This window comes from Lathyrus oleraceus, chromosome 7 (assembly GCF_024323335.1).
Source record: "Lathyrus oleraceus cultivar Zhongwan6 chromosome 7, CAAS_Psat_ZW6_1.0, whole genome shotgun sequence".
Classification (NCBI taxonomy): Eukaryota; Viridiplantae; Streptophyta; class Magnoliopsida; order Fabales; family Fabaceae; genus Lathyrus; species Lathyrus oleraceus.
In genome coordinates, this window is record NC_066585.1 from 43,537,301 (window position 1) to 43,609,389 (window position 72,089).

Genomic DNA, 72,089 nt, shown 5'->3' on the forward strand with positions numbered 1-72,089 from the left:
TAAGTTTTCAAACTTGGAGGTGAGCATCTGAAGTCTAGACATCTTTACCCTTAAGGTGCCTTCATGAGTGGTCTTGAGAATGTCCCAAGCATCCTTGGCCACCTCACAGTTATTTACCAACCTGAAAATATTCTTGTCTACCCCATTGAATATTGCATTCAATGCTTTAGAGTTTCCAAGAGCAAGATCATCCTCTTCCTTGGACCATTGTTCTTCAGGCTTCTTCTCAGTAGTGACTTCTCCTTCTTTAGTAATGACAGGATGCATCCAACCTGTTAACATATCTTTCCAAGCCTTGTTATCAAGGGATTTCAGAAACGCTACCATTCGAGGTTTCCAATAGTCATAGTTAGAACCATCCAAAATTGGTGGCCTATGAACAAATCGTCCATCTCTCTCCATTGTACCAGAAAGTACTGCCCTTAGATCTCACCCAGAACCAGAGCAGGATGCTTGCTCTGATACCAATTGAAATTCTGGTATCAGATATAACATGTCGAAGGTAATGTCACGACACTAATATCTGTTAACACACAATGGATAACAAATACAGAATGGTAAAGCAAATAACACAAGCAATTGTTAACCCATCTCGGTGCAACTCACCTACGTCTGGGGGCTACCAAGCCAGGAAGGAAATTCACTAAAATAGAATTAGTTCAAAGACTCTCCGTACACTTCTGCAAGTTACAGTCTTTCTTACCTAATCTCTACCCGTGCAATTTCTACCTAAACACTCTTAGATATGAGAACCCACTCACTTCCCTACAATCACACACCAGTGATTTTAAACAACAATCCCTTATGAAAAGAAAATACTTTTCAATTACACACTCTTGATTTTACTTCACAGTTTCAATCAAGAAGACACACTCTTGATCTTGCTTCACAACTTTGATCAAGAAGACACACACTCTTGCTTAACAGCTTTAGAGTGACAAATTACAACCACAAATCAGTCCAATTCAATCATCAATGGATGACTTGAATGACCTACAAGTCTCACGACTAAACAGACACAAACCCTAACTCTCTCTCTATATTTCGCTCAGTATTGGTTGTGTGTTCAAACAGGTTTTCTAAGTCCCTTTTTATAGAAGCTTTCAGCTGGGCTTGGACATCTTGAAAACCCTAAATCTATTTTCCAATCAAATCTTTTTATAACAGCTGGTTAGATCTCCTTGGAAAATAAGTAAATCTGGTTGTAATCCATGATTGAATGCGCCAGCTAATCATATCTTCAATCATACAAAGATTTCCATTAATTGTGCAATCACAAAACACCAGACATTCATACTGAATGTTCTGTGTACAGGATGTCATGACATCGGGTCTGACATCCTGGAAAAATCCTGCATAATCCAATAATTCCTTTTATAACTTCCAGCAGGTACATCCATATCAGATGCCATGACCTTGTGTATGTCATCTGAAACAATCCTGCATGAACATGTCTTTCATTTAAGCTCCAGCAGGTACATCCAATATCAGAAGCCATGGCATTGTATGTGGCATTCTGAAACAATCTTGCATGAACATGTTCTTGAACTCCAGCAGGTATATATGATATCTCATGTTAAGACATCACACATAACATCTTGTGAACACTCTTTGTTTTACCAAAATTGCTGTCAACACTTAGAATCAACAAATGAAAATATAAGTATCAATAACATATTTAATTAGGCCTTTAATTAAATATGCTCCCACTATTTTACTCAAAACAAATGACCCTCATCATTTGATTCGGAAAATCCCGTTGGAAGATTTTTTAGTGGGTCGAGATCCACATTTCACTTTGTTTTAAGTCCACGTAGGCGGATTACACAAAACTAGGTTATTTAGGTAGGAACTCCTTCCAATTGTATCTAATACAACTCTCGAATATTTTAGTTGGGTGAATAACTCCTTTTTCCAATCCATCACATGGATCATTTCCAACTCTTGCTTCTAAACATATATAATCTTATTATAATTTATTTAGTTAAGTTTGACCCATTGTTTTAACAATTGGATATTACAATTATCCCATCTCACCTTACTAATATAGAACATGCACCTCGCGTAGGCGAAACCTACATTATCTGATACTAGTCTTGATGAGTGCTAAAACTTGGAAAGCATAAACTTAATATTTAATTAAAGGGAATTTGCAATTATTCTGATCTCACTGGCTTATTTATCATATAAATCGTCTCTCACATGCATCAACATACATTCACATGCATCAACATACATAATGAAACGGTTATGGTCCCTAGCGCAATTGTTCTCCCAAGCCAATGAGAGAACCTAAGCTAACCTAATAACGATCTAAGCTTCTCCAAGCAAGATCTTCAAGGTTGTCCTCCTTTGATATTGAATTCTTATCTTTCTTCATAACATTACATTACATAAAAGAAACTCGTTTTACATACGAGGGAGTGAGATGGGAAAAGAAGTTACATTAAGAGATTAAAAGAGAGGCACGACACGCAGGTCATATTTTAAAATCCCCCCCCCCCCCCCAAAAAAAAAGGAAAACTAAGGCCATAATCGATCACCACAAGACAATAATAATAAACACATTATTATTAATTTTAATTCTTTTAATTAATTAAAACCAAATTAAATTTCGGCGACCGATCACACTACGCAAAGTTAGCTGGGGTCCGCTGCCCAGACTTTGTGAATGTGACGACCGTCACAAAGCATGTCACGATCATCACGTCCAGCCTGTGACGACCGTCACAGGCCCATCACGAACGTCACACAGCCAAAATCAACGCTTTGAAACAGTCAACAGACGTGATCCAACAAGCCCTCAATTCACAACTCTTTGACAACACAACCCTTGTGCCGTCACTAGCCCTAACGCACCAATTTCAGATCGTTAAACACACCTCGATTGTTGATTCAGTATGATTGATCAACAGGCCATTGCTTCACCATACTAATGTCGGATCAAGAAGCAAACGACCATTGATCGCTCAAAGGAAAACAACCATTAAGTGTTTGAATGAACGAAACAGAAACAATATATCATATATACCGTATTTTGCATTAGGATTACTTATATCATATATATAACTTGATCGATCTCAATTGCGTAACCTATGGACGATCGATGTATCGCTGCTTCACCATACTAATGTCGGATTCCGAAGCATAGTCAACATCAATCATCTAAATCATACACACATGATGCCAAATTTAATTACTCGTTTATTCTTTGATTCATTCTGTCTTTTAATCATATTAATACAGAAAATAAACAGCTATTAGATGCATGGTTTCGTAAGTGGCTCTGATACCACTGAAGGAGAATTGCGATCCAAAATGCAGCGGAATTAAAAATTTTCTCCTTTAGTGATCCTTAAGAATGGGCATGATCGGTGATAGAATCATTACCTCTTGTGACGATTGAAACCTTTGATGCAGATCTATGGAGCGATCACGAAGGTTGAACGATGACAACGCCTCTACTCAGTCCACACGAACGGATTCCTTCAATCTCAGTGCTAGTTGCTACGAATGAAGGCTTTGAGTGTGCGTGAGAGAGAGAGGGAGAGAGAGAGAGAGAGAGAGAGAGAGAGAGAGAGAGAGAGAGAGAGAGAGAGTGAGAGAGAGAGAGAGAGAGCGAGAGAGAGAGAGAGAGAGAGAGAGAGAGAGAGAAACGAAATTGCAACTCTTCAAATGCTTATGCACAAGGGTTCTATTTATAGAACCACTTGTGTGGACTATAAGCTAAAAAGTATGAATTGTAATTCCTTGTGTCGAAGCAGGTTGCTTGACAGAACAAGGAATTGTCAAACCACCTAGTATGTTAAGTTGTGTTAGTGTGTCGAAGTGTCGAAGCATGTTGCCTCACACATGATTTCGACTTAGGCCTATTTTAGTAGTGTTAGTTATTTTGGGATTTTATAGTTTTGGGTTTTGACTTGAGGTCTAAGTTAACCTAAACCTATAAATAGAGGGAGTAACCCTTATTTTTGTAATGAGGTGAATAAAGTATTCATAACACTTATAGTTCACAGTATTTTGCAGTTGTAAAGTGAATCAGAAGTTTTCCACAGTGTGTGGGCAGAGAGAAACTCTGTAAAAATTTATTACTCTTCTTCTTCATCGTTCTTTACTTTTTTTCTTTCTCCACTGCTCTCTCTTTTCATTGCTATTGTGTGGGTAATAACAATCTTGTTCATCAAGACTGAATGAAATTCTCCATAGGTTTTGGGGATTTCCAACACAAACGACCATCAGTGAGTCATCTGAAGGTGTTTGGCTCTATTTGCTACAAAGATGTTCCTGATGCAAGGCGAAGGAAGCTTGATGATAAAAGTGAACCTATGATTCTAGTAGAGTATCACAAAATTGGAGCTTACAGATTATTTAATCCAATCAATGATAAGATCATGATGAGTCAATACATTGTGATTGATGAGAATTTTTTCTGGGATTGAAATTTGAGTGATGCGAATAATAAGCCATTAATGCGCTATGAATTTGATGAAGAAAGTAGTGAGCACGAAGGCAATCTAGTCGATAATGTTCTAGTCACTGTCGAAGTCGAAGCGGACAATCGAGAGAGTGTGGCTAGCATAATACCTCAAAGAACCAGAGTTCTTCCAGCAAGGCTTCAAGACTATGAAATGGTTGTTAATGATGAAGTCACAACAAATGGAAAATTATTTCATTTTTATTTACTTGCAGGTGTTAAACCAATGAACTATGAGTCATCTTTTAGGTTCATTATCTAGTCATGACGAATTTAAGTCTAATACACATCCTTTCAAAAATAATATATTCTTCGTGTCTCCAAATGTTCTTCTAATATTATCTTAAAATTAGTCGCTATAATTCAAAACAACACATTCTCTAACGATGAACAAATCCTTCTAGCACTCTGATGCCTTCTTCCCCCGCTCTTCTAAATTTTTTATGATAGCGGTTCGGTTAGACGATTCGATCTCGGTTACTTTCGCTCGCCATAAGTTTTTAAAATAGTTTTTTGTTAAAGTTTTTAACTTGTGATTTATTCATCCCCCTCTATATTGAAGCTTATCGTCTAACATATGTTTCATACTAATTGAGTTGTGACTGATGTTGATATATTTATTTTTACAGGAGTGTGAAACGATAAAATTTTAAACCATGCCAAGAATATTTTTAACCTTGAACATAACGAACATGGTTTCAAGATGTAGTTTGTTACTCTGGGCTAGCAGGTTTATGTGCCACTTGGTATAAGACCATCAACCATGGTATGTTGGCGAATTTTGTTTAAAGATGATACTCAGAGACGTCATCTCTCCACATCCCTCATGATGAGATGTCTATCATCCTTGATGATATCTCATGCCTTCTGCATATTCTGATTAGGGGGAGATTACTAAACCATTCTCGGATCAACATATAAAAGGCGCTTGAAATAATGGTAAAGTATTTGAGAGATGACCCAGATGAGGCCCAAATAGAACTTGATGCCATTAGAGGCGTTCATGCCTAATTTTCATTCCTGGAGGAATTGTACAAATACCACCTGGTTGTGGTAGTGGAGGTTGAAGGTGATGATGAGCATTTTTTATGCCATAGACAATGTGCATTAAGGTCATACTTCATGTACTTGGTTGGAATGAAAGTATTTGTGGAAAAAAATGCGACCTACTTCGATGTAGTCTACCAGACATAATTCATCGACTTAAATGGATCCACGAGTACAACTGGAGAGACGCGTGTTTGATTTATCTGCACTCCAAAATAGGTGAAGCTTATTTTTGGAAGACAAGACAGATGGCATAAAGCTGCACATTTGTTTATGGTAATATATTTGCAACTTTACTATTATTAATATTTTCATAACACTTGTATTATACTTGTTACTAATATTTTATCTGAACCATTTTCAGGCGTGGATCATCTCTCACTTTCCTTGCATATCCAACTAGATTGTTGTGAATAACTACATTGGGGATTGGCCAGGTGCTTGCGCCTTTACCCCGTTCAGAGGGAATGAGGTGATATAGCCATTTCGGGTGTTTATTAATCGCAGTGTAGCATATGACATATGCTTCTGCTTGAACGAAGACCATTGTCAGACGTGTCCCATGGACGTTTTAGCCTTATACTTTGGATGAATGACTTGTGGGTCACGTTTGATGTATCCATATCTTCCCGAGCGAGTCATGGACCAATTAGGTTTTATGCAGGTTATTCCAAGACACCCCCCTTCTGTATCTCTTTCTCGAATGGTCCAACGCATATAACTTTATGTATGACTTGATAATTTTGAAAGTCATCTAATTCTAAATGATGCACAGAGAATGATTGCTCCTAAATCATGGGTTGTTGCACACAAATACATCCAATGGTTCTATCAAGTATCACATTCTTACATGACACCAAATGTCGTGGGAGCACCACCTAGACCAACACATCAAGAGATATTGAAAGAGGAACATGTTGTAAATGACCACATCCATGATGTATTATCGGCCTATCAACGTATTATGGACATTGGGAGAGCGGCCTAGAGATCGGACATGTTCGGGAAGGTAGACTTGCAATGGCCATCGCACATGTCATGATGGCCGAGACACAAAATATCTTGCAGTATATGAGGGTGAGAAAGAACTTGAGGACTTCAGTTAGATATATCTAATAATTTGTATTTTGTATTATTGTTTGTATTTGTATATTGATAATATTTGTACTTTAAATTGTATTAATATTTGAATTTATTTATGACATTCTCGAATTATATTAATATTTACAGTTTTATGATATCCTTAATATAAATGACCTAAAAATATAAGTTAGACTTTCAGGGGTAATTCTGGAGATGTATCTACGAAATTACTCTAGAAAAATTATGGAGATGCGTCTCCGGAGTAGTTAGAAATGTAATGATAGGTAAAGAATGATATTATTTTATCTACTGGTGATTACAGTGTACATATATATAGCAAACAATGGCAGATACATGATCCTATGATTAAGGCTAGAATTAAGATGCTACAAGCAAATAAGGCAACAAATAATGCTGACAGTAATTACACTAATTATATTGATTGACAGTGTCAAGGTAAATTATTGGATCCACACATTAAGGGATCTTGTCTCTAATTCCCCCCTTCAAACTGATGGGTGAGGAAGTCACCCCAAGTTTGTGTTTGAGTTGGTTGAATCGTGTGTGAGTTAATGCTTTAGTGAGGCAATCAACAATTTGATCAGCTGATGGAACATAGGCCACAACAATCTCATTTCGCAGCACTTGGTCTCTGATGTAGTGCACATCAATTTCAATGTGTTTGGATCGAGCATGCATAACTGGATTTGAAGCTAATGCCTTGGCACTCAAGTTATCACACCACAGTGTTGGTTTTCTTGGCAGAGGGAGTTTTAGCTCATCGAGGAGTGAACGAGTCCATGATATTTCAGCAGCTAGGTCAGCCAGTGCTCTATATTCTGATTCTGTACTAGATCTTGAGACTACCTTTTGCTTTCTTGAGGACCAAGAAACAAGTGTTTCACCAAGGAAGACACATTGACCTGCCATGGATTTTCTATCGTCCACACTTGTGGCCCAATCTGCATCTGAGAAGCCTGTTAAGTCCAAGTCAGTGGATGGTTTGATGTGTAGACAGTGTTGGATGGTACCTTGAAGATATCTCAATATTCTTTTGATGCCTTGCCAGTGATCTATAGTGGGAGAGCTCATGAATTGGCTAAGCTTGTTAACTGAGAATGCTATGTCAGGCCTTGTATTTGTTAAGTATTGCAATGCTCCTATAGCTTGTCTGAACACGGTTGGGTCTTTTAACCTCTCCCTTTCAGCTGTAAATTGCTTGCCAGTTACCATAGGTGTTGGACAGGATGAAGCATTTTCCATTTTGAATTTTCTCAGGACGTCTCCTATGTATTTCGATTGCTTTAAGTACATACCAGATGCATCTCTTTGAGCTTCTATGCCTAAGAAGTAGTGTAGTGGACCAAGGTCCTTAAGGGAAAACACAACATTGAGTTGTTTGATGAAGGATTCTAAAAATTTGGTGTTGTTCCCTGTGACAATTATATCATCCACATATATAAGTAGAAAGGTGATGTGGTCTGTACCTCTTAGAGTGAAGAGTGAGGAATCACTTTTTGTGTTCTTGAAACCCCAACTGAGTAAGGCATTTTTGAGGCTGTCAAACCAGGCTCTTGGGGCCTGTTTTAATCCATAGATTGCCTTAGTTAACTTGCAGACATGTTCAGGTTTAGTTGAGTCAACAAATCCCTCTGGTTGATGCATAAACACAGTCTCTTTGAGGTAGCCATTAAGGAATGCATTGTTTATGTCCAACTGTTTGACTTCCCAATTGAGATGCACTGCAATTGAGAGTATGATTCGAACTGTACTGGCCTTGACAACTAGGCTAAAGGTCTCTTCATAATCTAGTCCAGTTGTTTGTTGAAATCCTTTTGCAACTAATCTTGCCTTTCTCCTTTCAATTGTCCCATTTGCTTTGTACTTGGTCTTGAAGACCCATTTAGAATCAATGATGTTTTCCTGGCCTTGATATGGTACCAAAACCCAGGTTTGATTTGACATGAGTGCCCGATACTCATTATCCATAGCTTCTTTCCACTGTGGTCTTGTAAGTGCTTCTGTGACATTTTCTGGTTCCTTCTCATCTGTGCCGGTTTCAGCTAACCCAACATATGGCTGCTTTGGCTTGTGAATTCCAGCCTTGCTCCTGGTCCAATGAGTGTTGATGGTTGTGTTTGGTTCAGCAAGGTCTTGGGGAGCTTCAACAACTGATTCTATGGGATCAGTGTCATGTGAAATTGGGTTGTTCCTTGTTGAATCATTTGTAGTTGGACTGACTTGTTCTTGTTCGACATCAGGATTGTTGTCATCTGAAGGTGTTGCTTCTCCAGTATGTGAGCTACCTTGTTCGACATCAGGATTGTTGTCATCTGAAGGTGTTGCTTCTCCAGTATGTGAGCTACCTGCAGTAGGCAAAGAAAAAGAGGCAGATGGACATTCAGTTAGTGTTTTCAAGGGACTTCTTGTATTGAGAAACCCATCATGGAATGGAAAGTGTTCTTCATTGAATACAACATGTCTTGAGGTGAAGATTCTTCCATAAGAGTTTATACATTTGTATCCTTTGTGGGAGTTACTATAGCCCAAGAACACACATCTGGTTGTGTGGAACTGCAGTTTGTGCTGATTATAGGGCTTGAGACAGGGATAGCAAGCACACCCAAAGGGTTTTAGGGAGTTGTAGTCGGGTTCCTTTCTAAAGAGTAGTGAGTAAGGACTTTCATTTTGAGTGACTAGAGAGGGCAGTCTGTTTATGAGATAAACTGCCGTGGAGAAAGCTTCCCACCAATACTGTAAGGGCATTTTGGCTTGTGCTAGCAATGTCAGGCCAAATTCAGCAATATGTCTGTGTTTTCTCTCAACCCTACCATTTTGTTGTGATGTGTAAGGGCATGACATTCTGAATTGTATCCCTGCTTCTATTGCATGGTTTTGCACAGCCTTATATTCACCACCACCATCACATTGGATTGTTTTAATTCTTTTGTTAAACAGATTTTCTGCCATGTTTTTAAACTGGGTAAAAGCTTGTGCAGTGTCTGATTTCTGTTTCAGAGGATAGATCCAGGTAAATCTACTAAAGTCATCAAGGAAGTGAACATAATATTTGAAACCCGAAGAAGATGTTACTGGTGCAGGTCCCCAGACATCAGTGTGAACTAATTCAAGAATTCCTTTAGCATGAGAGGAAGAGAAAGGGTAAAAGATTCATTTTGCCATATTGACATGCCTCACAAAAGTTAAAATGATCACTAGGTGATAGTTTGACATTACAATTTTTCAAAACTCTATCTAGGACTTTATTATTTGGATGACCAAGCCTTCTATGCCAGCTTCCCTTGACAGATACATAAGCACACGGGTCCCTTTTAGTCCTTGAAAGCTGATACAAGCCATCTTTAAGTGTCCCTCTTAGGATTGCCTTCCCTGTCAACTTGTCCTTCACAAAGCAACAGTTTGCATCAAACTCAACCAGAATGTTATTGTCAGCAGTTAATTTCGACACACTTAATAGATTTTTGGTAATATTGGGCACATATAAGACATCATGTAAGTTAAGTGAGTTTAGTTTTGAGGAACCTGTGGCAATAATCTTCAGTTTTTCACCACTTCCAACAATTAGTGAGTTCTTACCATGATGTTCTGTCAGATCCTCGAATTTGTCAGTTTGGTGTGTCACATGATTGCTTGCACCACTGTCAAAGTACCAATCATAATCTTGAAGAGAGCTTTGTGAGGCTAGGAAGGCATTGTGTGCCCCTTGTCTGTCACTGCCTGCTGAATAATTTGAGTTTGAATAAGACTTATCAAATTTGTAATAGCAATTTACTGCTGTGTGCCCGGCCTTGTGGCAAACTTGACATGTTAGCTTAGACATTCTTCCTCTTCCTCTGCCTCCTCTCCAACCTCTGAAGTTAGAGCCTCTCCAGTTGCTGTTGGTGTTGAATTTGTTGCCTCTGTAATCAGTTTTGTTGGCAACATTTGCTGAAGCATTAAGGGTTAGGTTGGTGAGGCTATTCAGTTGATCAAGTCTACTCTCAAAGGTCAGCAATTAAGCCTGAAGATCAACCCAAGTGAGACTAGTTTGATCAGATAGCTTGACCACCATAGGGTTGTATTCAGAATCTAAACCATTCAGAGTTTGAATGATTAGATCTGAGTTGGAAATGGGGCTGCCTGCAAGTTTCAGCTTGTCAGCGAGATTCTTCATTTTGACCAGATACTCCTCCATCTTCATCTCTCCTTTTCTAATGCTGTGAAACTCATATTTGAGGTAAGTGACTCGAGATCTTGTGTGTGCACCTGCTAGGCTTTGGGCTTCATCCCAAAGTTGTTTTGAGGTTTCACAATGCAGCAACTGTGTTGTCATTTCAGTAGTCATTGAATTCATCAACCATCCAAGGAGTTGTGAATCATGAGCCTGCCAATCTTCAAAAGCAGGATTTGACTTCTTGCTTGAATCTGTAGAGGCTATAAATTTTTCGGGACACTCCTTTGTCCCTAGCATGTGCCCATCGAGCCTGCAGCCTTTGACTATAGAGATCACCAAAGATTTCCATAGTGGATAGTTGTCTCTGTCCAACTTGACAGACACAGGGAATGGGAGATCATTTCTGGACTTTGAATCTGCAGCGGATGCCATGATTTGTGTTGGATCAAGAGCCTTCAGGGCTTAAGTGCTCTGATGCCAAGTTAAAAATGTAATGATAGGTAAAGAATGATATTATTTTATCTACTGGTGATTACAGTGTACATATATATAGCAAACAATGGCAGATACATGATCCTATGATTAAGGCTAGAATTAAGATGCTACAAGCAAATAAGGCAACAAATAATGCTGACAGTAATTACACTAATTATATTGATTGACAGTGTCAAGGTAAATTATTGGATCCACACATTAAGGGATCTTGTCTCTAATTGGAGTAACTCGTGAAAGCATTTGGAGTGGATGACTCAGTTGTGAAGCAAGATTTAATGCGAAAAGATGTATTTCCGTAACTTTTTCTAGGTGATTCCATATATTCATCTCCGGACCAATTTTTGATAAATATGGGATGAATGACTCAAGTAATTTCCATGTCTTCACTCTCAAGTAACTTTTTTTATGGAAGTTAGATTAAATTGTTTAGATCAAAATTTGTTTTTGACTAAAAATGAATATATATATATATATATATATATATATATATATATATATATATATATATATATATATATATATATATATATATATATATATATATATATATATATATATATATATATATATATATATGTATGTATGTATATATATATAAAAGGAAAGTTTATGGTGTAAGGTAATGTGGTAGTTAGTTCTGTTTCGTCAGCTTTATAAAAAAAATGAAAAGTTTCGTCATGTAAAAGTCTGCTTGTTTAATTTAATGGATTAATGGATAAAAGTAGCTTTCGAGTATAGCGAGAGGGCAACGTTGAATTGAATCAAACATATAAATGTAAGAAGTTGCAATGAGTCACAACTTCTTCCCATTTCTGTAAGTCTCCTTTACATTCACAAATAAGATATCATTATATGTTTGAAGATGAGTTGACTTTTTACACAATCTTGTTTATGTTTCATGTATTTGAACCCTTGTATTTCTCTTTGTTGTGGCAGATCCTATTGTCTTGGAATTCAACTGATTATTATATGTCCATGTCCATGAGTTGTTTTTGCATCACCAGAAGCCGATCAAAAGTTAAGCACGAACAATCTTCCATACTTGCTTTAGAGACATCATGTAAGTCAACATCTTCTTACTTGTTTTCAATTATCAAACACTGACACAGACACCAGACACGACAGTAATTGATCTCGATTTGAATCCTTCTTCTTGAAATTTTCATGACAGTTACTGTAAATGAGGTTGAGGCTTTATTTGACTTGTTTAAGAAACTAAGCAGTTCAATTATTGATGATGGCTGCATTCACAAGGTATATTTATTTTACCACGACTCGTTTCGTCACACTTTAGTAGTATTTTACTCGCTAAATTCTGCGAAACGTTTATTTATCTGCAGGAGGAGTTTCAACTTGCGCTTTTTAGAAATAGTAGCAAGCAGAATCTACTTGCAAGCAGGGTACATTATATATACTCTAACTTGAAATTCGCGGTTTTATATGATGATGTTGCAATCTAAGAAAGGTTAATTATGCAGGTATTTGATATGTTTGATATTAAGTGTAATGGAGTTATCGAGTTCGGTGAATTCGTTCGCTCACTAAGCATCTTTCATCCAAGGGCATCCGATGACAAGAAGATTGAATGTATGATATTACTAATTTTGCATCAGAGAAATCAAACATTCATTTATTTCTACGAGAATCTAATTCTGTTCCCTCTTGCAGTTGCGTTTAAATTGTTTGATCTTGGAAAGACGGGATACATTGAACATAGTGAGGTGAGTATCCTCTAAGCTTTCCGTTGTCTTCGATTTTCGCTTTAGGATTGCAGCAATGCTGTTTTGAGCATCTTATGAAGCTTTTTTGTTGGCTCATTGAAGTTGAAGGAGATGGTGTTGGCTACTTTGAATGAATCAGAAGTTACCATCTCAGATGATATTGTCGAATCTATTGTGGAAAAGGTTATAAACCGTTGTGTTGCGTCAATATCTATATTTTCTTTGATCTAATTCTTATCTCTTGTTTTTCTTGGTTTGATCTTTTTCAGACAATGAAGGAGGTTGATTCAAAAGGAGACGGAAAGATTGATATGGAAGAGTGGAAAGAATACGCGGCAAAGAATCCTTCTCTTCTTAAGATCATGACTCTGCAATATCTAAAGTAAGTCTCCGTTCTAATCGAAATTTTTTCGACCGCATAAGCATTAGACCTTTACATAATTGATCGACCGAAAATTTTCTACCTGTCAGGGATATAACTATGGCATTTCCAAGCTTTGTTTTGCACACCGAGGTGGAAGACTGACTAGCTGCAAATAATCGACGACGAGTGCACGCCAAAAGGATTGCATCTATAGAATAGAATGTAATGTAACTATGTATAATCATGTGATGAAAGCACCATTAAGTATCAACCATTTCATTATAGTAGATTATGAGTTGTAATTTTGTATAATCATGTGTTGAAAGCAACATTAAGCATCATTTTCATTTGCATATTTGCATCAGCATAGAATGATTTTATTGGAATATAAGAAATGGAATCAGATTCGGCCCGAATGTGCGAGGCGTCGATAGAAAAAACTGGTGTTTCGATACCACTAGTCATGAACTTGGAAAAAATGTATGACTCCAGGTGCATGGAACAAATTCCAGATCAAAGTTGTGGATACAAATGAGCATCAAACAACTTGAGTATATATGGCATATGTTCTTCTAGACAAATCAAATCACCAATTGTCTTGTCTTAGATTAATGTAATCTATGTCTATATATCTATATATCTATATACATTACTAATTAAGACCATTTCGAAAATTTTGGAAACATAAACAAGTTTTTTTGATGGGCTGTTCTTGCACGAAAACGCGAATTCAGCGTGAGGATCTTGCGATTCTTGCCGAACAAACTTATTGTAAGCTTTTTATTTCTTTTCAATCACATTCTAGAGTTTGTATTATGGGATTTCGGTTATGGACAGATTAATACATGCAATCTTCCAGTTAATATTTCAGAAATAGAAGCATTATATGATCTCTTCAAGAACTTAAGCAGCTCTATGGTTAATGATGGGCTAATTAGCAAAGTAAGCTCTATAGATTTCAGGTTAATACTATAATTAAGATTGTGCAAGAACTTATTAGGAGTGTAATTAACAAATATGCAGGAAGAGTTTCAGCTTGGCTTATTTGGAAGCAGCAAGAAACGGAACCTCTTTGGCGACAGGGTTAGAACATAGTATATATTAATACTGATTTACAACGTCTTATTTAGTCACGGTTTAACTGTGGCAAATTTTGGGTCATGTGCGGTAGTCTGTCTTGCATGCCCTTAAAGACGGCCCTGATGATACATTATTGTTATCTAAATTTGTAAGCAGGTGTTCGATTTGTTTGACTCGAAAAATGATGGTATGATAGATTTTGGAGAGTTTGTTAAAGCTTTAAGCGTTTTCCACCCTGCAGCGCCGCAACCACAAAAAGCAGCCTGTAAGAGTTCCTATCAGATAAAGATTATTTTATACTGTCAGTGCATATGAATTAAACCGCGCGTTCTGAAATTTGATAGTAATATGTTTGATGTGATGGCAGTTGCATTTCGATTATACGACATATGGCAAAGAGGCTTTATAGAACGAGACGAGGTAAGAGAGATGATATTGGCACTGCTAAGAGAGTCTGATTTAGTTCTTTCTCATGATATAATTGAGCTTATAATTGATAAGGTATTTTCATTTTTTCTTCACATCTCTCGAATGATTGATTATTCATTTTGAGCATGTTAATATGTAGTCTCTGTGGTATTGCATAGGCCATTAAAGAAGCTGATTTAAAAGGAGATGGAAGGATTGATAGAGAGGAGTGGGAAAGTTTTGTTGCTCAAAATCCATCCTTACTGAGGAACATGACAATTCCTTATTTGAAGTATTGTCCACTTTTTCTTTCATGTACTAAAAAAAACTATGCAAGTTTTAGAACTAAGACTTGGTTATGTAATTTGCAGGGATTTGAATATGCAGTTTCCTGGTTTTTTTGAAATGATATATGAAGATAATGAAGATAACACAAGCAGCATTCCGTGAGAGAGAAAATGTGCCCTATTTCATGATAAGTCCATAGGTCGTGACAGTTTTCAATCCAACATTGGAACTTATATGACAATGATGTGTATGTGGTTGCTAAGTGGAGACTAATATTTGTCTTATTTCTAGAGCATGCTTCTCCTTATTTATAGAGTTCATCCATTTTCATGAGCATGCTTCCCTTCAAAATAATAATTTTTTCATCCATGTTTATTGAAATCATCGTTGTTTCATCTCAACAAAACACGTCACCTAAAGACCTTGGTCATAAAGACTTTTGATATAAGAAATCTGGTCAAACTAGACTTTAATATCATTGTTGGATCATAAAAGGGTCTAGGGATCATCACATTGAAATTTGAACAATCACATAAAATAAGTTGGACACCACATCTTAACTTAAAATTATATTACATTAGATTTACAAGTCTCCTCATTTACAAACGGTTCAACAACCACTTTTTCATCCTACGTGGAACTATTACTCATATTTGATATACCACCAATTTTTTTTTCCTGAAGTATGAGCTCATCCATTCTAATGGGCATGCTTCCCCTCAAATTGGATGTTTTTCAATCATGTCTATTTACACCGTCGTTGCTTCACCTCAACGAAACATGCTATCTGGAAACCTTGGTTAGAAGAATTTTTGATACAAGATGTCTGACTGAACTAAAGTTTGATACTATTGTTAGGTCATAAGGGTACCGAGAATCATCACAGCTTTAAAGAACCACATAAGTTAAGTTGGAGACCACATCTTAACTCAAAAGCTTAAGGCATTAGACTTATAGTTTTTCTCATTTATAAAGTGTTTAAGTTTTCCTTTTCTATATAACATGAGACTCTTATTCACACTTGACACTTGGTATATCAACAATACGGTCTATTAAATCTTCATATCACGATTCAAGTGAAAGAGCTACTCCGCCGTACTCGCTTTCTTTCGTTAGTTGATCATCTTTGTTAAAAGTAAGATTTTTGTCATCATATCCGAACCATTATCGTTAATCTGATCGTAAGATTAAATATTATTTACATCCGACATCTATTACTAAATTTAAGTCATTATATTTACTTATAAATAAGAAAACTAATAAAAAGAATAAAATATTAATAAACATAATAATCAAACATTTTATGTCATTAGTAATATCCACAACAAGCTCTTGTATACATGCTTTGACACATCTATGATTCTTACCTGAGTCAATTGTAATGAATTAGGTTTGAGAATCAATTACTATTTTTTGATTTTTTCATATAAATTTTGAATGCTCGCACATTTATATAGTCTAATATATAGATGAGATGGAAAAGATTGATTTTTTTGAATAATCATATTTTTCAATTAAAATTCTAAAATAATCTATTTTTCAAAATATTTACGGAAATAACTACATTTCAGGAAGCATGCGCCAGTTGGACTGACACATCTATTTTTCATTTAACATAGGCGTCAATGGCTTGAGCGCATAAATTGAGGCATGCATGTGAAGGCGGCACATGCAATGGTGCATGCATGTGAAGACGCCACATGCAATGACGCATGCATGTAGCCATGTGTGTGTGCGTCCAAAGCAATGACGCATGCATGTGAGCCCTCATCTATAATTACAACAACTCTCCCATATTTTTTCACACAATTTCTTACCCTCCTTCCGTTTTCCTTCGGTCTCCTTCAATTTTCTTTAAAATGTCTATATATTCATACTTTTGTCCATATTCACAAGAGAAATGTTGATTTAATCTTTTCAGCAGTGCAGCCTCCGATGAGAATCCGACTTTAGAATGTAGATATGTTTGAACATCTTAACAGGACATTGAACCTTTGGTTAGATGGAAACTTTGCAGATGGTGAAAGGAGCAGAAGATTTCAATGAATTGATATGATGTTCAACCAAAATGGAGAAGTTCGTTTCTGGGTGGAAATTAAAATTGACAGAGACGTTCACATGATGATGCATACTCCTCACAAAATTGTTTTGATAATTGTATTCGCATAATTATGTTGTTTATGTGTTGTATTTGTTTGTGATGGTATTTTATTTGTTATAGTTTCTTGTGTTGTTGTTTATGTGTTGCTTATGTGTTGTATGTGTTGTCTTTATTTGTGATGCTATTTCCTCACAAAGTTATCATATGAAATGAATTTTGTTTTTAATATAAAGCAAAAGAGTTACAATTAAAATTATCTTGTTGTACTTGTTCCAACACTGGGACAATTAGTACGATTATGACCGGACTGACTACATGAACTGCATAATCTAACCATTTTGTTCGCCGTATCCATTTCGGTTCAAATACGGGTGCTGTTTGGGTGACCCTTTTTCTTGCTTTGCATTATTTCGTTATGCCAAAGAATGTCCCATTGATATGCATGCCAATAATCCTCTTTTGCTATCACTGAAAAGCTAATTTTGTAAACATTGCAAAGGCTTATGACTTTGTAAACATCGGATAGTAAGTTGGAAGGATCCTATCGAACCTTTGAACATGCCGCTATGACATGGGAGCAGGGCATACGAAAGGCTTAGAACTTTCCACATTTGCACCAACCTCTATCTAGTTCCACTCGATAGTGTCCCCTAGGTATGCCTTCATTATAATCCATTGACTCATCAACACTGTATCAACCTTTAGTACGGCCAAACATCGTGGTCACACGTGTGTTAGCTTTGGCAGCTTCCTCTTCAATGAATTTCATTGAAGCGTCACTGAATAACTTCCCAGACTGTAACACTAAACTCCATTTGGAATGTCTGTTCTCAAACAGCGCCCCTAGCCTGAAATAGGTTGCTTGCACTAAAGCGGTTATAGGTAGGTTTCAAATGCCTTTGAAGATAGAGTTCATTGATTCCACAAGATTTGTTGTCATATGGCCCCATCGTTTTCCGTTGTCGTATACCCTAGTCCACTTCTCCAATGGAATATTGTCGATCCACCTTACTGCATTTGTGTTTGACAATCTGATGTATTCGCGTTAGTGTTTGAAAGAAGGTTCTGTTAATGCATACCCTGCGTTGACAACCTTCTTCCGAAATGTTTTTTCTTTGATCTCCCGTATAAAATTTTGAGGAATATGTCTAATGTAGTAGACATGCGTCAAAGGAGGATCCTGTCAGTCATTATCAATGTTTTTGTAGACACTCACTATTGAAGGGTGTCGGTATGAGATCAAACATAAGTTAGGCTGAGGAGCAACGTGCAATCAGATATTTTTTAGGAAAAAACTTCATCCCCAGCAGTCTCCCCTTCAACTAGGGCAAATGCGATTGGAAAAATGTTATTGTTTCCATCTTGTGTCACTACCATCAATAGCGTTCCTTTATATTTCCCTTACGATCATTTACCATCAATTTATATAATAGGTTTACAGAAAAAAAAACCTTTGATGCATGGTTGATACGCCCAGAAGAGTCGGTGGAATATTCCATTATCAATAGCACAAGTCTCGTATAGGGTATACGCTGACAACGTTTCCAAATTGACAATAGTCCCTGAAGCATAATGTTTAAGAGCTACCAAGTATTCTGGAAGTTGTTTGTATGACTCTTCCCAATTGCCAAACACTTTTTCAACTGCCTTAGTCATAACTATCCATGACTTCCTGTATGATGGAGTATAGTTGTATTGTGTTACAATATGCGAGATTATTGTACTCACCTTTAACAACAGATTGTCGCTAATGACAGACAAAATTTCATCGCAAATTAACTAAGAGCTGAGTTTGCGATGGTCTTGCATTGGATTCATAATTAAGCATGTGTGAACTGGACCCATAGAACCTATCTCCCAAGAATCACACCTCTTCCGATAAGATGCTGACAACCGGAACATGCATAGCTCATTTCGATAATAAATCTTATGCCTCATTGCATTAGTTTGATCAACCCTATAATCAGTTGATAATTCCATGTGATACTTTTTAATGGCTCTGACACAGTCTTCTTTTGTGCGAAATTTGTCTCATTCTTTTAATGATCCTTGAATTTGCACATAATGATTGTAAAATATATCTAACGAAGATTCATCTGTACCCAAATTCAAGCTTGTCATGTGTTGAGGTGGACAATATACATGACTATCTAGTAATGACTCTTCTTCTTCTTCTTCATCATTCACCATTTCATAACCAATAACTCAACTTTTTCTTCTTCCTCGTCAACATCATCGACTTCAGCTTGTTCGTCGTCATCAGTTTCGCAAAACACTTGTGAGGGATCAACGAACTGAGACACTTGATTTTGTTGTGTTAATATATATAACTCTATATCATTGTACCCAGATTGTTCATGACTGAGAAATATATGGTGAACACCGTCATCATCTCGAATCTAGGTAGTCAGTTAAAGGGATGAACTACAACAGGTGTTCCAAATACTTTGTAGTAGTCTATCACAATCTTTTAGACTACATTGGACCAGACGATGTATTACTACTAAACAACTCTACATTTGATTTAAAAAATTATCCAATTACATATCCTCTAATCATGTCAAATTCTTATACAGTTTATCTGGAGGCCATATCTATGTCTTGATCATCAGGTTAACCATGATGATGTTGCAGTTTGGATAGCAAAAACACCAATTATTTGGTTCACTACTATGGAGATGCACCAGAGTGACCGTGTAAAACTGCGGTTCGGTATGCAACAACGAATTCCATAACCTCTTACGTATTTGGGAGATTGGCATCAACAAATAGTCGATGACCAATGGGATTATTCAGATTGGAGAGACTTTGCAAAAGAGATGTGTCGTCATTGGAGGAATAGACGGCAACACATCTTAAACGAACTAGTCATACATGGTGCTAGACCAACTCAACATTATATGGTATGGTTTAGGTAAGTTACAACGCCACAGTTTGTGTCTGAACCAAGGTATTTGATTGATCCACGCCAACGAGCTTCGTCATCAAACGCCCAACAACATATCCCCGCCCAAGAACAATGTCAACCCACCCAAACCCAACGACCAACCTCACATCATCACCCTTCCATATACACCTAACCACCAAATACCCAACCTCACAACCAATTCATGCTACACATCCAAACTAAAAACCATGAGTCAAACCCTAACCACCAACAATCATATGCAGCCATCACAACAGTCTATAACCTGGATGATTCATACGATTCAACATCATGCCATCGTAGCCCCCCCGACTAATGAGCACCCAAACATTCCATCGCCACAACACCCAACCATTGTCTGACTTTAGTACACCACAAGAACCATTGCTTTGTTTCCAAAATAATTGAATGTCCCAATTCGGGCAACCATAACGTCCACAAACGACCCAACTACGATAACATGGACACCAAACTCAATTATGGAAGCACCGTTGGCGGCAACCCCTTAGCTATTAGGGAGAAATGATGACAAATCTATCAAATACCGCTGGACCTTCCACCAGACCTTCACACCAGCCACCATTGCATCATCTCAGTACTCAAAGACCCCAAACACCTCAGGGAAATCGTGGGAGACCTCGAAGACAGACTAACACACCTGGATGTGGAACAAGGGGGGGCGTTTCAATCGGGCGGGTCATTGATTTTCTTGTAAATTGTTATGTATTTTAACTTTATATTACAATATTAATCATTATTTTTTATTTACGTATTTAATTTAATTATTTATAAATATAAAATATAAAATTAAAATAAAATAAAATTTCATAGTGCATGCGGCCATATGCATTGGCACATACACATGATGTAGTGTATGAATGCGCCAATGCAATTGGCTTCAGGGCATGCATGCGTCCAAGCAAATGACGCCTCTGTTCATTGGGAAATTTTCAAGGCATGCATGCGCCCAACCAAATGGCGCCTTTGTTCATTGAAAAATTAGATGCGCCAGTTGGACTGACGCATACGTAATGAAAGGTGATTATTTTCGTAATTATTTTGAAAAATAGTTTATTTTAGATTTTTTTTAAAAAATGTGATTATTTAAAAAAAATAAAAAAAAATAAAACTCGAAAAGAATAACAAGGCTTGTGATGTGAAAATATGTGGTGGATTAACATTTTAACATCATTAATAGAGCATTTTACCGATCACAAAATCTCATTGATTGTACACAATTTTATTGAGGTGAAAAAAATCGTACAAAGTCTTAATGTTGATTATTCAATATGATTAGCGATAGTAAGCCCTTCATTACTACAAAATTGGCGATACTTTTAATATCTTGTTAAAATATTTATTTAAAATCTTAGTCATCATAATTGTTTCAAAATATATATAATTTCTTTTTCTCATAATGATTAATTTCTTTTAGCAATAAAATTTGCATTAGAGTATTGATTGCGGGGGAGACTATCCCCAACTTAATGGATGAGCCCACAAACTCTTTTCTCACCATCATCCATTTTTCTAATGAAATTTGAGGTGTCATTCTTAGTCTGAACAATGATAATGCTTCTGGTCTTGATGGCTTTGGAGGCTTCTACTTTCCTTACTTTTGGGATATCATTAAGGAAGATGTCATAAAAGTTGTGACTTAATTATTCATTGATGATTAACTTCACCTCACTACAGTTCCAACACCATAGTCCTAAATCCTAAGTTTCATAATGCAAACACAATTGAGAAATTCAGACCTATTGTCATAGCAAATTTCAAACACAAAATTATAACCAAGATCATGTCAAATAGATTGGCCTCTGTCATGCCTCACATTACATCTAAGGAGGGAAATGGTTTCATTAATGGGATATGCATAAATGATTGCATATGCTTGACTTATGAGCCCATCAATCTTCTCAACAAAAAGAGCTATGGTGGTAATGTGGCCATTAAGATTGACATCTCAAAAGCTTTTGACACTCTCAATTGGTCGTTCTTAATCAAGGTCTTTATAAGCTTTGGCTTTTGCAACAAGTTTTGTCATTTGACCCTCATCATTCTCTACTCTACTTACATCTATATCCATCAATGGAAGACTTAGAGGCTTATTGAAGTGCCAAAGAGGGGTGAGACAAGGTGATTTCCTTTCTCCTCTCCTTTTCTTCCTTGTTGAAAAAGTCTTAAGTAGATACCTCTATCATCTAGTGGATTCCTCCTAAATCTTTTATATGAAGGAAACTATCAATATTAATGTGTCTTCCCACACTTTGTATGCATACGACATAATGATTTTTTGTAGATGTGACATAAGATCTATTAGGGTAGTCAACAACCTTTTGGATAAATATGAAGTTATCTCAGGAAAAACATATAATGCTTCAAAATCAATAATATATGCAGGGGCTATGAGTATTGCAAGAGAATATTAAATTGCTTCTTGGCTTCAGAATTGACACCATTCATTTTATCTATTCGAGAGCTCCTATCTTTATAGGTAAGCCAAAGACCAAATATTTCCAATTCATTATGGACAAAATTAAAAACAAGACTTATGCTTGGAAATATTCTCTTTTATCCATAGTTGGTAGAGTATAACTAGTCAAGTTTATCATTCATATCATGCTTATCTACTGCATTCAAGTTTATGGTTGACCTGTTAGTTTGATCAAAACTTTAGAAACTTAGGATGAGAAATTTCATCTGGAGGGGGACATTAAGCATAAGAAGATTAAAATTGTGGCTTGGTGGAAATGTTGCATACCTCTTGTAGTTTGAGGCCTTCACCTTAGATACTGACCCATTATTAACCAAGCATCTAATCCCAAACTCTGTTGGGATCTGATCAGATAAAAAAAGTTGGGCCTCTTTGCTAAAGGATATAGTTTTGAGAAATTATATACCTATTAAGCATCATATTCTTTCTTCCATTTGGAGTTATTCTAAAGCTCCCACCAGATAATTATTGAAAACTTAGTCTGGATCATTGGTGATGGAAAACAAGTTAATTTTTGGTTTGATTCTTGGTGTGACCCTCCTCTAGCACAAATCCTTAACATCAACATTTTAGACCAGGCTTATCTGACTAAAAAGATGAGTGATTTCATTCTTAACAGAAGTTGGAATGTTCCTCCTGGTATCATATTGGTCATTTCCAACCTCTACAATATGATCAATACCTGCCACATCCCTTCTGAGGTCTTGGAAGACTCGGGATGTTGGAGACATATTGAGACTGGTTGCTTGACCCTAAAGGAAGTCTGCAAATTCTTTGCTAAACCTAGCCAACCCATTCCTTGGCATGAATAGGCTTAGAATCCTAATGTCCCTCTTTCCAAGTCTTTACTTTTCTGGAGGTGCATTCATAATAAACTCCTAATTAATGAAAACTTAGTTGCTAGAGGTTGCAATCTTCCTTTCATACGTTCTATTTGCTGCAATCATAATGAAATAACTCATCATATCCTGCTTGATTGTAGCATTACTTCTCATTTATTGGAACATTATCAACATGCTTTGGTCCATGTACCGTCAAGTTGTTATCTATATTGTCACCATCCACATCATCAATGACATTTGGTTACCTAGACACAGCACTAGATTTCAGTCCATCAAAGCTTTTTGGACTGCTTGTAGAACCTCCATTATCCATAACATGGGTGACACTACTTTCCCTTCTATCTCAAGCATCTCGGTGTTGCAATTCTCCATTAACAAAGCCTTATCAATTAAATTGCACTCTTATGATCCTCCTATCATTATTAAAGTGCTTTGGTAACCTTCTCCTCTTGGATGAATAAAAGGAAACTCGAATGACATGGATTTTAGTAGTCCATTTGTTACTGCTTGTGGTGGAATCTTTCGCAATTCATCAAGTGAGCATGTGGGTACCTTCTTTAATTTCATTGACAATGGTAATGCTCTTTGTTCTGAATTCATTAGAGCAAAGATGGTCGTAGAGATTGCTTCTAAAAAAATTAATCCATTTATTTGCTTGAATCCGAGTATTTGCTTATAGTTCAAACCTTCTTTAATCACGATCTTATTCTTCGACACCTTAAGACCAAATGAATAAATTGCTTCAAATATCTCAATCAATGCAATTTATGGAATGTTTGTTTTGACAAACTTGCTAGTTTTGTCTTCAAACATAAGATCTTCACTTGGTTTCAACATCTCCATGACCTTATTAGGGGAGATTTCTTAAAGAATATGCATGACATCCTTATTGTAGATATAATATTTCTTAAGAGTTTTAGTCTTCTTTTTGTGTTTGATCTTTCCTTTTTAATACATTCTTGGCACTTTAAAAAGAAAAGTGTAACATTCATATTTATTAGGATTAAGATATTTGGAGCATGATATTCAATGATTTCAACTTTTTGGTAGAATTATATTTAGTGATTTGAATTTTTTGATAGAATTTATTTCATTTTTATATCAATAATATAATAAATGAGTCATGTTAAGTCAACTTAGTTGATAGTTTTATACAAATATTATATGCAAACCAAAAAAACTAATAAATGAACTATTAGTAAATTTTTTATATAAAAAGGAAAGCAATAGCATTTAATTTAATATTAAAAACAATGCTGGATTGAAATTAAATGAAGAACCCTCCAGAAGTTAACCTTCGGAGTAAATTTTTACATGTCATAATTTTTATATTAATATTCCAAATATTAATACACCAGTATCCAATAAAATTGATAGCAGAAAATAATTCCCCGAATTAAATTTAAACATAGAGCGTTTCATACGAAGCGCCGTTAACCTCTAACAACGACATACATATGCAAGAGAAAAAACACAGACAGTGTCAAATGTTAATAGAGCTTTGGTTTGGTCTCAAACCTCAACGGCTATAATAACGCTTCCTCTTCCATTCCTATTTCTCCAAAAATCTTACACAAATTAATCACTTTTCTCGGAAGAGAAAAAATCTCCCCCTCACAGATTATAGATTCATCACTTCTTTCTCGGAATCGCTTCCATTCTTAAGCTTTTCTATCTCCTTCATTCCCCTTTGGTTCTTTCCTTTCGGTTAGAATCCCCTCTCGCTCGCTTTCATTTCCTTCTTTCATCCTTTCGAGAGCACCAACATTTTTACACCATACTTTTTCACAATTCCTTTCTCGTTATTATCGCTTTTCATTTTCACTTTCACTTTTGATTAGGGTTTCGACTTTGAAATATTACTCGTTAAATGTAGTATTTCATCCTGAAACTGTATTGTTTTTTTTCTAGTAAGGGAAAAAAAGTAGTTTTTTTTATTGTTGTTAAAAAAAATTAAAATTAGGGTTTCGACATTGAAATATGTCGGTTGTTTTGAGTTCAATTTCGAAAGAGAGGGTGTATTGGGAGGGTCAACCAGAACATTGTTCTGTTGATCCAATCCTGATTTACCTTACTGTTGACAGTGTTGTTACCCCAATGCGGGTTTTGGAGTCGGATTCAATTGCCTCGGTGAAATTGAGGATTCAGCAGTGTAAAGGTTTTGTGGTGAAGAAACAGAAGCTTGTTTTTGGTGGCAGAGAGCTTGCTCGGAACGATACGCTTATTAAGGAGTATGGTGTTGCTGAAGGCAATGTTCTTCATTTGGTTTTACGCCTTTCGGATCTTCTTTTCATTGTTGTTAGGACAGTTTCTGGCAAGGAGTTTGAGTTTCATGTTGATAGGCATAGGAATGTGGGGTATCTTAAACAAAGGATTAGGAAAAAAGGGGAAGGTTTTATTGATCTTGAGGAACAAGAGCTTTTCTGTAATGAAGAGAAGCTTGATGATCAGATACTATTTCATGATATATGTAAAGGGGGTGACGGTGTAGTTCATTTGATTATTAAGAAATCGGTTAAGGTTAGGGCTACGCCTATTCTTAATGATTTGAATCTTTCTCTTGAGGCTTTGATACCGCGTGAGAGAAGTGATCAAAGAGAGTTACAGTTACAAGTAGAAGAGAATAAGAATAGGAGCAAACCGATTCAGATAGCAAAGTTACCGCCCGGTGTTGGTTTCTGGTTGGAACCTATTGCTGTGAATCCCAAGATCAGTTTTTTGCCTCTCCTTTGGGACATGATTAACTCCACATACGAGGGTTTGAAGAAAGGAAATCGTCCTATTAGGTCCTCGGAAGGAACAGGAGGGACTTATTTTATGCAAAATTCCACTGGCCAGGAGCGTGTTTCAGTTTTCAAGCCCTTGGATGAGGAACCAATGGCTGCGAACAACCCAAGAGGCTTACCATGTTCATTGAACGGCGAAGGTTTAAAAAGAGGAACAAGGGTGGGAGAAGGAGCTTTAAGGGAGGTTGCAGCTTATGTGTTGGATCATCCAAGGAGCGGACCACGTTTGGTGTCTGGTGAAGAAATCGGGTTTTCCGGTGTTCCTCCTACTGTTATGGTGCAGTGCTTACACCAAGAATTTCACCACCCAAATGGGTACGCATGCTCATCAAAACACATCAAGATTGGATCGTTACAGAAATTTATGAGTAATGACGGAAACTGTGAGGACATTGGACCCGGGGCCTTTCCCGTGGAGGAAGTGCATAAGATATCTGTGCTTGATATAAGAATGGCTAATGCAGACAGACATGCTGGGAATATTTTGTTCAGAAAGGAGGCATCTGGCCAGATTAAGCTCATTCCCATTGATCATGGCTATTGTCTACCAGATAAAGTAAGATTTCTCCTTAATTCCTCTTTTGTGTTACATGTTTCATTTTCTTTGTTTGATATCTTAAGAGTCGACGAACACGTGTTGTAATTACAGCGTAATGTTCTTTTAAGCAGCCAATGTGTATGTATGTATGTATTTATGTATGTATGTTATTCGGGTGTTGCATTATCCATAGGCCACATTAGTCCACTTCCTGCAAAAGTTTAAGATCCCTTCCCATTGATTTAAAATGGGCTCATATAGTATTTTTCTCTGCAGTTTGAAGACTGCACATTTGATTGGCTTTACTGGCCGCAAGCACTCCAGCCTTACTCACCTGAGACAGTTGAGTATATCAATTCTTTGGATGCCGAAAAAGACATTGAAATTTTGAAATATTATGGATGGGATATTCCAATTGAGTGCGCGCGAACACTTCGCATTTCCACAATGCTGCTCAAGAAAGGGGTTGAGAGAGGTTTTACTCCCTATGCAATTGGAAGCATCATGTGTCGGGAAAATTTGAACAAGGAATCTGTAATTGAGGAAATTATAAGCGAAGCACAAGATTCCTTGCTTCCTGGCACGGAGGAATCAGCACTTCTTGAATCCGTCTCGCAAATCATGGATTCCCGTCTCGATAAGCTTGCACAATAGACATTTTTCCTTTTCTGATTTATATATTGGTATGGTAATATTTTTATATGTAATGTAATTCAGTGAATGATTCTAGTCCATTTTTGGATGGACTGCATGCAAACTGCAGGTTTCACCAACAAAATGTCATATGGCTTGATGTGATCTGGACATAAGGCCTGAAGCTCTGTTTATTTCTGGCTTCTCTGAACTGTTTTCAGGATTGTATTGTCATGTTCAACAGAAATTAAAAGGTCTGAATAAGTTGTCTTATTACTAAGATGAGATTTTATGTATTATAGGATTGATTGTAGAAGTTTGACAAAAAAACTGGATTTGTCATTTGTACATAATAAATGCCGTGTTAGATTTTCTTCTGAAAAATTGCAACATGTTAGTTAGCTTTTCTCCTTGAATGAAATTTATTCTGCTTGAATGAAATTTATTCTGCTTGCAGCCAAAATTTGGAAAAAGATAGTAATAGCAGCAATGTGGTAAGAATATGATTCATGATAGCAGGGATAGTGCACTAGAGAGAAGCCAATGCCAGTGCTTGGTTGTTAGTTGTTACAATCATTGGAATCTTATTAGAGATTTGAATCACCAAATCAAATCAGTTGCATTGGATGATATTTGCCACCCCACATAATCAGTTGCATCTGGATGTACCCAAAATCACATAAATTCTGGTATTTCAGTCAGCAATTTTATTTTTTCAAAATCTCTTTTGGAAATTCTTCTCCGTATATTATTAGGGTGTATCTGGAAATATATCTCAAGAACACCCTTGAACTTATTTTGATCGAGTGTTTTATTTTGCATACTTATTTCCTTTTTGATGCCATATATTCTTTATATCAAACAAGTCAACTGGAAGGTGAGACCATGATCATGTAAACTTTTCCTTATTGCATATCAAAGAGATTTTAAGAATGACATTGGCATGAACTGCACGAACATGTATTTTCGGACTAATGTCTTAGTAATTTTATTTGACGAGTGTAAAAAAATATGTGTCCAAAGATGTGTCTCTAGATTTTAAGGCAGTTGTAACTTTTCACGGTGGTAAGGATCTCCACCCCTGTGAAAAGTCACGATTGGCCTGTTAGCCAAAAAATTTCAATGTGCAAATTCAACAAGGGAATTAGTTGGAATTTTTGCATAAACACAAAGCAAGGTTACATGCCTTTTGACCAGAGACCTTGGAAGAAAACATCAGCGTTCGACGTATGAAGGATTTAGTCTGGTACTTAAGGAAATTTCCAAGAGTTTGGTTATTCATCAATCCGATAGTTTGAACGAGGTACGACTAAAGCATATACAAATTCAAACTAGATAATTGGCTTTTAGTCTTATCAAAAACATCAAAGCCACATGGAGATCAATCAAAGGCAGACAGAGCACGTAAATGTGACATGTCAGATGGAAGACAGTTGAACGTTGAAGACAATTAGTTTCGTAGTACTACAAATAGGGATTCAGGTGTAAGGATTCAGGGTGACAAAATCATTGTAAACTTCAATACAAACTCAAAGTGTCCACACGCAGTCCACACGCAAGGAAGAAACGAGTCTTTGAAAAAATGTACTTGCCTACCATTTTCTTACTTTTGCGAATAAAGTTTTTTTTTTCATTTATTCTATATTTACTTGTTTTCATTTTCCATTCAAGTTATAAATTCCGACTTAGTCAAAATCTTAGATACATTTTCTTTCAAATTCAATCGTTTTTCTAAAGTAGTCGGTATTCAGCGCAAGCATTCTGACAACATTAATGCACATTTCTTTTTTTTGAAAATTTAGCACAATTTGTCCCAGGATTTACTAGTTTGGTCCTTCAAGTAATAAATTTAAAACTAAGTGATTGTTTATCGAAAATACAAGTGAACATATTGGCACGCTCAGTGAGACCTGTTTGAGCAAATTTTCAAATTATTTCCTTTAAAAAGTATTGTATTTTGTTTCTCTGTTGTGAATTTTTCTTGCATCGAATAATTTTTTCTGCATATGGACTTTTACGCGCTTGAGAATTGGTAGAACTTTAGTCTAATTGGTTCGCCCTAAGAACATGTCACTTCCCCAAAATAACGCTCCAGATACTAAACATCCTGTCGCACCAACAATCGGAACGACAAAGAATACAAATGCCATATGGACCAATGAACCTATCCTCACCCCAGTAACGAGTGCAACGTCGATGCCATAGGAGATGGTTTCATTGCATGTGGCTACAAGCATTCCAACTAACCCTAGAACTACACACACTACTATAGGAGATCCTAGGTCTTCTTATATGCCAGGTTTTACGACGCCGCTACTTTCTAAGGATTTCCCTTATGGTATTCCAATTGCGATGATGGCAGAATTACAGAGTAATGCATCAACATATGCAGATAATAATGCATTAATAATGTCTTCTTTAAATCTGTATGTGGCACCAGGGTATTTCATTTGCAACCCTGGTCGAGTAACACAACATGGAGGGATTGAGGTTCCCTCCCAAATACATATGCCCTAACAATGAATTTCATGATGTCCATAAGACAACAAATGGATGAAAGTAACCACGAGATGGTTAACATGCTTACTCAGCAAATAAGTACATTGTCCAATCCCCTGATTCAGAAAACTAATCAAAGTTACCAATTACTGGTCAATCAAATGGGTTAAATAGTCTATTTTTTTGTCGCCCTTCAGGCCCATGCACAACCAATTCCTCAAATTGTGCCATCCAGGCCAATAGGGGTACCTGACAATGGGGTTGCTCATATTAATCAAGGATAACAAAAGCAAGAGGGACTTCAACTTGTCGCAGCCCCTGTACTTGGGGGAGGAGAAGAGCATATAGGTCAAATTAACCCAAGGATAGTCATGGTGGTAGGAACCAAGATGCTAAAGAGGGAGTCAGGGATGTTCGACAAGATAACCTAAGGGGGAAAAATAATTTAGTCCACATAGTCGAAAACATCATAGCATAGAATGACCTTAATGTAGGACTACATTGCCAAAGTTAACGCGTTTTTTTGAAGAAAAGAGTGCATCTCCTTCTTTTAACTTTTTCAAAATTTCAAAGAGAGATTGAATCTTATTGGTGCACCGTTTTTGTGTATCATTGATCAATAGAAATTAACATTTATTGGATGCTATTAAGGTTGCATTTTTATCTTAAAGACTACAATGCCCTTATTAGATACTTTGGGATCAAATTAAATCCAAATTGACAAAATAAAATCATAATATATATATATATATATATATATATATATATATATATATATATATATATATATAAACCAATATAAACAAATAAAAACCAATTTGGTTATTTATTTATTTCTTTTTAACATTTTGATAAAAAAACAAAAAATAAAAGAATTAAATCGAATAAAAATAGGGTGAGAAAATGCGCGAAAAAAAAGATGAATCCATTAAAATAATCTACGCGAAATAAAGTTTCGTAAAACAGACAGGTATAGATCAAATTTTCGAGTAAAAAGTGTTTGGTTGAAAAGACTCACGCTTATCAAAATGCAATTGTAAACAAGATCGAAAAAATTAAACGAGCATGTTGGTTTAAACTATGCGAACCGTAGATCAATAAAACAATTAGTTGAAGGCCTGAACTCTAAAATTTTCGCCCGCTAATACTACACGTGATTGAAAATCGATTCAACCGATTTGTATGTAAAACTGAAGTTTTATTCTAAGCAAAATAAAATGAAGTTGGATGCATGAAAGTTTAAAATGTTTGACAAAGTTGGGCTTGTATTCAACAATAGAGGTTGTCTCATACACGTTTGTGGCTTCTATTGCCTAATTTTGGGTGCTACATGATCATATATTGAGAGACAATGAGATATATGGTATGAACCTTGATTTTGACAGAGCTTTTGATGGTCTTAGTGTTGTGATTCCAGGTTTTGACCTTAGCCGTTTACTAGAAAGGACACCGCCCTTCCTAAAGCAAAACATGTTTTGGCGAATTCCCTTTTAAGTAAAAATGTTCAGGACATAGATGTAAAGTTTGACATGACCACAAGACAGAAAATAATTTTTGGTTGTTTGCAAGGAGCACATGCTCAAGATTTTTTCCTTGCTATCCCTATTGACGGTCTAGGATAACATATGTCATTGGTAGAGTGTTGTACCATCCTTAAATACTGACTTATGATTCCCTTATTTTGTGTTGATGAGGTTCGCCCTATTTCACTTAAGGTGTGCTTGGATACATTTGGAGAACATACTATTCATTGCAAGGAGCTTCTAGGATTCAAATGCCGACATAATTTTGTTAGGGATGTCATGTTTGATATATTTAGGCGTGTAATGGTATATGTGAAGAAAGAGGTGTGTGTGAATTTCTTGACTGATCCGCATGAGAGGAGATCGACTCTTAGGCCAACAAATGTTCTGGTATATGGGTGGGTAGCAGGGAAACATGCATGTGTAAACTTGATTGGGTTCTCCCCGTTGGTGGGGACTAAGGACTAGAGGTTTTGCCGTGGGATAGACAACTCTCGAAGTTGTTTCAAGTAAAACGATCAAGTATGAGAAAACATGTTCTGACAATCAACATGTTTTCATACCATTTTCCTTTAACACTTTTGGATTTCTAGCACCAGAAGTAGTAGATCTTTTATAGAGAGTGAAAAGGCTAATGCATATCAACATCGTGTCACCTAGGGCAATGTATATAGTTGTTAAGAGAATTGATTTTGTAATAAAAAAGAGGCAGCGATCCAGTTTGTTGTCGTTTGCCTGCATTTTTTTTGTATAATCTTGATTATAAATATCATAATCTTTTAAAAAAAAGAATAAAAATGAGTTTTTTTTGCGTGAATTATTTTATTTGGGTCAACCCCATTTGGTATGTATTTAAGAGAGTTTTTTTAATTCCTAAAAAAATATAACAAATAAGCAACTAAAACAAGGGTTTCAGGAATTAGAGCACAGGAAAAGACACAAGTGGTATATGGGGTTTAGCAAAACTTATCAATTGAAGCTACAAATTTAGTATGTTGTTTATATCACTTAATTTATCTTATTTATATTCCTATTGAGTAGTTTTAGCGTTTCTTAGAGTTGTTTTGGTAATACCCACATTTTTTGGAGGAGTTGTTTAGAGTATGTTTTCCATATTTATTATTTATTGGTGAAGATTATTATTCTCTAGTATTACTAAGATAACTTTTTTATATCCATTTTTGAAATAGTAGAAGCATTTATTGGAATTGATTTTGATATTATTATTTATGTTTTGGAATTGATTTTGATGGTTGTTTGCTTAAATTGCACATGTGTGAAAAAATATTATTCTTGAAATATATTCTGATTATTTGATAATTTCTCAAGAGTGGTATCAGAGCTCTCGATACCACTCTTAGATCATGAAGAATCAGAGCATCAACATATAAAACTCGATGTGATGATTCCCGGACTCTCTTATGATCCAACAAGAAATAATGTTGTTGTGAGGAAAACAATGATTAAGAGATATCGTAACATCAATCAAATTGTATGAATGAAAGAAAAATAAAATAGAATCAAGTTGAATTTTACCATGAGAGTTAGACCAATGGATAATAATCGGGTGGGAGAAAAAAATATTTTAAGAGAATCTGAACTTTGAAAATTAGAAGGAGAGAAAAATTGAATAGTTGTATGAAAAAGAAAATGAGTGACATGTGTTTGAAATTGAGAGGGAACGAGGGGCAAAAATTGTGATTCATTTGTTAGTTTACAAAATTAATTATTTTTGTAGTGTAAATATTTTTAATAGAAACATCAATATTGAAAGTGTGCATGTATTTTTTTAATAATTATATCGTCGATAAGTGATGAATTTACTTTTTGTTAGAGGGCAAGTTGTGCCACATGGCAAATTTTGCTTTGTGAGATTGATCCTACGGTATAAGACACTCTACCTTTTTTGCACGAAAGATAGACAATATGTGTCCCAACCCAACCAAGAGCTCTCACTCAATTTAGTCCAAACTTCATATATAGTCAACAAACTGCCCACTCCAAGACAAAAATGTCCATTTCCACTACTTAAAAACACAATTATCTATACAAAATCTAACAATAAAACAAAAATACCTCAATTTCTATTATGAAAATAATGTTGTTTCCAATAACATCACTAAATAAACAAATTATCAAAGTTCACTTCTCACCATCATTCACACTAGTGTTTAGTTTTTACATTTTCTTACTCTTACTTTTTATATGGCAATTTTCTACTCTTTTTTTTTATGACAACATGTGGGGTTTGGTTTAATCAAATGCTCTTTACCTTTTGTCTAACCTTATAATTTTCTTCATTCACATTCACATTTTTCTCCCAACATAAGATCCACCACCACTCCACCACCGGAGCCCATGGCGGATGGACCCATCATAACCTCCACCACCGCCCCCACCGCCAGGCCAAAGCGACCACGACCACCATCAGGACGCACCAACCTAGCCTCATGTGTCGTCGCCACAATCTTCTTAATTTTCATCATCATCGTCATCCTCATAGTATACTACACAGTTTTCAAACCCCAAGACCCCAAGATCGCCGTCAACGCCGTTCAGCTTCCATCTTTCTCCGTCATCAACGGCACCGTTAACTTCACCTTCGCACAATACGCCTCCGTTAGAAACCCTAACCGAGCTGCTTTCTCTCACTACGACAGCTCTCTTCAAATCCTCTATTACGGTAGCCAGGTCGGGTTCATGTTCATCCCCGCCGGTCAGATCGACGCCGGGAGAACACAGTACATGGCCGCCACGTTCTCTGTCCAGTCTTTCCCGTTGTCGGCACCGCCGAATATGGGGCCCACACTGGCGAACGGTGATGGTGTAGGGTTTAACTTCGGGTTGAGAGTTCAACCGACGATGGAGATTGAGTCGAAGCTGGAAATGGCAGGGCGTGTTAGGGTTTTGCATTTCTTCAGTCATGAAGTGAAGGTTAGAACCGGTTGCAGAGTCGCCATTGCCGTTAGTGACGGTTCTGTTTTAGGTTTTCATTGCTAAGTTTTCTTAGTGATAACTCTAAATATTATATATATCAAAATTAATTGTTAGTGATGTTTAGTAAGGAAATCATGGAAAACAAAATTGTAAAAATGGACTTTTCAGATTATAAATTTTGAATGCAGATTTTGACATTGTTTGTTTGTTTTTGATATTATACCATTAGGAATCTCTTGCTAATTTTGAACTTGTAAATAATCATTTTTTTTTGTTTGTTTTTAATTATTAGTTATTACTAGTAATTTTGTGTGAATGGGAAAGTGGGGACAGATAGGGAAATGAAGTGAAAGTGTTGTGTTGCTTTATTGATACAAGTTAAAGGGAGTGGAGTGGGTGATGAGTGTGAAGAGAAGATGAGCTAGGTGGGTACTATTACTAATTAATTGTAGGTTAAGCAAAGTTGGATGCCATGACTTTTTGCACATACATTACTTGTTAAGAGTGATACTAATTGACAACACTTTTTGGACATAGGTTTGAATATATGGGAATCAAATCAATTCGTCTTAGAGAGAGAAAGAGAGTGAAACACGGCTCTCTTTAAGGAAGTTGATTGCCATTGTGTGGAACTATCTAGTTATGTCAAGTTTCCTTTTCTATCTAGGATGATGACTATAATATCTTGGATTTTTCCTTTTCCAATCCTTGAAACCGCTTGTACATTTTTAAAATTGAAAAAAAATGTCATTTGATATTTAGAATTTATAGTTAATTTTTAGTGTTTTTACAATTAATAAAAAATTACAATTTGTAATTTGGATTTTAAAAAGTAACCTAAATTAACTTGGATAAGATAGAACAATTATTTTGTAGCATTTTTTAACGAATCCTATAAGTTTCTATCGCACCATGCGAACTTTTAAAAATGTTCTTTGTTTTCGAAGATGTATCTTCGGACGTACTCCAACACAGATTTAAGTGAGACTATTCAGAGTGACATATTATTGTTTGGTTTATTTCGGAGATGCATCTTCAGAAATTTTTCGTAGTTGCATTTTTGTAAGTCAGAGACATCAATACCAGATCCAAAAACAAGAAAATTTTCCAAATTGAAATTAAAATTTATAAAATAAAATTAGGATTACATTGATGAGTTCAACATAAAATACAATATTACACTTCAATATCTCGGTGAACGCTTCAACATCTTCAAAATATCTTCGATCGATCTTAAAATCGTTGCTTCCAACTCGAGCGAAACTTTTGTTTTGAAATGGGAAAACGTATTTGTCGCAACCCGAAAAATACAGAGGTGCGAAAAAACAACCGGCGAGAAAGAAAATGACAGAAGAGTCGCCACCGTGCGTTATTTATCCCAAAGGAGGGAAAGGAAACGCTCGAAGTAAACCTGGAGAAAGGAAAGGAAAAGACAAGGTCTCGCAACCAAATCTTGGGTTCGGGAGTCGATTATGCGAAGGGAAGGTATTAGCACCCCTACGCATCCGTAGTACTCTACGGGATCCACTCTTGTTGTTTCTTGTCTAAAGGGTGTGTGTTTATCTAATGTACTATTTACTAAAAGCAAGGGTCAAAGAAAATGACTCGCACGGATGTCGCATCCACTGCATACGTATCTCATCTGAATGTGAGAATCAGAGTCTTCGTAGCTCGGTTACCTAGGGGTTAAGGGTAAGTGTGCTCGCTAAGACATCGCGTCTTATGCCTACGTATCTCATCTGGAATGAGAATCAGAGCAAAACGTAGTTCAGCTAACTACGGGAACAAAGGTCTCGATTGCAACTAGGGCAAGAGAAAGGGAAGGTCTCGATCGCAACGAGGGCGAAAACAAACAAAGATTAGTTGTTAGTTGTTAGTCAAACTCGGCAAGACATCGCATCTTGTGCCTACGTATCTCATCTGAACATGAGAATCAGAGTTGCCGTAGTTCGGCTACATGCACGCCAAACAAACAAACACACAAGCAGGCAAACATGGAGGCTGAATGCCAATCACTGGACTTACATCAGCATCCGAACCAAAACACACACAAAAAGGCAAACGTGGAGCCCGAACGCCAATCACTGGACTTACATCGGCATCTGAACCAAAACACACGCACACTGGAACCCGAATGCCACTCGATGGACTTACATCAGCTTCCAAGCACACAACAACCAAACAAGTTAATAGGGAGTCGGGAACTCGAGCCTATAACTGTCAAGCACACACACAAAAAGAAAGAAAAGAGTGCCCGGAGAGATCTCGCACGATCTCCTGCCTACGTACCTCATCTGGTATGAGAATCAGGGCGACGTAGTTCCCCTACATAGGGATTGCCATCCGAATATGGACTTACAAAGGAGGACACCAGTTGTGTCAAAGGAGAGTGGGCGATGTGTTCACATCCTAGCAGTAGGTGTCGCAGCTCGTTGAATCGAGTCTTAGGCAGTTACCTCTTTGCAATAGAACGGACTACATGCCACAAGATCGGAGACGCTCGGAAAGGTCTAGAAGTGGGGGAGCTCTGCCCTAGAGTTGTCATGCAATATGTACTTAAGTGTTAGGATTTACAAATGGGAATATCTACCTAATGTTAGCATGCAAAGAATATGGGAATTCTACCTATGTTATCATACAAAAGAATAAGGGAATCCTACCTATGTTATCATACAAAGGATATGGGAATCCTACCTATGTTATCATACAAAGGATATGGGAATCCTACCTATGTTATCATACAAAGGGTTCTATCTAATGGGTGCTACCTAAACGGAATAAGAATCGACGAATGGAGCAAGGAGAGGTGTTAGGGATAAGGGTAGATGGCGATGCATGAAGCAATCGACTTACAAGGTTGATGGCGATGCATAAAGCAATCGGCTTACAAGGTTGATGGCGATGCATAAAGCAATCGACTTACAAAAGGGTGGATGAATACGTGCTGGTTCTGTTAGGTTTTGAAAAATGATTACTCGACGTTGGATCGAGGTTTTGATCTTGCTTTGAAATGGTTATCGAATGTTCATTTTAATTCTTGTATTAACAGATGAATAAAGAATGAAAGAATAAATGTTATACATTTCATGGGAGAGGGATACATTTGTTATGAATGGGGGTTGACATGACAATCAAGCAATATAAGTATATGCCTCATACACCATACAAGTAGGCCACAGTTAATCAAACAGGTAAGATATAAAAAAGTATATAATCAAATCAAATAATCAAAGAATGAAATGAATTAGCATTAAATAATGTATGAGAAGTATAAACATATTAGACAATCAAACAATAAAGACATGGATGAAAGAAAACAAGTATAAAAATATAAGATGAATAAGACAAGTGAAATTATGCACACAAAGAATCAATGAATAATTTAATCGGGAAATGATGCAAGGATCAAATAAAATCAAGATGAAAGGCCTCTAATATGTGGCACATGAGATGAAAAAGGGAGGATCAAAAGATCTCTTCAATTGCCCTAAGCAATCCCTATGTCAAACATCAATCATAAAAAAGTCAACTATAAAGTCAAGTCAACTTAAAAAATGTCAAATAAATAGTAAATTAATCACAAAAATTATGAAAAATTAAATTAAGTTAAGTGGGGTCAGGACATCATCATCCCCCTAAAAGATTTTAAAAATAATGTGAATTGGTGTATAAATTAATTGAAATAAAACAGAAGTCAAATGAAAAGTCAACCAAGCAAACTAGGTCAAAAATAAATCCAAAATAAATTGAAAAATGGGAAATAAAATTCAATAAAAGGTCAAGTTGACCATGAGTCATTGGTCAACCATCATTCCAAAAATCAGAATTTAAAAATAATTTTAAGTTATGAAAATAAAAATAGAAAAATGTGTGTTACAATGGACTATTTGAAACAAATAATAAAAATAAAATTTTAACATTTAATAAAAACGAAAATAAAAATTAAAATAAATTAAATAAGACATTAAAGAAAGTAAAAAAATATTTTTTTGTATTTTTATGAAAAATTGAAATATTTTTAATAATTAAAAAGTAAAACAGAAAAATAAAATGGAAATAAGAAGAATGAAAAGAAATGAAAGTAAAAGGAGAAATGGGCCAGGTGGGTGGATAGCAGCTGTACAGTGCTATGCCCATTTTGCATACTGCCAGGCGTGACATCATAGATAATGAAAGGCAAAAGAAATAATTAGAACAACATGTCATAAAATAACTTGCAGCATGCATGTGGGATTCGGAAAAAACGCAGCCAACATGTATGTTTTCCAGCCAACATAACTCGAGCTACGGTGCTCCAAACGGGATGATATAAAAAGCAAACTTCAAGTATCAAATGAGAGGAACATCATGGTGTTTTGTTTTAGTGAAAATGATGGCTCTAACATAAACAAATATGAACAGCAAGGTGTACACATGAGCATGGATACCAACAGAAAAAATTAATTTTTACAAAACTTAACAAAAACAACAAGCATATGGTTAGCAATGTACACAAGCATGGAATACAATATGAGCATGGCAAAATATCATGATGATGAGCATGGTGGTGGCATGAGAAAAGCAACAATAGAAAAACATAGTGGTAAGCATGAGAGATTGTTCATGTCCATGGAAGAAGGAGTGAAAGCTTACCTAGTGGACAAATAATCCACTGTCCCTTGGAGGTGGAAGGAGAATAAGGTGCTGTTTGTGCTTTGCAAACTTATAGAATGGAAATGGAATGAAATGGACTTCTAACTCCTTGCCTTGCTTGCTCTTGCTCAACTTGAAAATGGCAGCCACCCCTTTCAGATTAGGGTTTCAAGGTTTATATATGTTGGTCTCAAAAATCCTTAATGGGCTTTAGTTCACTTGGATTTGATTGTGTGCACTTGAAACAAAGTTGGCAATGTGGGGTGGTATTAGGAAATGACTTGTTTTGGCAAAACTTAAGTGAGTGGACAAGATAAGTACATGGCCAAATGAGGTAAAGAAAGTGGGTTGGCTGGATTTGTGGTCTGGCAAACAAAAAACAGCTTTTCACAGTGGAAAATACTCAGAAAACCGAGCGGTCGACCATAGGTCGGCTCAAAGCATGCTATGCGTCGACCATAGGTCGGCTCCAGTATGCTATGCGTCGACCATAGGTCGGCTCCAACATGCTATGCGCTAACCCGTGGTCCATGCGCTGACCCTTATGGTCGACTCAAACATGCTATGCGCTGACCCGTGGCCCATGCGCTGACCCTTATGGTCGACTCAAAGCCTGCAACAATTTTTTTTTTTTTTTTTTTTTTTTTAAGAAAAGGAGGGCAAATTTTGAGATGTTACAGTATTCCACATAGCCCTTACATTCACTTGCGTCTTGAGCTCAAATTTGCTAAACTCAATCTTCCCCCCGTTGTCAATCGACAGTGAATGGTATTCGAGCTTCACAATCTTCCGATTCTCTCCATAATGTAGGAGATAATGTAGTTTGTCTTTGATATCTTTGAGGGAGGTGGAGTCGTTGAGCTTAAATGTGCGCTCAAGTGTAGAGTTGGAGAACGAGACATTTGCGACATACCAGTCAATGTTAAGTTGTGATATTTGAGATATTTTTATGAGAATATAAGATAAGAGCACCTTAACTTATAGAAGTCATAGATCAATATGGATCACTCAATGATTGACTTGCTGATTCCAGGGATATATCTCCGGGATCTCACCCTATTATCTTGTTCCGAAGACGCATCTCCGAAATTTCTCCTGAATTAGTTTCAAAACAGAACCTATAATAGAACCTATATTTTCATTTACAAAAAAACACAAATATTATTATGAGGAAGATGAAAAATACATTAAGACAAAATATAAACAAATGATGAATATATAACACTTCAATTATATTGAGACATAATTACATACACTTATTTGTCCGCTAAAACAAGAAATTAAAACGAATCGAAACATATGTCGTCAGCTAAATCTATTAGTGGTACCCCCTTGGACTTTTGTGCATTTGATTCTCTTTCAATGTTGCTCAATTTCTCGAACTCTTGCATCCTTTCTATAAAATGATCTGACTAAATCTCGACTTTTATTGTTGAATGAGTCGTCCACTCCGGTGATGTAAGTGGTATAGGGCATCCCAGTTTTAAGTAAACTTGAACAAAATGACTTTATTTTGAAAGTCACTCAATACACATAATACAATCATTTGGATTTTTAGGGGGGCAATGCGGAATGGGAAAAAGGTTTCCGAAAAACCGTATCTAGTCTGATCAATACACACTATATCATATGCACATGCTATTAGGCGACCCATGTCGGTAACCGCAATTACCGTCCCCCTCAACGTTGACGATCATCTCGATATATTTATGCATAAAAACTGTCATCTCGTCGATGAATGAAATCTTTGGCGGGGGCGGCGTCAGAGGTGGTTTGCTAATGTGAGCTCCTTTGACAACACTTTTTTTGAGATTTTGGAGTTGGTGAGTCGGGTAAACTTTGTCAACATGTTCAAAATATGAAGGAATCCGTGTAGCTGAATTGTCATCCAGTGTAGGCTTCATTTTCTTTGGAGCACCTTTAGTTTTTACCGGTTGAGAGGGAGGTTTCATGTCACCAAGTTTCACTTTTTTAGCAATAACCCGAGCACATGGGAGACAATATGTTTTCACAATTGTGCATCCACACTTTATGCTATCGGATCCTACATTATCAACTCATTTAGTCTCGTGAAAAATATAGTTCAAACCCGCCCGAGAAATGTTACCGACCAACTAAGAATATAAAGTGTTGTCTTTAAATCTGTGTTCCAAAACTATGACGCTACGACCAAATGATGTGTGTATCTCATTATGCTGGTTTTGAATCATGTGGTTCACGGAGTCCCAATTCCTACACAAATCGCCCTTACTATTTCCCAACCATTTTTTCAAAGTAGCATGGGCAGATTCAACTCTGTTAGTTGTTGTCTTTCCAATGTGTCTGACATTATCAGTCCATGCACATACAATTTGCTTCTTCACCTCGTCAAGAGTTGTACTTTCAACATATTTCAACAAATCTGGATACTTTTCACACACTTTCCTGAAATGCATAACAAAATCGACATATAGTTCTTTTATGAAATAATTTATTATACGATTCCATGCATCCATTATTTTTTCCACAACCACTCCCAACTTCACCATTTTCCATCTTCGTGTGTAACAACCCATATAATATATATCTAGAATAATATCATACAAGTGTTATTATTTGGTATTGACACAATCATAAGTGTCTATTGGCATCATTATATACACATGTCCAAAACAAAACATAATTGGCACATGTCATACAATAAAGCCTAAAAATAAAAATCTAAGAACTATGTACAATATCTTCATTGTACATAACTCCACAACGGAAGATCACGATAAAAAGCATCCCTTGAAACATCAGTAGACAACCTCTCTTGAATTTAACCTGCAAGGAATACCTAAAAAATAACAACAATAATGGGATGAGATAATAATCTCACTGAGTTCTCCTATCCTATGGGTCCACTAGGCTCTACAGGGTTTCTACTCGATTCTAACTCAAGTATTCACCTTCTGTTACTTGTGCATCACTCGCGCCTTGTAACTAGGACTTGAGTAACTAAGGGATAACCGCAATGTATGGAAACACGTCACCTGAGTTCACATAACTCAATAAATCACTATTCGGATTCACGGAACATCAATCCCCGAGCGGACCTACGTCTAAGCCAAGCTTGGTTCATGCATGCTCGTATGATTCGACTTTCACGATGGATATTGGGTCCTCTATGAGGCTTAATCCCTAGTTCAAGCGACCGTCACCCGTATGGGACTCTAACCCACTTAGGGTATCTTTCACCGTATGAGACTCTAACCCACTTAGGTGTCCATCTTTCCCCCATGTCCGCCATGGTTGGGGATTAAACCCAATTGAGGCACGAATCATTGGTGCCACATCCTCACTTACCGCTTTACCTAAGCCCTTGAAGTGGTATGTGCACAATCACACTAGTTCCGAATACGTGATTAATTCTCAATAACCAATAGGACTTTCGAATCAACGCTCCTCACCAAAATAGGACTTTTTGAACAAAAGTTCCTCACCAAAATATTAAACAAATCTCATGATATCATATCAATTCTCATGGCATCATAACATGATCCATTCTCATTACATAAAAATCACACATGTTCCATACAAAACATATCAATTCGTTTATCAGGTGAATACTTGTCCACGATACACACCTAGGTACCATTGCGCCCAAGCATCACTGTATATCCATTTCCATAACCTAGATTATCTTTCTAAGTTATTAATCAAGTTATTCTCTAGGGTTTCCTCACTCATCTTTGTAAGGTTTTTAATCATGTTATTTCACAATCAAACATAACAACAATGTTTAACATTCATCATAATATAATTCATAGCATTTGTAAGGCACATAATATATTATAACATGGTATAATAATGATAGTATTTTACATTATCTTTCTAACGCATCCGTCAGCGTCCAAAACGGAGTTATAGCACTCAAATAATCTAACAAATTAACTTAATCGAGAATATAAGTTAACACTTGTTCCTTGCACAAAGATTCAACAACAAGAGCTTAGCCTAGTGGTAAGGATTGTTCCATACCAAGGAGATCTCGGGTTCGAATTAATTCATGTCAATTGATTGATCAAATGAAACAATCGATTGGTTGCTAATAAATTTCATCGATTGGTCGTTGAAAACTTCCAACTTTCCTTTTTCCTCAAAAACTCCTCTTTATTACCTTTTCCAACCTGCATAAACTTCCCTTTCATTTCTAACTCAACAATTTAATTGATTCCTCAAACAATACTCATCAAAGTTTCACCTTACATCATACAATCATTCCTTAATTTACCCAAGATCATGAGAACATAATCATAACAACAACAAGTTCATCATGGATTCCTCAAGTTTATGATTATGCATTACACACAAAACCTAACCCCAAATTTATAAAAAATTTCCCCCCCAATGCTATACTAGCTAAGAACTCACCTTGAATATGAAGATGATGGAAAGGATTGGGTTTAACTGTTGATGTTTTCCACTCCTTCTTCAAGTCTTCTTCTTCCTCCAAGTTTCCTCTTCTTTCTCTTCTCTACTTTTCCCCCTTCTTTCTTTTCTTTCTGATATCTCTATCTCTCCTACCTACTCTTTCAACTTATTCTTATCCCCTTCTTCTTCTTTTCAATCCCCACCACACAATATACATACATAATATATAATTATAACATATAATATCAAATAGTAATAAAATATCTCAATTGATATTTTATCTTCCAGTACCAATTGACCAATTATTAATATTATAAAAAATATCCTTTCTTGTACTTATTAATATTGATCTATCTCTTTTATTAATAATTAATCTCATCAGAGTTCATTGGTTACTCTATTGGTCCCAACTGACAACATTTAGAGCATATAGGAGCTCTAATTGTTCCAACGGGCAAAAGATAGAGTACATAGGAACTCACCTGGTCTCAACTGACAACTAATTTAGCATTTAAGGGAATATGGGATATTACATCGGGCTCTATCAATTTTGTCCCTACCACGGGTTTAACTCGACTGCATACATTCTTTGTTATATCATACCTACAAAGTAATGCATTAGAAGAAAGAAATATCGTTGCAACCGAATTCATCAATGTGGTATCCCCTTCGGTAACGATTTCTTTAGGCATTTCACCTTGATCCTTCAACAGTGTCTGACACACCTCTAACGCCCAAGTAAAGTTATCCTCTTTTTCACATTCAAGAAATGCAAACTCAATAGAATATATCTCCTCAGTTGAGGTAACACCAACCATCTCCATTAATGGAAGTCTATACTTGTTGGTCTTGTAGGTTGAATCGAGTATGAGCACCATAGGAAGCATGTTGAACAACTTTGTAGAATCAAGATGAGTCTAAAATATATCTCTAATAGTAACTCTATCTTCCAATTGGGTACCTAAACACGTAATTGTTATCATCCAACAGTTTCAAGAGTTATTGCATCTCAGTCATACCCCCCTAAGTTCCTTGTTAGTTAGGTACCGAATATTATACACTTGCTTGATATTTGATATATTTTTGGGTTGCTTCCGTTTCAATGTTGCAAGTATATTTTTCGGTTGAACCAGATTCCTTCTCTTCTGGCATGAGCCGACACACACTAAGATGACCGAGTAATTTTTCACACAAATCATGGTTATGTAAACCACATATACATAAATCTCCAGTTTTTGTTTGCCAACATGTAATCGCACACATTGAATGGACACTCACATTTTCTAGAATGAGTGTCGCCTCTTTTAAAATTTTGGATAGGAGTTTTATATTTCCCGCTTATTCCGCATGCCATTGTCACAAAAGCGCATCTTCTATCCAAACCATTATTGAACCTTCTGATAACCACACCAAACCCAATTTTAGAGGTCTCCATTTGAATCCATTTGATCACGATATTCAAACTTTTCTTGTTTTTAAACCGGTTTCTAACATCTACCGCCTTCACGACAACACCTTGGACATCTAGAAAAACAACTTATTTGGGGAAAATATCGGGGTGTATCATATCTAATGAAAAAAATTACAACATAACAACATATAAGCACTATTGCTGAAGACAAGACTGGAAATCAAACACAAACAACTTCCAAAAATGCATCTCCGAACAAGTTCATACTCGTTCTGGAGATACATTTTCGGACACGACGCTCTTTAATTAAGAAAAAAACATGATGTTAATGTGAGCAATGAAGAGGGAAATAAATGATCTTTACTTGAAATCTTATATTCTTTTGCTCCATATGATGTGATTTACCAAAATAATGGAGATTTGGAGTTAAAAAATGAATTGAGAATATAAGGTTTTTTGGTGAAGGTTTTGGTTGAAAACCAACTATGGCAATAATGGTTGTGTGATCATGCAGTTGCTTCTTTTATCAGATATTTCGGGAGATGCATCTTCGGAAATATATGACATGCAAAGGTGACAACAAATTTCAAAATCCCGCCCATAATGTCGGAGATGCATCTCTAAAATTTCTATTGAACTGATAAATACACTAGGAGTTTCTTAAAATGGTCCGAAGATGCATCTTCAGAATAAAAATAACCCAACTTGTAGGGCGTCTCTCAGAATGATCTTTGTTGAGGTGCGTCCGGAGATGCATCTCCGGAAACAGGAGGCACTTTTGAAAATTCGTGTGATGCAGGAGAAACATATAGGGTGCGTTAAGAAATGCTATTTTTTGACTAGTCATTTATAACTAAATTGAACCACAATTATTCAAATGAACGACAAATAATTTTATCATAAAATCAAATAATTTTTTATCTCAAAATTGATTCAAACCGCACGGTAAATACCTTACTAGAGATCTGGGTTTAGATTATCGAATATGAAATTGCTTGATATATCATTAGGGGTGTTTGTGGGTCGGGTTGGGTCTAATTTGATTAAATCCCATACCCGACTTAGTCAATAGTCTTTGGTTTGGGTTGGTGTTCAACCTGTACTTCTAAGACTAAAATTGAACCAGACCAACTCGTTCATCAATGGTTTGGGTCGGGTTAGGTTCGTGGATCATCCACTAAATATAATTTTCAAATTCTAAATAAAATATCAATTTAATTTACACATGTATCTTACAAAAACATTAAAAAATCATAAAATTTTAGTATTTAATTTGAATAAAATTTATCGTTTAATATTTAAAAACTCTTTTCCAATTCAGATCAAGTCAAAAAAATATACAAATGATTTAAAGTATAATTTAAAATGTAAGATACATCTCTTTTTGAATCAAGAAATTTGATCTCTCAAATTTAAAATATGTTGGTGTACTTTAAATATGTTAATAAAAACTAGAATTATATATATATAAAATATATGCATTGTAAGAATTATGCTAGATAATTTATGAATAAAATAAAATAAAAATATTGTGATATGTCAATGGGTTGGGTTCGCGGGTTCATGGATTTAAAACTTCAAACTCGTTACCCGAACCAAATACTAATGGATTTGAATGAGTTGGTTCAGGTTGGACCCGTACATGATTGGGTTGGGTAAAAATAGGGATTCAGTTGGATTGGATGAGTGGGTTCGCGGGTTGGCCCGTACCCATGAACACCCATATCTTTAGGCTCATATATTTGATAATAACATATTTAAAGTACACCAACATAGCCCACAAATCTTAATTCAAATGGTAAAAGTTGATATTGATAAGTTGAATGTCATCACTAGAGTCTAAATCCTGATACTCACAGTTGTGTCTTTGTTGGGGGAATATGGGTGTAGAATGGTCTAGAAAGAGGGGGGGGGGGTGAATAGTCATTTCTCCTAAAACTATTTTCAAAAACATTTTCTTTAAAAATAAGAGTTTTGCAAGCAGAAGTGTGACATCTGAGTTTTAAAAGAGATACGTTTGAATATATTTCACGATTCACTCAGATTATCATAAATTACTATGATTGAGAAAGATGAAGATGCTTAAAAAGCAATGCATCAACTAACATAATTAAATTTACACACAAGGTTCAAATTGAATTTGATTAATAGAATAATCAATCTAAAATTAAGAGTTTATGTAGTCATAATCTCTATAAAGAAGATTCAAATGACTAAATCTATCACTGACCTACACCTTCACGATAAATCGCTATGTGCGGATAAAACTAGCAATCTATTATTCTAGAAAGTGATAAACCTTAAGTCATGCAAATTTATACTAGAATGTAAAAGAAATGGTGAAAAGAGATTGTATATCGTGTTTATACTTGTTTAGTGTGTTTGTCCTTTTCTCTTAGTTGAGTCTCCAATGGCGAATCACTGAAAACTCTTGTGTATTAATTTTTCAAATTAATATATAAGAGTTTTTCTTATAACGAAAATCAAGACAACATTGAACACTTTAATACAAAAACTGACAAATTCACAAGGGTCTTCCCACTTGTCTTCACTTTTCTATTCTCACTAGTCTTTGGTGGTTACATCATTGAATGTTGTCTTCTTAGTTTCAGATAATTGTTTCTATCATGATTCACTTTCCTCTTCATCCAGTTATGCCCTCGCATTTTCCTTTGAGTGGGTGAAGTTTTATTTTATTTCTATATTAAGAAGGCCAATCCCTAATTGTCGACCTGTAGCCTCTAACTCACCATACCTTACTTGTATGCAAGGGTGAAACACATTCGATATAGCCACGACAAATGCTGAAGATTACTTGATAACATGAAATAATATCACATTTTTGGACTCGATTTAATTAAATTATATTATTATTTGATTCGATTTATTTCATTTTATTCGATATTACTTGGTATTTTCCTTCTATTTATTTCAGGCAACATTATTTGAAGCATACGTGAAAAACAAAGAAAAGGAGGTGCAAAAAGTATGAGAAACAATTCCACTAAAGCCCAGCCCAAAATTGCCTAAGCGCTGAAGTTGTGACGAGCGCCACACATGGTGTGACGAGCGTCACGCCCTGCTACTTTGTGTTACGAGTGTAACACATGGTGTGACGAACGTCACACCCCACTCCTATATTTTTGGATTTTGACGCGTAACAGAGGCACGTTGAGCCTATTCTTCCGCCTGACTCGTTGAAACGTGAAGGTTACTTACTGAAGGAAATTGTGGGAAACGGTTACAAATTGGAGTAATATAAATAGAACCAAGGATCCAACCCTGCAACTCTCTCGGGTCTCTCTCAATTTTCCAGTTTTCGGCACTGCATTTATTTTACTGCCTTTTTAATTCTTTCAGCACTTTACTTTCCTAGCAATTTTTATTTCTTTTCTTTTCCAGTCAATTTTTCAAGCATTCAATTAATTTTCTCACAATAGCTTCTATACCGGAAGCTATTGTGTAACTTTTACTGGATCTAACCTTACGTTAGGTCAGAGTATTTTATTCCTTCGTTTTTATTTTTCCTGCCCGATTGAAGATTGCAAGAACAAAATCCAACCGGTCTGTGGTGGAGTGTTCAAGCATCGAAGCTAGGAATATTCAAGATTTCTATTAATTTTACAGGTTCTTTAATTTTATTGTTTTAGTTTATATATGCTCCGCTCTGCTATTTATTTATACTGTCTGTCTGATATGGCTGTATGTAAGCATAATTATTGTTTAGGCTTGTTTAGCATGTCTGGCTAAATAAACTTAGATATCGGTATGTAAAGTAAGCGGAATGAAGGAATCGAAACTAAGTTGGTTTAATTTTGTTTAAAAAATATAATCACTCTTTTTATCGTCTCAATTTACAGAATTAATATCAACGTTTTGTACGACAGTAAAAGACATAAAGAAGTTAAAATCAATAGAACGACAATTTGAGTTTTTAACTGGACAGTGTAAATTGGACATTAATTTTAAATCAGGGCGAAAGCAATTTTTAGAGTTAATTAAATTCTAATCATTTTCAAAAAGTATTTTTAAAGGTTAAATGTGAGGACGAGAGTTAAGCATTTAAGTTTAATTATATAATCTAAGTCAACAGAGCGAGAGTTTGAGACAAGGGTGTTTAAATGGTTAGTGTTTTCTTAAAAAGAGTTTCTATAGATTCTATTATTTTCAAAAAGTGATTTTGGACTTAACTAATTAGTGACAGCGCACGTTAATATAAAGTCATAGTTTATTCAACAGAGCGAGAGTTTGAGAAAAGACTTTTAATCAATAGTGTCTACTGAAAAGATTTATTTTAAAACTAAGAAACTAACGAAGATTTGATTCCCTAATTACGACGAACTACATACCGATATTCGCTTATTTGATATTTAATCTAGATCTTATTTTAGTTTTACTTTCCTCCCCCCTAATCATCAAAGTATCATCCACCTTAGCTTTACGAAGTAACCTTAGAAAAACGGTATATCGATTCATAAGTCCCTGTGGGATCGATATCTTTTAAAACTACGCGATAAGACTGTGCACTTGCAGTTAGTACCCCAATAGACTTATAAAGTTGCGATCAAGTTTTTGGCGCCGTTGCCGGGGACTTTTATTTAGTCGATATCGTAACTCTTCTGTTACGCTGTAGAGACTAAGGAAATTTTTATTTCTTTCTTTCGTTGATTTGTATGCCACATACTCGCTCACAAGGCGAACCGTACTACTTACGAATCAACGACGTAGAACGATATCTCCGAGTCTTACGACGAATTCAAGATTATCGTGCTGCAAACAATCTCCCTCCAATCGAAATTCCCGATCTCAAAAATCTTCTTCCTTCGCCGATACCCGAGATGGCAGAACCAGCCCGTGCTCTTCGAGATTACGCCGCTCCATCGCAAGATGAGCCGTATTCGAGTATTGCTCCACCCGCAATCGAAGCAAACAATTTCGAACTTAAACCTTCGCTGTTACAAGCAGTGCAACAAAATCAATTCTCTGGAAATCCTACCGAGGATCCAAACCTTCATTTATCCGTATTTGTCCAATACGCCGATACTGTTAAAGCCAATGGTGTCACTTCAGAGGCAATTCGACTTCGTCTTTTTCCGTTCTCGTTAAAAGATAAAGCTAGAAGATGGCTTTAGTCTCTTCCTTCCAACTCAGTCACCACATGGAACGAGTTGAAGAAAGTTTTTCTTGCCCGATATTTTCCTCCAAGCAAAACAGCTATGTTGAGAGCCCAAATAAATGGATTTAAACAGAAAGATAACGAGTCTCTTTTCGAAGCATGGGAAAGATACAAAGACATGATGAGACTTTGTCCACACCATGGTCTAGAGGACTGGTTAGTAATTCATACCTTATATAATGGTCTCTTGTACAACACAAGGTTAGCAATCGACGCCGCCGCATGTGGTGCGCTTATGGATAAACCTTATGCCAATGCTTATCAACTTATTGAAAGCATGGCCCAAAACCATTATCAGTGGGGAAGCGACCGAACAATGGTAGAAAAACCTCAAACGAAAAGTTGCATGTACGAGATAAGTAGCCTTGATCATGTTAATGCAAAAGTAGATGCTCTTGCCCAGAAAATTGAAAATCTAAATGTATCACCTCCAGCCACCGTGGTTGCCGTAACTCAAAATTGCGAAGTCTGTGGAATCCAAGGCCACACTCCTACAGGTTGTCAACTCCTAACAGGAATCCAAGCAGAGCAAGTGAACTATGCTCAAGGAAATCCCTACTCGCATACCTATAACTCAAACTGGAAGAACCATCCTAATTTTTCATATAAGAGTAATAATGCTTTATACGCACCAGGACAAGCTCCCAGTCAAGCCCCAACTATACCTCCCGGATATCAAAAGCCGACCCCATCTACACCTAACAATAATGTTCCTAGAAAATCCAACTTGGAAATCATGATGGAGAACTTCATAGCTTCTCAACAGCAAACCAATAAAGATTTCTTAAACCAGAATGTACACACTAGCGAACAGATAAAACAACTAGCAAGTAAAGTAGATGCCCTGGCTACCCATAACAAAATGCTGGAAACGCAAATATCACAAGTAGCTCAACAACAAGCGCCTACTGCTGCCCCAACTGGTACATTTCCTGGACAGCCCAACCTAACCCGAAAAGCCACGCTCATGCAATTATATTAAGAAGTGGAACAGAGGTAGAAGGACCATCTGATCCAAGGATTGAAAACCAAAACTCTAAAAAGTCAACTGAGGAAGAAAATAAACCTAAGGAAAAGGATGAGAGTAATAACCAAACCGTAGAAAAGAAAGAACCTTATGTACCTCCTGATAACATGAAATAATATCACATTTTTTGGACTCGATTTAATTAAATTATATTATTATTTGTTTCGATTTATTTCATTTTATTCGATATTACTTGGTATTTTTCCTTCTATTTGTCTCAGGTAATTTATTTGAAGCATAAGTGAAAAAGGAAGAAAAGGGGTGCAAAAAGATAATGAAAAGCAAATTCCACTAAAGCCCAACCCACAATCACAAGCCAGGAGCGCTGAAGTTGTGACGATCGCCACACAAGCTGTGACGAGCGTCACGCCTTACTACCTTGTGTTACGAGCATAACACATGGTGTGACGCCCGTAACACCCCTCTCCTATATTTTAGGCTCCAGAAGCGCAACAGAGGCACGTTGAAGCCTATTCTTACGCTTGACCCTTGGAACGTGAAGACCATTTACGGAAAGGACTTTTGGAAACCGTTACAAAGTAGACTAATATAAATAGTTGCTTTTAGCCAACCCTGAAGCTCTCCGTCTCTTTCCGCCGTGCAAGCATATTTTACAGCATTACTTTTCTACAGCTTTCTACTTTATTTGCAATTTTTATTTTCTTTTCCAGTCAATCTTTTAAGCACTAAATTAAATTTTTCACACAATAGTTTCTACACCGGAAACTATTGTGTATCTTTTACCAGATCTAACCTTACGTTAGATCCTAGAATTTTATTCCTTCACTTTTATTTTCCTGTCCGATTGAAGAGTTCAAGAACAAATCCAACCGATCTGTGGTGGAGTGTTCAAGATTGCTATTAATTATTCAGGTTCTTTAATTTATTGTTTTAATTTATATATTCTCTGCTTTGCTATTTATTTACATTGTTTGCCTGGGATGTTGTTATTTAAGCATGATGATTGTTTAGACCTGTTTAGCATGTCCGGCTAATTAAATTAGATATCGGTATGTAAAGTAAGCAGAATGAAGGAATCGAAACTAAGTTGGTTTAATTTCATTTAAAAATAAAGTCACTCTTTTTATGGTCTCAATTTACAACATTAATCCCAAAGTTTTTGTACGAGAGTAAAATACATAAAGAAGTTAAAACCAATAGAACGAAAGTTTGAGTTTTTAACTGGACAGTGTAAATTGGACATTAATTCTAAATCAGGGCGAAAACAATTTTTAGAGTTAATTAAATTCTAATCTTTTTCAAAAAGTATTTTTAAAAGTTAAATGTGAGGACGAGAGTTAAACATTTAAGTTTAATTATATAATGTAAGTCAATAGAGCGAGAGTTTGAGACGAGGGTGTTTAAACGGTTAGTATTTTCTTAAAAAAGAGTTTCTATAGATTCTGTTGTTTTCAAAAAGTGATTTTGGACTTAACTAATAAGTGACAGCTACGTTAATATAAAGTCATGGTCTATTCAACAGAGCGAGAGTTTGAGATAAGACTTTTAATCAATAGTGTCTACTGAAAAGATTTATTTTAAAAACCAAGAAACCAACGAATATTTGATTCCCTAATTACGACGAACTACATACTGATATCCGCTTAATTGATATTTAATCTAGATCTTATTTTAGTTTTACTTTTCCCCAAACAACCAAAGTATCATCCGCCTTAGCTTTACGAAGTAACCTTAGAAAACGGTATATCAATTCATAAGTCCCTGTGGGATCGATATCTTTTAAAACTACGCGATAGAACTGTGCACTTGCAGTTAGTACCCCATTCGACTCATAAAGTCGCGATCAAGTTTTTGGCGCCGTTGCCGGGGACTTTTATTTAGTCGATATCGTAACTCTTCTGTTACGCTGTAGAGACTAAGGCAATTTTTTATTTTTCTTTTTTTCTTTCGTTGATTTGTATGCCACACACTCGCTCACAAGGCGAGCCGTTTTACTTACGAATCAACGACATTGAACTATATCTCAGAGTCTTACGACGAATTCGGGAATATCGTGCTGCAAACAATCTCCCTCCTATCGAAATTCCCGACCTCAAAAATCTTCTTCCTTCGCCGATACCCGAGATGGCAGAACCAGCTTGTGCTCTTCGAGATTACGCCGCTCCATCGCAAGATGAGCCGCATTCGAGTATTGCTCCACCCGCAATCGAAGCAAACAACTTCGAACTTAAACCTTCGCTGTTGCAAGCAGTGCAACAGAATCAATTCTCTGGAAATCCTACCGAGGATCCAAACCTTCATTTATCCGTATTTGTCCAATACACTGATATTGTTAAAGCTAATGGTGTCATTTCAGAGGCAATTAGACTTCGTCTCTTTCCTTTCTCATTAAGAGATAAAGCTAGAAGATGGCTTCAGTCTCTCCCTTCCAACTCAGTCACCACATGGAATGAGTTGAAGAAAGTCTTTCTTGCCCGATATTTTCCTCCAAGCAAAACAGCTATGTTGAGATCCCAGATAAATGGATTTAAGCAGAAAGATAACGAGTTTCTTTTCGAAGCATGGGAAAGATACAAAGACATGATGAGACTTTGTCCACACCATGGTTTAGAGGACTGGTTAGTAATTCATACCTTCTATAATGGCCTCTTATACAACACAAGGTTAACAATAGACGCCGCCGCAGGTGGTGCGCTTATGGATAAACCTTATGCCGATGCTTATCAACTTATCGAAAGCATGGCCCAAAATCATTATCAGTGGGGAAGCGATCGAACAATGGTAGAGAAAACTCAAACGAAAAGTGGCATGTACGAGATAAGTAGCCTTGATCATGTTAATGCAAAAGTGGATGCTCTGGCCCAGAAAATTGAAAGTTTAAATGTATCACCTCCAGCCACCGTGGTTGCCGCAACTCAAAATTGCAAAGTCTGTGGAATCCAAGGTCACACTCCTGCAGATTGTCAACTCCTAACAGGAATCCAAGCAGAACAAGTGAATTATGCTCAAGGAAATCCCTACTCGCATACCTATAACTCTAATTGGAAGAACCATCCAAATTTTTCATATAAGAGTAATAATGCTTTATACGCACCAGGACAAGCTCCAAATCAAGCCCCAGCTATACCTCCTGGATATCAAAAGCCGATCCCATCTACACCTAACAATAACATTCCTAGGAAATCCAACTTGGAAATCATGATGGAGAACTTCATAGCTTCTCAACAGCAAACCAATAAAGATTTCTTAAACCAGAATGTACACACTAGCGAACAAATTAAACAACTAGCAAGTAAAGTAGATGCCCTGGATACCCATAACAAAATGCTAGAAACACAAATATCACAAGTAGCTCAACAACAAGCGCCTACTGCTGCCCCAACTGGTACATTTCCTGGACAACCCCAACCTAACCCGAAAAGCCACGCTCATGCAATCATATTGAGAAGTGGAACGGAAGTAGAAGGACCGTCTGATCCAAGAATTAAAAACCAAAACTCCAAAAAGTCAACTGAGGAAGAAAGTAAACCTAAGGAAAAGGAAGAGAGTAATAAGGAAACCGTAGAAAAGAAAGAACCTTATGTACCTCCACCACCTTATAAACCACCTATCCCTTACCCTCAAAGGCTTATTAAAACCAAAGATGCGGGCCAATTTAAAAAATTTGTTGACCTACTGAAACAATTAAACGTCACAATTCCGTTTACGGAAGCTATTACGCAGATGCCCTCATATGCTAAGTTCTTAAAAGAAATTCTTTCTAATAAAAGGAAACTTGAAGAAAGCGAAACCGTTACACTCACTGCTGAATGTAGCGCTATAATCCAGAATATGCCTCCTAAACTTAAGGATCCTGGTAGTTTCTCTATACCCTGTCACATAGGAAAATTTGTCATAGATAAAGCCTTATGCGATTTAGGAGCTGGTATTAGTGTTATGCCTTTATCCATATGCAAGAAACTGGAAATGGGAGAATTAAGACCAACTAAAATATCTGTGCAATTAGCAGATCGTTCCGTTAGATATCCTGTAGGAATTCTTGAAAACGTTCCCGTGCGCATAGGTCAATTCTACATTCCAACTGATTTTATAATTATGGACATAAGAGAAGATGAAGTTACACCCATCATATTGGGAAGACCATTCTTAGCAACCGCCGGTACGATCATAAACGTAAAACGAGGACGACTCACTTTCGAAGTAGGAGAAGAGAAAATTGAGTTCATTCTTTCCCAATTTTTGAAAGCACCTGCAATAGATGATGTAACACCCCAAATAAAGTAAAAGAATTATTTAATTAAGTTAATAATATATTTAATAATTTAATTAAATAAATTGAATTATTGGATTATTATTATTATTTTGGAATAATAATTATAATTGGAAAATATATAAGTGGAATAAGAGAAAAGGTTTTCATTTTTTGGAAAAGGTTTTTACGTGAAAACTGAGAAGCTGCAGAGAAGAGGAAAAGGGCAAAGAGCTGTAGAGCAAAGGTTGGAGAACGGAAAAGCTTGAAGCTCGAAGAGTTGCCGGATTGTTAAGGTAAGGGGGGTTTATCGTCGTTTAATGGGTATTATCGATTAACATGTAATGGGTAGTGATAAGCCGTCGATTGACCCTAATTGGGATTTAGAATGCTGAGAAATTATGTTGAATAAGTTGTATTAAAGCTGAAATTGAATTTGTGTTTGAGTGTATTGTGAATTTCTGAGCGTATAGCTTTTTACGGAAGTTGAATCGGAGGTCCGGAAGTCCTCCAACGGCGGAAAATGCGGAAACTCTGCATTCTGCCTTGTGTTAGCGCAGGAACTGCTGTTTCGCCTGCGTTAACCGGTTAACCCAGGGTGTTAACCGGTTAACACTGTTATAAATTGTGAAAAATGTTGAGTTTTGCCTGCGTTAACCGGTTAACCTATAGCGTTAACCGGTTAACACTGTTGCGTTTTGCCTGGAAGTGTAAATTTCCTGCGTTAATCGGTTAACCTATAGCGTTAACCGGTTAACACTGTTGCAGTATGTAAAAATGGTTGATTTTTATGATGTAAGTGTAATTGGTGATTGGCCTATTGTATCCAATTGTGATAAATAAATTCGTGGAGTCTATGTTGCGAAATGTTGATGCAAATATGTTGATAAGTTGTTTTGTGGAAAATATTAAGTTGTAGGCTGATGAGCCAAAGTTGAATATAAGTTGTTTTGTTGAAAATGCTGAGTTGTAGGCTGATGAGCCAAAGTTGATTTTTAAGTTGTTGTTGCTGAAAAAGCTGTTATGTTGTCGTTGTTATTATGTTGTGGAACTTTTAAGTCGTACATGCCATATACATTCATATGCATTAAGTCGGGGCTTTTGCTCACACCACGTTGGCCTGGATTGGCAAAATTATGGGGCTTTTGCTCACACCACGTTGGCCTGGATTGGCAAAAATTTTAAGTTGAAAGTTGAAGGCTTATGCCTTGATGCCCACTAAACTGGCAATGATTTTAAGTTGGGAGTTTTACTCCAAATGGTACCACATGCATGAAGAGTCGAGTCTCATTTGAGTTGCATTTACGTTGTGTTTGAATATGATGTTGAGTTGAGTATGCTGCTACCGAATGCATGATATGATGTGGGTGATTAACGTGTAAAGTTACTTAACATAACATGATGATTTATAATATTTGTTATATCGATTGAGGAACTCACCCTTACAGTTATATTTTTCAGGTAACGAGCAGTGAGTTGAGTAGAAGCTAGTGCTTGAAGTCTAGAGTGGTTTTAGTGGGTCATGCTCTGATAGATGTAACATCGGGACGGGATGTTTTATTTGTTGAATAAATGTTAATTTTAAGATATTACAGATGTTGAATGTTTCTATCCGCTGCGAATTTTTAAAGAAGTGTTTATGTTGGATTAAATAATGAGCATGACTGATTTTTACGGTGAATTATGTGAAGTATTATGTGACACCCTTGGTGCATGATTACTCTGATATTGATTTATATGCTGTTGTTTTAATTAAATATTTGGGGTATTTAGAAGGGTGTTACATTAGTGGTATCAGAGCAGGTTGGTCTGTCCGGCCAGTTGTCGTGTCGTTACTGTCTAACAATTGTGTAATTGTTATTAATCTAACGTTAAGTTGTGTTGTATTGATAAGTTGAAATGGCTGGAAGGAATGACGCTGCAATGGCTGCCGCAATGCAAGCAATGGCACAAGCGGTGCAGAACTTGCCAAATGCTGGTGGTGATGCTGGGTCACGTAGCTTGGCGACTTTTCAGAGAGAGAATCCGCCGGTGTTTAAAGGGAAGCATGATCCAGATGCAGCCTTGGGATGGTTGAAAGAGATTGAGAGAATCTTCCGTGTTATGGATTGCACTCCAGCTCAGAAGGTTCGGTATGGTACTCACATGCTAGCAGTCGAAGCTGATGACTGGTGGCTAGAGACTCACGAGAGGTTGACCGTGGCAGGTGAAGTCATTACTTGGGATGTATTCCGTAGGGAATTTCTGAGGAAGTATTATCCGGAAGATGTCCGTGGTAAGAAGGAAATTGAATTCCTTGAGCTGAAGCAAGGAAACATGTCTGTCACTGATTATGCTGCGAAATTTGTGGAGTTGTCCAAATTTTATCCTCATTACACTGGTGCTGGTGCTGAATTTTCAAAATGCATCAAGTTTGAGAACGGATTGCGCTCTGAAATTAAGAAGGTTGTTGGGTATCAGAAGATACGCATTTTTACTGATTTGGTTGATAGCTGCAGGATATTTGAAGAAGACAATAATGCTCATTACAAGATTGTCAGTGACCGCAGAGGCAAGCAACATCAAAACCGTGGCAAGCCGTATGATGTTCCAGCTGGAAAAGGGAGACAAAGAGCTGCTCCGGCTCAGAGAGCTAGTGGGGGAGGTGCTCCTACTGGTATAGTTTGCTTCAAGTGTGGTCAGGCTGGTCATAAGAGTAATGTATGCACTGCTGAAGTAAAGAGGTGTTTTCGCTGTGGTAAGATTGGCCATGCAATAGCTGATTGCAAGCACAAGGAAGTGATTTGTTTTAATTGCGGAGAAGAAGGGCATATTGGAAGTCAGTGTCAGAAGCCGAAGAAAGGGAATCAGTCAGGAGGCAAGGTCTTTGCTTTATCGGGTTCTGAGACTTCTGCAGATGATCGTTTGATCCGAGGTACGTGTTATATTAATGGCTTTCCTCTTGTAGCTATTATTGACACAGGTGCGACTCATTCCTTTATATCTTTGGATTGTGCTGTGAAACTTAAGTTAGAGATATCTGAGATGTTTGGTAGTATGGTAATTGATACTCCTGCGAAGGGTTCAGTGACTACTACTTCGGTTTGTTTAAACTGTCCTTTGAGTATTTTTGGTAGGGACTTTGGAATGGACCTAGTGTGTCTTCCACTAGTGCAGATTGATGTTATTCTGGGTATGAACTGGTTGGTGTTTAACCGAGTTTCTATCAATTGTTTTGATAAGACTGTGATATTTCCTGAGAGTGAGGAAGGAAAGAGTTTGTTTCTATCAGCGAGACAAGTGGATGAGGAAGTAGCTGATGGGGCAGAGTTGTTTATGCTGTTAGCGACTTTGGAGGCTAAAGATAAACTGATGATTTGCGATCTAGCTGTGGTGTGTGATTTTCCTGATGTGTTTCCGGAAGAAGTGAATGAATTGCCGCCAGAGCGTGAAGTGGAGTTCTCTATTGACTTGGTACCTGGTACTAGGCCGATATCGATGGCTCCGTACCGTATGTCTGCTGTTGAGTTAACTGAATTGAAGAGTCAGTTGGAAGATCTATTGGATAAGAAATTTATTCGTCCGAGTGTGTCACCGTGGGGTGCACCAGTGCTATTGGTTAAGAAGAAAGAAGGTACTATGAGGTTGTGTGTGGACTACAGGCAACTGAATAAAGTGACGATCAAGAATCGGTATCCTTTGCCGAGGATTGATGATTTGATGGATCAGTTGGTTGGTGCAAGTGTGTTCAGTAAAATAGATTTGAGATCTGGGTATCATCAGATCCGTGTGAAAACAGAGGATATTCAGAAGACTGCTTTCAGAACAAGGTATGGACATTATGAGTATTCTGTAATGCCTTTTGGTGTGACTAATGCACCTGGAGTATTTATGGAGTATATGAATAGGATTTTCCATCCGTACCTAGACAAGTTTGTTGTGGTATTTATTGATGATATTTTGGTGTATTCGAAATCTGAAGAAGAGCATGCTAAACATTTGAGAGTGGTTTTAGAAGTCCTACGAGAAAAGAAGTTATTTGCTAAATTGTCCAAGTGCGAATTTTGGTTAGAAGAGGTTAGTTTTCTTGGTCATGTGATTTCAAGAGGCGGTGTTGCTGTTGATCCTTCTAAGATAGAAGCGGTATCTAAGTGGGAAGCTCCGAAGTCTGTTGCTGAGATTCGAAGTTTTCTTGGTTTGGCTGGTTATTATAGGAAGTTCATTGAGGGATTTTCTAAGTTGGCGTTACCGTTGACGATGTTGACTAGAAAGGGGCAAGCGTTTGTTTGGGACTCAAAATGTGAAGAAGGTTTCCAAGAGCTAAAGAGAAGGTTGACTACTGCTCCTATTCTGATATTACCGAGTTCGTCGGAATCATTTGAAGTTTATTGCGATGCTTCATTGTTGGGTTTGGGTGGCGTGTTGATGCAGAATAAGCAGGTTATAGCTTATGCTTCAAGACAGCTGAGGGTTCATGAGAGGAACTATCCGACGCACGATTTAGAGTTGGCAGCTGTGGTGTTTGTTCTGAAGTTATGGAGACATTACTTGTACGGGTCAAGATTTGAGGTTTTCAGTGACCACAAAAGTTTAAAGTATTTGTTTGATCAGAAAGAGCTGAATATGAGGCAGAGAAGATGGTTAGAGTTTCTGAAGGATTATGACTTTGGGTTGAATTACCATCCGGGTAAAGCAAACGTAGTGGCTGATGCATTGAGTCGGAAATCATTACATATGTCTATGTTAATGGTTAAGGAATTGGATTTAATTGAACAGTTTAGAGACTTGAGTTTGGTGTGTGAGAGTACTCACAATAGTGTTAAATTGGGAATGTTGAAGTTGACAAGTGGTATTCTGGATGAGATCAGAGAGGGTCAGAAATCTGATATGCTTTTGGTTGATAAGTTGACTCTAGTGAATCAAGGTCAAGGTGGCGAATTCAGAGTTGATGAGAATGGTATTTTGAAGTTTGGTAGTCGGGTGTGTATTCCGGATGTTACCGAGCTTAAGAAGAGTATTCTTGAGGAAGGACATCGTAGTGGTCTGAGTATTCATCCTGGAGCTACGAAGATGTATCATGATTTGAAGAAGTTATTTTGGTGGCCGGGAATGAAAAGAGAAATTGCGAGCTTTGTTTATTCTTGTTTGACTTGTCAGAAGTCAAAGATTGAGCATCAGAAGCCGTCCGGGCTAATGCAACCGTTGGCTATTCCAGAGTGGAAGGGGGATAGTATCAGTATGGATTTTGTTTCTGGTTTACCGAGGACAAGTAAGAATTTTGAAGCTATTTGGGTGATTGTTGACAGATTAACAAAGTCGGCTCATTTCATTCCGATTAGAATGGATTATCCGTTAGAAAAATTGGCTGAGTTGTATATTGAGAAGATTGTAAGTTTGCATGGTATTCCGTCGAGTATTGTTTCGGACAGAGATCCTAGATTTACATCGAAGTTCTGGGAAGGTTTGCAGAGAGCTTTGGGAACTAAGCTGAGATTGAGTTCTGCATATCATCCGCAGACTGACGGTCAGACTGAGAGGACGATTCAATCATTAGAAGATCTTTTGAGAGCTTGTGTTTTGGAAAAAGGAGGTGGTTGGGATTGTTATTTACCGTTGATTGAGTTTACCTACAACAATAGTTTTCATTCGAGCATTGGTATGGCTCCGTTTGAAGCTTTGTATGGTAGGAGATGTCGGACACCGTTATGTTGGTGTGAGTCCGGTGAGAGTGCTGTGGTCGGACCGGAAATTGTTCAACAGACTACAGAAAAGATTAAGATGATTCAGGAGAAGATGAGGATGGCTCAGAGTCGTCAGAAGAGTTATCATGACAAGAGGAGGAAGTCACTTGAGTTTCAAGAGGGAGATCATGTGTTTCTTCGTGTTACTCCGATAACAGGTGTTGGTCGGGCTTTGAAGTCGAAGAAGTTGACACCTCGATTTATTGGTCCTTATCAGATTTTAGAGAGGATAGGAGAGGTAGCCTATCGTATCGCTTTACCGCCGTCACTTGCGAATTTGCATGAGGTTTTTCATGTGTCTCAGTTGAGGAGGTACATTCATGATCCGTCGCATGTAGTCCAAGTGGATGATGTACAGGTGAGAGATAACCTGACTGTTGAAACATCGCCTATGAGGATCGAGGATCGAGAGTTGAAGCAGTTGCGGGGTAAAGAGATTGCCTTAGTGAAGGTAGCTTGGGGAGGACCAGCAGGTGGCAATGTGACTTGGGAACGGGAGAGTCAGATGAAGGAGTCCTATCCAGAGTTATTTGTTTGAGGTATGTTTTCGAGGACGAAAACTCTTTTAGTGGGGGAGAGTTGTAACACCCCAAATAAAGTAAAAGAATTATTTAATTAAGTTAATAATATATTTAATAATTTAATTAAATAAATTGAATTATTGGATTATTATTATTATTTTGGAATAATAATTATAATTGGAAAATATATAAGTGGAATAAGAGAAAAGGTTTTCATTTTTTGGAAAAGGTTTTTACGTGAAAACTGAGAAGCTGCAGAGAAGAGGAAAAGGGCAAAGAGCTGTAGAGCAAAGGTTGGAGAACAGAAAAGCTTGAAGCTCGAAGAGTTGCCGGATTGTTAAGGTAAGGGGGGTTTATCGTCGTTTAATGGGTATTATCGATTAACATGTAATGGGTAGTGATAAGCCGTCGATTGACCCTAATTGGGATTTAGAATGCTGAGAAATTATGTTGAATAAGTTGTATTAAAGCTGAAATTGAATTTGTGTTTGAGTGTATTGTGAATTTCTGAGCGTATAGCTTTTTACGGAAGTTGAATCGGAGGTCCGGAAGTCCTCCAACGGCGGAAAATGCGGAAACTCTGCATTCTGCCTTGTGTTAGTGCAGGAACTGCTGTTTCGCCTGCGTTAACCGGTTAACCCAGGGTGTTAACCGGTTAACACTGTTATAAATTGTGAAAAATGTTGAGTTTTGCCTGCGTTAACCGGTTAACCTATAGCGTTAACCGGTTAACACTGTTGTGTTTTGCCTGGAAGTGTAAATTTCCTGCGTTAATCGGTTAACCTATAGCGTTAACCGGTTAACACTGTTGCAGTATGTAAAAATGGTTGATTTTTATGATGTAAGTGTAATTGGTGATTGGCCTATTGTATCCAATTGTGATAAATAAATTCGTGGAGTCTATGTTGCGAAATGTTGATGCAAATATGTTGATAAGTTGTTTTGTGGAAAATATTAAGTTGTAGGCTGATGAGCCAAAGTTGAATATAAGTTGTTTTGTTGAAAATGCTGAGTTGTAGGCTGATGAGCCAAAGTTGATTTTTAAGTTGTTGTTGCTGAAAAAGCTGTTATGTTGTCGTTGTTATTATGTTGTGGAACTTTCAAGTCGTACATGCCATATACATTCATATGCATTAAGTCGGGGCTTTTGCTCACACCACGTTGGCCTGGATTGGCAAAATTATGGGGCTTTTGCTCACACCACGTTGGCCTGGATTGGCAAAAATTTTAAGTTGAAAGTTGAAGGCTTATGCCTTGATGCCCACTAAACTGGCAATGATTTTAAGTTGGGAGTTTTACTCCAAATGGTACCACATGCATGAAGAGTCGAGTCTCATTTGAGTTGCATTTACGTTGTGTTTGAATATGATGTTGAGTTGAGTATGCTGCTACCGAATGCATGATATGATGTGGGTGATTAACATGTAAAGTTACTTAACATAACATGATGATTTATAATATTTGTTATATCGATTGAGGAACTCACCCTTACAGTTATATTTTTCAGGTAACGAGCAGTGAGTTGAGTAGAAGCTAGTGCTTGAAGTCTAGAGTGGTTTTAGTGGGTCATGCTCTGATAGATGTAACATCGGGACGGGATGTTTTATTTGTTGAATAAATGTTAATTTTAAGATATTACAGATGTTGAATGTTTCTATCCGCTGCGAATTTTTAAAGAAGTGTTTATGTTGGATTAAATAATGAGCATGACTGATTTTTACGGTGAATTATGTGAAGTATTATGTGACACCCTTGGTGCATGATTACTCTGATATTGATTTATATGCTGTTGTTTTAATTAAATATTTGGGGTATTTAGAAGGGTGTTACAGATGACACATGTTACTTTATGGATATCATCGATGAATGCATAAAAGAAACATAGTTAGAGAATGACAAATTGTCTGACTGTCGTGTAGAAGACAGACTTAACCAATGTTTAGCAATAACATCGGACCCTACGCAGTGCCTTAAGAAACCAACCCTCGACCTGAAAACACTTTCCAAAAATCTGAGATATGAATTCCTAGACTTAGAACTTGAACGACCAGTGATAGTTAATGCAGACCTAGGAAAACTCGAAACCGAAAAACTCCTACATATCGTAAGAAAATATCCAACCGCACTAGGATACAACATCACCGATCTTAAAGGAATAAGTCCTTCTATTTGTATGCACCGCATCATGCTAGAAGAAGACTGTAAAACTTCTAGGGAACATCAGAGGAGACTGAACTCGATCCTGAGTGAGGTAGTGAAGAAGGAAGTAACAAAGTTATTAGAGGCAGGTATCATATATCCTATATCTGATAGCAAATGGGTTAGTCCTGTACACGTAGTACCAAAGAAGGGAGGAATAACAGTTATTGAAAATGAAAAAGGAGAAACTATAACCAAACGAATCGAATCGGGATGGAGAATGTGCATTGACTATAGGAAACTAAACAAAGCAACCCGAAAAGATCATTTCCCTTTACCATTCATAGACCAGATGTTAGAATGATTAGCAAAACATTCTCATTTATGCTATCTAGACGGTTACTCAGGCTTCTTTCAAATACCAATTCATCCTTATGACCAAGAAAAGACAACATTCACATGTCCTTTTGGTACCTTCGCTTATCGACGAATGCCGTTCGGCTTGTGCAATGCTCCTGCAACCTTCCAAAGGTGCATGATGGCAATATTCGCCGATTTTCTCGAAAACATCATGGAAGTATTTATGGATGATTTTTCCGTATGCGGACAAAGCTTTGAAGGATGTCTTGAAAACCTAGAAAGAGTTCTAGAACGATGTGTAAAAGTAAACCTAGTACTTAATTGGGAAAAATGTCACTTTATGGTACAAGAAGGAATTGTTTTAGGACACATCATCTCAAATAGAGGAATTGAGGTAGACAAAGCCAAAATAGAGGTAATCAAAAACCTTCAACCTCCGAAAACTGTGAGAGAAATACGAAGCTTCCTAGGACATGCCGGTTTCTACCGACGATTCATTAAAGATTTCTCTAAAATAACTAAACCTTTAACCGGACTATTAATGAAAGATGCTGAATTCATATTCGACAATAAATGTTTAGAAGCATTTCAAACGCTTAAACAAGCATTGATCTCCGCGCTCATAATGCAGACTCCGGATTGGAATGAACCATTCGAAATAATGTGTGACGCAAGTGATTACGCCATGGGCGCTGTTTTAGGACAACGAAAGGATAAAAAGCTTCACGTTATATATTACGCAAGTAGAACCCTAGACGAAGCACAAATGAATTACACCACGACCGAGAAAGAACTTCTAGCAGTAGTGTTTGCACTAGATAAATTTCGTTCTTACTTGGTCAGAGCTAAAATAATCGTCTACACTGACCACGCCGCCATTAAGTACCTCTTAACAAAAAAGGATGCTAAACCTAGACTCCTAAGGTGGATTTTGTTGCTACAAGAATTCGATTTGGAAATCAAAGATAAGAAAGGAATTGAAAACGTAGTAGCAGATCACCTCTCTAGACTTGAAAACCTGGAACCGGAAAGAATTTTGATCAACGATGATTTCTCGTACGATAAACTTATAGCTACTTTGGAAGAAAATAAAGCTGATAAACAGGTAGAGACCACCTTAGCTATATGTGTTACACCATGGTACGCAGACTTCGTCAATTATTTAGCTGCCGGAATAGTTCCACCTAATTTATCATACCAACAAAAGAAACGATTCTTCCATGACATAAAACACTATTACTGGGATAACCCTTTACTTTTCAAAAGAGGCCCCGATGGTATTTTCCGTCGGTGTATACCTGAAGAAGAGATAGAAAATATAATCCAACACTGTCACTCCGCTCCTTATGGTGGACATGCAAGTACATCCAAGACCTGCTCCAAAATCCTACAAGCCGGTTTTTATTGGCCAAACATATGGAGGGATGTGCATGCGGCTATCAAGAAATGTGATAGATGTCAACGCACAGGAAACATATCTAGACGTGACGAGATGCCACAAAAGGGCATTTTGGAAGTAGAGATTTTTGACGTGTGGGGAATAGATTTCATGGGACCTTTTCCACCTTCTTTCGGTAACAAGTACATACTCGTAGCGGTTGACTACGTATCAAAATGGATTGAAGCTATAGCTTCTCCAACAAACGACACACAAGTAGTAACTAGACTCTTTAAGAATATAATATTTCCAAGATTTGGTGTCCCAAGAATAGTAGTCAGTGATGGCGGATCGCATTTCATATCTAAGGTACTCGAAAAACTACTGTTTAAATATGGTGTAAGACATAGAGTCGCAACACCTTACCATCCTCAAACCAGTGGACAAGTGGAAGTGTCTAACAGAGAAATCAAACAAATATTGGAAAAAACAGTCGCCACCTCAAGGAAAGACTGGTCATCGAAACTACCCGAAGCTTTATGGGCATATCGAACCGCATACAAAACTCCCATAGGGACAACCCCATTTAAGCTTATTTATGGAAAATCTTGCCACCTCCCGGTAGAACTAGAACATAAGGCCTACTGGGCTATTAAAAATCAAAATTTAAACTATAAGGCCGCTGGTGAAAAGCGAATTCTTGACATAAACGAATTAGAGGAACTTCGACAAGACGCCTACGAAAATGCCAGAATCTACAAAGAAAGAACGAAGAAATGGCATGATAAACGTATATCAAGAAAAATCTTCAAACAAGGCGACATAGTCCTTTTGTTCAACTCTAGGCTTAAGTTATTCTCGGGAAAACTACGATCTAGATGGTCAGGCCCTTTCCAAATCACCAATGTCTTTCCAAGTGGAGCGGTGGAAATTAAAGGAAAATCTATTGAACCATTTATCGTAAACGGGCAGCGTCTAAAACATTATCATTATGCTGAGAACAATGAAGATTCACAAGTCCTGCACTTAGACGAAATGCCTCCAGAATTCATAGATTATATTTGATAGTTTTTATGTCGAGCTTGCGACATTAAACAAAGCGCTTAGTGGGAGACAACCCACCAATATTTATATTTTTATTTCTTCTTTAATTATTCTTTTAAATTTTATTTAGTATTCATTCTTAAATTATTTTAATTTATAATTTTTTTTCCTTTTTTTCTTCTTTCGGCATTTGGCCAAATCCTGACTAAAACTCTTGTTTTTATTTTCTCTAGCTAACACTAACCTGATGGGACAAATTGATCGTATGGGTATCAAATTCAGAGGGAAAGCTCAGAAACAAAAGTTTGAGGAACTAGCAGAGAGAGAGATGCTACCTAGTTTGTATGCTGATGATTGGGAAATGACTGCCCTTGGACTAAGAGAAAGTGTCATGTATTTGCTGAGTCAAATAGGGTGGGAAACCACTCCTATCCGAAGACAATTCGTCACTTACCAGAGGCTGACGCTAGAATTCCTTAGCTCCCTGATCTATCTACCCAGCCATGGAAAAGGAATAAGCAGAGGTTTCATTCAGTTCAGAATGTTCAACATGGAGTATCAATTTAACATTCAAGACTTTACCAACCTTTTAGGTTTCCCTACCTCTTTTGATACATTCACAGTGAGCCAAGAAGACCTTTTTGAATATAGAGAACTCGAACATTTTTGGGGAAGCTTGACTGGAAATGACGACCCCGAGGAACATGAGTTTCTCTCTGGAAACATACATAACCCGGCCTTTCGTTATTTCCATAAGATCCTGGCCCACACCCTTTTTGGGAAGAAGTCAAATATTACTACAGTATCACGTGATGAACTCTTCATCATGTTTTGTGCTTCCCAGAACCGTCCAGTAAATGGTGCCACTTTTATGTTGGCGAACCTTGACCGCCTTATCCAAGATGAACGAGCACCAATTCAAATAGGCGGATTGATAACCATGATTGGTAATGCTATCGGATTACGTCAGCCTATGCTTGACCTAAGCCCTTTTTGTGGCATTGCGACTATGAGTATACCTTTCCTCTTCAACATTATGTTTATAGCAAACCTCGGGCCTGAAGAGTTTGAGCTTATAATTAACAACCAAGTTCTTTGCCTATTCACCTTGCCTAGTCCAAGGACTAGTGTTCATAACCGCAATAACTGGCTCTACAACCTGAACGGAACACCTTCCCCTGCTAGATCTACTGAATCCATCCAGGACTATGAGATTTGTGACGACCAGATTCCTTATGTTGAATCTGACCCTCAGACACCATCTGGTTATTATGATATTGACCCTCCTCCTCAACCTATCCCGACCGAAGAGTCGGCAATACACGATCTTAGACATCATATGCCCGGAGCTAATTATAACACCACCATTCAAGCTTTGATGTCAAAACAAGACGCCCTCAGAGAAGAGTTAACTAATATGGGACAAGAATTTCTGGGATACATGAGCAGTATGACAAATCAATTCCACGAGTTGCTAAACCGTGTTAACTCCTTTGCTCCTCCGGCCAGAAACCCTGCAAGTGGCTAGAAGTTGTTTTTCTTAGTTACTTAGTTTTAGTTTAGATTATTTATTAATTTTGTTTCAAATTATTTTTAATATTAGTATTTGTTTTTCTTTCACATGTTTGCTTTTGTCTTCCAATGTTACATTATGATTATTTAATGAAGCTATTGCATTATTGGTTTATTTTATTTTGATCTATGCAATTTCTATAATTACAAATAATGCTATCCACTATATGCTAATAATTACTATGCCTGTTAAAGAAATACATATATTACAGTAGTAGAATAGCATGCAAGACAATTTAAAAGCATTACAATAGCAAAATAAAATAAACATAAGAAAAACAAAATAACAAAAATAAAATATAATAATAAAAACAAATTATAAAGAACCCATGCAAGTGACCGTTGCAAGCTGGCTGTGTGACGAGCGTCACACACGCCATCACGGTCGTTACACCAAGTGCCTGTGACGCCCATAACACCCCTGTCACGAGCGTGACACCTTCAGACTAGGTGAACGTTAGTAACCGTTGGAGACACGACCGTTACACCACCCCACTTTTTACCTTCCCCATTCATTCACCCATTTACTCACATTTACCCACATTTATTTATTTTTCACCCACTCCCTTTCCAATTTCCAAATTTTTTTCCTATAAATACCCACCATACTGTCGCATCTCGAAAAATACGATTCCTCGCGATGGTCGCGGAAAAATTTAGTTCGAACAGAGTCGCCACCGAACTTTATTTATCCCAATGAAGGAATAGGAAAATATCGATAAAACCTTTTAAAAAATGGAATAATGGTCGTCGCAACCATATTCGGGTTCGGGAGTCGATTACGCAAGGGGAAGGTATTAGCACCCCTCACGTCCGTTGTACTCAACGGGAACCTTTTAGTCTAATTTGCTATTTGAATGTTAGTTAAATGTTATTTGCTTTCTTCTAGTAATTAGAGTTGATAATAGAGATGGATGGGAACCTCAGAAAGGGAAAAAGGGAGGTTTTTTATTAGTGTGCTCGCGAAGATACATCAATCTCCTGCCTACGTATCCTTATGGTATAATAAGGAAATCAGAGCATTCGTAGTTCGGGGTACTACGAATATTTGGTGTGTTTTGTTTGATGAACGAAGATTCGAGCAATGTGGCGTACGCCAATTATTCGAATAATCGAGAGATAATGAAGCGGATGCTCACTATTCTCCTTTTCATTCAAAGATTGATTATTAAAATAAAGCTTTTAGAATTTATAATTAATTGAGGGAGTAATTTTAGTTTTAATGAGTTTTGGGGTTTTAATTAAATGACAAAAATTCGAGCAATATGGCGTACGCCAATTATTCGAATAATCGAGAGATAATGGAGCGGATGCTCATTAATCTCCTTTTCATTCAAAGATTAATTATTAAAAATAAGGCTTTTAGAATTAATAAATAATTTGGAGGAGTGATTTTAATCTTATAGAATTTTTAAGGTTTAAATTGAATGACGAAGATCCGAGCAATATGGCGTACGCCAATTATTCGAATAATCGAGAGATAATGAAGCGGATGCTCACTATTCTTCTTTTCATTCAACGATTGATTATTAAAATAAAGCTTTTAGAATTTAATTGATTAATTTGGGGGAATATATTAATTTTATGGATTTTTAGGATTTTAATTGAATGACGAAAATCCGAGCAATATGGCGTACGCCAATTATTCGGGTAATCGAGAGATAGTGAAGCGGAAGCTTACTATTCTCCTTTTTCATCCAACAAATAAATTAAACAACTTTCAAGAGTACAATAATTAAATACTTTGAATTTGATTTTGCGACACTAATAGGGTTTAGCTAAAATGTGTAGTATTTAATTAAGACCTAAGTTAACAACCAAAACCATAATGAAATGAGCACTTATTTGTTTTCTTTTAGAAGAAAATATTCCTTTAATCATAATAATCTGGACAAATAAATAAAGGAAATATAAATTTAAAAAAAACAATGATTAAATTAAAGCTAGGAAAATAATAATCATAAAAAAGTAAATCAAGAAAACAGGGGTGCGGAAGTGAAATAAGAGGTTGAAGCCCATATGAAAAATCGTGAGGCCCAAATCTTTATTTCCTCTACCAGATTGGATAGGTCCGGAAGCCCAAAGACCTCTTATGCTACCCGATCCACAGGCGGACTCACCAAGGAAACACGTGGCCATGATTCAATGTATTTCCATTACCACATGGCAGAATGATAAGTATACCAACTTTGGAAACTGGCGTAGGTGACAGTTAGCTACCTTATGCTACTTGAAAAGATGAAAACGCGGTCCCGAGGCAACGGTTAGATGCATCCTTTCACTTTCAAAATAAAATATAGTTTAACAATGTAAAATGGTCACCTTAGACTTTCTAATAAGAAGTCCTGGGATGCGTCTTCCATCTTCGGCACGACGGTGGGGAAACCGACAATGGCGCCACCGTCAGCCTAAAACATCGACCTAATAAACACCCTTCTCTTCTCCCCTTTCTCTTTCTCTATTCTAAAACCCACTTCAATGTTTGAAGCAAACCGTGCAACCATGGCGGTACCGTCACAAGACTCGGAAACCACCATCAAATTCCTAATCGAACAAACAATCCTAAACCCAGATTTAAACCAGTAACCTTTTGCAAAACAGTGATATCCAAAGAGCCAAATTTCGGAAAAACAAACATGGCAACAACAGTCTTATGCAATAATCATGGGGTTTGCGTTTTATGAGGCGATGTGAACAAGATGGTAATATCAAATCATGCAAAGGGGAAACGTTAAATACAAAATCGGAGCTAGTCCGACGTTTCAACTCCGGCAAGGTGAGGTAAATGATCCTTAGCATCCTTCAAGGTTCTTTCTTCCTCTCGAACTTTCCGTCTTCTTCGCTTCCTCTTTAATGATTTGGGTTTGTTTCGGTTTTGACAGGGGCTTAGCTCGAGCTTGTTGAGCTTCGGTGTGAAAATCTCAACAAGTTCAAAACGGAGCTTTTTAATGAGGGTTTTGGAATGATTTCTCCAGAGTAACGGCGCAGAAATTCGGATCCTTTATCCCAACAACGGAGGGTCCTTATATAGAGCTTTGGAGGTACGAGGTTTCTTTCTCCTCTTTCATGAGCTGGCAAATCTATCCAAAATCATTCCGTTAGAGAGGAATTTTTCGCTGGATTTTGTGGGGACCAAAGGTATGTGAGTCACTTCCTCGTTTTGTCTGTAGCGACTCTACAGTAACCACCTATTTTCACTTTCTACTGTAGTAATTGTCCTGTTTTACTGGCTTATTGACTCTTTGTGATTGACCTTCTTTACTGGTAGGAATTTTGCAGTTTTGGAACACCTTGGTACATCCTGGAAAACGACCACAGACGTCATTCAAATGAAGCATTACTTTATTCCTTCTTCTTTATATTGTGCCATAACTTTGGGTTTTCCCTTGACACAACATTTCATTGCTGTTGCTGGTTGCAGGATCATTGAATGATGACAGGTAGGTGGATGTCATGGTTATGTGATGGATAGACTTGCATCATGAGCTTGGCATGTGGTTGTGCACTATTGATTTGATGTTGCTGATGCTGTCAAGGTTGGAACTGAAGGTTAGCTTTCCATGCTATTGGTTTTAAATTGGAGTCAACTTGTGAATATTATGCCTGCTGCTAACTTTTTGATTTGTTGTAGGTTTAAGTTAGGCTAGATTGGAAGGTTTGGAATTGAACCATGATGTATGGTCAAGTTCTACATTGTGTTTCTGACCTGCTCCTGTTTCCATTGTTCATGATACCATAGTTGATGCATCTTGTGCTGCAAACTACTGCAAATAACTGGTGATGATGGACTGTATTGTGTCCCCTAACTAGGTTGTCATAAACCTCTTGAGTTGGCCATAGAGATTGAATGATGTTAGACAACCTTATGTTGCTCTGAACTAAATCGGCATCAATGGTCTTGAGCAGTGTGGAGTGTCGTAGGCTGGTGGATTTTAACTGCTTCAAGGCTTGGCTGCAAGCATGCTTGATCTATTTTGACCAGGTTTTGTGTCACTGAGTTTGGTTGTGAACATATTCCACTCTACACTGATTCCAATTGCCAACCTTCATTTGTTTCTAGTTTATGCAGGGATGTGGTTTGATGATGA

General features: G+C 36.9%; 5 protein-coding genes and 2 non-coding genes across 9 annotated transcripts; 4 read left to right on the forward strand and 3 right to left on the reverse strand.

Annotated features, from left to right (window-relative positions):
• Nucleotides 1-11,889: 11,889 nt before the first annotated feature.
• LOC127107693 (calcineurin B-like protein 7) lies at nt 11,890-13,709 on the forward strand. 2 transcript variants are annotated; one of them, XM_051045009.1, is made up of 9 exons: nt 11,906-12,087; nt 12,210-12,333; nt 12,445-12,527; nt 12,614-12,673; nt 12,752-12,860; nt 12,942-12,994; nt 13,097-13,177; nt 13,264-13,376; nt 13,466-13,709. In XM_051045009.1, exons 2-9 carry the CDS (start codon nt 12,243-12,245, stop codon nt 13,518-13,520), a joined length of 645 nt encoding a protein of 214 aa, XP_050900966.1. In that variant the 5' UTR covers nt 11,906-12,087; nt 12,210-12,242; the 3' UTR covers nt 13,521-13,709. The 2 variants fall into 2 exon arrangements, with proteins under 2 accessions (XP_050900965.1, XP_050900966.1); XM_051045008.1 differs by having other exon boundaries at nt 11,890-12,087; nt 12,752-12,994.
• A 287-nt stretch (nt 13,710-13,996) lies between these two features.
• On the forward strand, nt 13,997-15,470 carry LOC127107694 (calcineurin B-like protein 7). The gene is made up of 7 exons (XM_051045010.1): nt 13,997-14,129; nt 14,218-14,300; nt 14,382-14,441; nt 14,595-14,703; nt 14,806-14,939; nt 15,026-15,138; nt 15,218-15,470. The coding sequence occupies exons 1-7, from the start codon at nt 14,060-14,062 to the stop codon at nt 15,294-15,296; spliced, it is 648 nt and encodes a 215-aa protein (XP_050900967.1). The 5' UTR covers nt 13,997-14,059; the 3' UTR covers nt 15,297-15,470.
• A 9,408-nt stretch (nt 15,471-24,878) lies between these two features.
• LOC127107692 (phosphatidylinositol 4-kinase gamma 4) lies at nt 24,879-28,182 on the forward strand. 2 transcript variants are annotated; one of them, XR_007795797.1, is made up of 3 exons: nt 24,879-26,842; nt 27,101-27,711; nt 27,915-28,182. XR_007795797.1 is itself a non-coding variant. In XM_051045007.1 (2 exons), exons 1-2 carry the CDS (start codon nt 25,481-25,483, stop codon nt 27,476-27,478), a joined length of 1,740 nt encoding a protein of 579 aa, XP_050900964.1. In that variant the 5' UTR covers nt 24,879-25,480; the 3' UTR covers nt 27,479-27,841. The 2 variants fall into 2 exon arrangements, 1 of the variants encoding a protein (XP_050900964.1); XM_051045007.1 differs by lacking the exon at nt 27,915-28,182 and having other exon boundaries at nt 27,101-27,841.
• A 5,470-nt stretch (nt 28,183-33,652) lies between these two features.
• Nucleotides 33,653-34,613, forward strand: LOC127107695 (uncharacterized). The gene has a single exon (XM_051045011.1). The coding sequence runs from the start codon at nt 33,838-33,840 to the stop codon at nt 34,477-34,479; it is 642 nt and encodes a 213-aa protein (XP_050900968.1). The 5' UTR covers nt 33,653-33,837; the 3' UTR covers nt 34,480-34,613.
• A 5,494-nt stretch (nt 34,614-40,107) lies between these two features.
• LOC127101927 (uncharacterized) lies at nt 40,108-44,330 on the reverse strand. Its single transcript, XM_051039353.1, has 5 exons — nt 44,028-44,330; nt 41,989-42,062; nt 41,300-41,472; nt 40,721-41,092; nt 40,108-40,178 (listed from the first exon to the last, which is right to left on the reverse strand). The coding sequence occupies exons 1-5, from the start codon at nt 44,328-44,330 to the stop codon at nt 40,108-40,110; spliced, it is 993 nt and encodes a 330-aa protein (XP_050895310.1).
• Nucleotides 44,331-50,070: 5,740 nt separating this feature from the next.
• Nucleotides 50,071-50,177, reverse strand: LOC127108881 (small nucleolar RNA R71). The gene has a single exon (XR_007796383.1). It is a non-coding gene; the product is annotated as a small nucleolar RNA R71 (small nucleolar RNA).
• A 3,343-nt stretch (nt 50,178-53,520) lies between these two features.
• LOC127108827 (small nucleolar RNA R71) lies at nt 53,521-53,627 on the reverse strand. Its single transcript, XR_007796337.1, has one exon. It is a non-coding gene; the product is annotated as a small nucleolar RNA R71 (small nucleolar RNA).
• Between the last annotated feature and the right edge of the window lie 18,462 nt (nt 53,628-72,089).

Coding starts and splice junctions, on each gene's coding strand:
- LOC127107693 (XM_051045008.1), top strand. CDS start 12,243: ATGTCCATGTCCATGAGTTGTTTTTGCATCACCAGAAGCCGATCAAAA. Junction 12,334..12,444: donor ACTTGCTTTAGAGACATCAT/GTAAGTCAACAT, acceptor TTTTCATGACAG/TTACTGTAAATGAGGTTGAG. Junction 12,674..12,751: donor AGAATCTACTTGCAAGCAGG/GTACATTATATA, acceptor TTAATTATGCAG/GTATTTGATATGTTTGATAT.
- LOC127107694 (XM_051045010.1), top strand. CDS start 14,060: ATGGGCTGTTCTTGCACGAAAACGCGAATTCAGCGTGAGGATCTTGCG. Junction 14,442..14,594: donor GGAACCTCTTTGGCGACAGG/GTTAGAACATAG, acceptor ATTTGTAAGCAG/GTGTTCGATTTGTTTGACTC. Junction 14,940..15,025: donor TTGAGCTTATAATTGATAAG/GTATTTTCATTT, acceptor GGTATTGCATAG/GCCATTAAAGAAGCTGATTT.
- LOC127107692 (XM_051045007.1), top strand. CDS start 25,481: ATGTCGGTTGTTTTGAGTTCAATTTCGAAAGAGAGGGTGTATTGGGAG. Junction 26,843..27,100: donor GCTATTGTCTACCAGATAAA/GTAAGATTTCTC, acceptor TTTTCTCTGCAG/TTTGAAGACTGCACATTTGA.
- LOC127107695 (XM_051045011.1), top strand. CDS start 33,838: ATGGCGGATGGACCCATCATAACCTCCACCACCGCCCCCACCGCCAGG.
- LOC127101927 (XM_051039353.1), bottom strand. CDS start 44,330: ATGCTTCCTATGGTGCTCATACTCGATTCAACCTACAAGACCAACAAG. Junction 42,063..44,027: donor GGTATGATATAACAAAGAAT/GTATGCAGTCGA, acceptor ATGTGAACTCAG/GTGACGTGTTTCCATACATT. Junction 41,473..41,988: donor AAGGCGCGAGTGATGCACAA/GTAACAGAAGGT, acceptor TATGCATTTCAG/GAAAGTGTGTGAAAAGTATC.